Raw genomic sequence first — 72089 nt, 5'->3', positions numbered from 1 at the left:
CACCCTCCACCATAAGTGGTATTTAAGTATAATGGAACAATTAGTTTCTTAAGAAGTCTTAATACCAAATTTCAGCAATTTCGATAAAACAATGCCGCTAACCTTCAAAATACCGAAATTCGGGAGGTACCGTTATATGTGGGCTCTATCACCACGTCGATCTATACCGACAAATTTCCGGCGTAAAGTTTTTAGACTAAACGAAGAGTAAATACCAAATTTTCGATAATTCAGTAAAATAACATGATTAAAACCTAAACAATACCGTAAATCAACAGATACGCTTCTATGGGGGACATATGAAGACGTGGATCTATACTGATAATTCTTTTCTGAAACATTTTATAACCCCATGAAGGACTTAATAACAAATTTTAGTCATTTCGGTGGGATATAGACGTCACATCTTTCACAATTACGAAAATCGTGAGGTACTATGAGGACATATACCGACGAAATTCATTCGGATAGGGTTTTACTTCTAACGTAGAATAAATACCAAATCTCAGCCATTTTGGTGGAATGTTGCGGCCACAACCTTCAAAATGCCAGAAATATGGAGGCAACGTTCTTTGGGGGCTATATAAAGGCGTGGAACTGTACCGACAAATTTCTGGGGGGAAGTTTTGTACCCCCAAGGAAGACTAAAACAAAATTTCAGCCATTTCGAAGGAATATTGAGGCCACAAACTTCAAGATACCGAACATCGGGACGAAACGTTCTTTGGGGTCTACATGAAGGCGTGGACCCATACCAACAAAATTCTCGGAGGAAATTTTATACCCCAAACGAAAACTATGTACCAAATTTCAGCCATTTCGGTGTGATAATGAAGCTAAAACCTTCAAAATACTAAAAATCGTTTGCTACCGTTCTATGGGGGCAATATCAAAAAGTGGACCGATATAGCCCATTTGCAATACCAAATATCCTAGGAGTAATAGAAATTTCTATACCAAATTATAAAGCTCTATCTCAAAAATTGCGAGCTGTATCTTGATTTCAACAGACGGACGGATGGACGGACAGGCGGACATGGTTATACATATCGACTTAGAATTTTGCCCTGATCAAGAATATATGTATATACTTTATAGGATTTCCGATCAACATTTCGATGTGTTACAAACGGAATGACACATTTAATTATCCCCTTCATATTATTCTGCTCAACTCCAACGAGAAAATTAATAAAAATTAACATTAAATGATCTTCGTCCTAACAAGCAAAATTGCAAAATAAAACTTGTGAATGGAGTATGCGGGTATAAGCAAATTCAGCACACTTTTTCTACTTCATCCGATTCCTCACCCAACATAAGCTTAATCATTAGTTTTCGTTGTTGTCCTTATTTTTTCATGTGGAAGTCCATACATTCTAAGTGTTTAGGTGATAGCTCAGAGAGGCCGCAGGGAATAGTTGTTGTTTGTGGAGATGAGAATGGTGATACAAACCCGAGTGTTACCGATAAATAAAAGAGGAGAAAATATAACACAAATGTTTTTAGTTTGTATAAATAATAATATTGGTATGGGTGATTTATTAAGGCGGAAAGTACTGATGATTTTAACTTGAGTGTGGTGAAACGCGTTACAATTCGCGAGTAAACCGAAAAGTACTTCCGTATTGGTGAAGAGATGACTAATAAGTGTTTTGTGTATAAAAACCGAAATTGAATCAAGGCTGAGGCAATCACTGCTTATTAGAAAGTTCTCACTACATCCGAACTGAGCGAATACAGTTCAAGGGAGAAATTGCATAGAAATTCCACTACCAAGAGAGTACTCTCTACGATCCGCGCTGAGCGAACATAGTCTCTGAAAAGATTTGTAGGGCAATGATTGGAAATATCACACTACGGTCCGCCGTAAGCGAACATAGTTTCTCAGAGGGTTTGTAGAGAGCACTTAAGGAAGGGAGACCTCTCTGCGATCCGAACTAGGCGAACAAAGGCTCCCTGGAGATTTGTAGTGAAAATACCAACAGAGCGTTTCTAACTTAAACACTAAGAATATAGCACAAAAGCTCTTAGAACCCCTACAAACTTTGCCCATTAAAATACTTATTGGTCTAAGTCAGAAATATGATACAGAAGGCTGGACACTTAAGAAATTTATGATTTCATAAAGCTGCGGGATCAGGTCGTAATCTCGGAGTTGAGAAATCGACTGACACTTATTTAGTTGTTATTTGTTGTCTCAAAAATACCATTCTTGATTCATTCATTCATTGCTAACTATTCACTATTCAAATTATGATGCTTATTTTCTTCCGTTAGAATTTTACCATTTAACAGAAGTGCAACTTCACGCTTTCGCACGAAGTGAAAGATGTTAAATTCTAATGAGAATGTACTAAAATTGGAGCCTCTTTGCTGTGTCCATCGTTATTTATCTCCGAAATCCGAAATCGAGTGGATTTCAACTATCAATTCCTTTGCGTATACGTCAAATGAAATCTCATCTGAAATCCTTACTTACTTACATAGCTGGCCCATTACGGAACATTTGTTCCATAGGCCGAACTAAGAAAAGATCTCCATTTCTCTCTATTTGTTGCTTCGCACTCTGGAATACCGCGCGGTTTCATCTCATCATCCACTTGTTTGCGACATCTATTCCTTGGCCTGCCAATTCTGCGTGTACCGCCAAGCGGTCCGTATTTATACGCCTTTTTAGCGGGTTCATCATCGCTCATTCTTATGATATGGCCTAGCCAACGCAATCGCTGCATCTCGATACGTTTAACAATATTGATGTCGTTCTATGGCAGATACAGCTCGTGGTTCATGCGACGTCGATATTCACCGTCAACGCAAATTGGCCCGTAGATCTTTCGAAGAATTTTTCTCTCAAACACACCAAGCACTGCCATGTCTGCTTGCGCAAGTACCCAGGCTTCGGAGCCATACACCAGCACGGGTAGTATAAGTGTTTTGTACAGCGTTATTTTTGTTTGACTTTGATGTGGCTTTGTTTTTAAACTGCTTAGTTAAACCAAAATAGCATCTGTTGGCCAATACAATTCTTCTTTTTATTTCACAACTGATGTCGTTTGTTGTGTTTACGGAGGTGCTGAGGTAGACGAAGTCTTTTACTACCTCAATATTATAGGAACCAACTTCCACAGTCGGTCCGAGCTCAATGGACGCATTGCGCGTCGACACCATCAACTTGGTCTTCTCACCGTTTACCGCCAGGCCCACTTTAGCAGATTCTCCTTCGACCTTCATAAAGGTATCAGTTACTTCTTTTACTGATCGGCCCATGATGTCTATATCATCAGCATAAGCAAGTAACATGTGACTATTGGTGTAGATTGTGCCACTTCTTTTGACGTTTGCCTCTCGTATAACCTTTTCCAGCAGGATGTTGAAGAGATCACACGAAAGGCTGTCTAATTGTCTGAAACCTCTTTTGGTACCCAAACTCTGCTGCCTTATTATTCTTCAGCCGATTTATTGCTGTCTTTACCTCATCTTGGCTGGGCAGTATACATTCAATACCATCTACTGGGATTGGAATTGTGGTATCTTCGTCGTCTTCGCTGCTATTTGATACCAACAGATTTGAAAAATGTTCTTTCCATATTCTGAGTACACTATCTGTATCAGTTACCAACTTACCTTGCTGGTCTCTACAGGAGGATGTGCCTGTACCAAAGCCATCAGTTTATTGCTTGACTCTTTAGTAGAATTTTCAGACTTCATTCTGGCTCCTGTACATCTCGATTTTTTCACACTCCCGTTTTTCCATCTCTCTCTTTTTCCTGCGGAAAAGACGTTTCTCCTCTCTCCTTTTCTCCCTGTATCTCTCTCGTGCAATACGCGTTGCTACGAATTGTAAAGTAGCCTTATATGCCGCATTTTTCTCTTCGGTGGCAGCACGACACTCCTCATCATACCATGGATTCCTTGGTGGAGGTCTCTGGTATCCAAGTATGGATTTTGCGGCTGTTTGCATGGAGTGGCAATGCTTTGCCATTGCGCTGATATGTTATCGGGATGAGGAGTGCTTTGATTAAGCAATTGGGCTAGTTGAGTGGAATATGCTGTGCTATCTGTTGTGATTGCAGCTTACCGATGTCTAACTTTCGTGTTGTGTCTGTTCGTACTTTGTTTGCTACGTTTAAGCGGGTGCGTACCTTTGCTGCAACAAGGTAGTGGTCCGAATCAATGTTTGCGCCTCGGAACGATCGTACATCCAACACGCTCGATGAATGTCTTCCATCTATCACAACATGATCAATTTGGTTTTCTGATCTGGAGACAGCCAGGTGCCCTTATGAATATCGACATGATTTAATCTGGTACTGCTAACTACCATGTTTTTTGCAGCTGCAAAGTCTATCAGCCTCATACCATTGTCAGATGTTTCACTGTGGAGACTGAATTTCCCGACTCTTGGGCCAAAGATATTCTCCTTTCCAATTTTGGCATTAAAATCGCCTAGAATGATTTTAATGTCATGGGCAGGGCAACGGTCATGTGTTTCTTCTAAGCGCTCGTAAAATATATCTTTGGTCTGTTCGTCCTTTTCTTCAGTGGGAGCATGAGCGCAAATAAAGCTGATGTTGAAGAATTTAGCTTTTATTCGAATTGCAGCAAGTCTTTCATTCACTGGGGTGAAGCTGGATACCAGATGTTTTAGTCTCCGACTAACTACGAATCCACAACCAAACTCATGCTTTACGTCATGGCAGCTATAATACAGTGCGTCACCTTTAGGTGTTGTTGTGACGCCTTTCCCAATCCATCGTATTTCCTGTATGGCAGTAATATCGGCCTTGTACTTTTCAAGTACGTCTGCCAATGCGAAGACTGCACCTTCTCTATAAAGAGTACGAACATTCCAGGTGCAGATTCGCAGATCATGGTCCTTAAAACGTTTGCGGGGTTCGTCAACTTTAGAGGGGTTTGTTTTTCTTTTCTTTCGTTTTTTCATAGTAGGCTGTTTTTTCTAGGGGAGGGTTACTAACCCGACGCCCAAACCCAAGTTTTTAACGTTCTTATGGGCGAACGCGCGGCACATGTTAGCTCACTACCTTTAAAGGTTTAAAGGCAGTTCCCCAGGTGACACCACGGGGAGGTCAGTGTCCACTTGAGATGAAAGAGGGACCGAGATAAATCCTGGGCTTTGCCATGTTAAAACCGGTCAGGACCGTTGCTTGGTATCTTCCATCCCCTACGTCACCCTGTGAGTAAAAATATTAAGACAAATTCTTTGGAAACACAAAACTTTGTTCGCTATAAACGTAGTTTCTTATAACCGATGTTCGCTATATCCGAATTTTACTGTGTAATTCTTTGTTTTATCTTGTTTTTGCATATAAAGCATTAAAAATGTATAAAAAGCCCATAAGTCCACCGCTATTAATTTGTGCATCAAAAACAGGCCAAATTACCTATAGTGCAGTGGAGCTGAACATCATTGTGTAACAACAAATAATTATAAATATATACTTAATATCATATATGTATCATTGAAATATTATTGTACGATCACCAATATCCGAATAACGGATGAGTAAATAAAGAAGAAGAAGTGGTATAAAACCCGAAAGTGAATCAAGGCTGAGGCAATCACTGCTTATTGGAAAGTTCTCACTACATCCGAACTGAGCGAATACAGTTCAAGGGAGAAATTGCATAGAAATTCCACTACCAAGAGATACTCTCTACGATCCGCGCTGAGCGAACATAGTCTCTGAGAAGATTTGTAGGGCAATGATTGGAAATATCACCCTACGGTCCGCCGTAAGCGAACATAGTTTCTCAGAGGGTTTGTAGAGAGCACTTAAGGAAGGGAGACCCCTCTGCGATCCGAACTAGGCGAACAAAAGCTCCCTGGAGATTTGTAGTGAAAATACCAACAGAGCGTTTCTAACTTAAACACTAAGAATATAGCACAAAAGCTCTTAGAATCCCTACAAACTTTGCCCATTAAAATATTTATTGGTCTAAGTCAGAAATATGATACAGAAGGCTGGACACTTAAGAAATTTATGATTTCATAAAGCTGCGGGATCAGGTCGTAATCTCGGAGTTGAGAAATCGACTGACACTTATTTAGTTGTTATTTGTTGTCTCAAAAATTCCATTCTTGATTCACTCATTCATTGCTAACTATTCACTATTCAAATTATGATGCTTATTTTCTTCCGTTAGAATTTTACCATTTAGCAGAAGTGCAACTTCGCGCTTTCGCAAGAAGTGAAAGATGTCAATTTCGAATGAGAATGTACTAAAAATTGGAGCCTCTTTGCTGTGCCCATCGTTGTTTATCTCCGAAATCGAGTGGATTTTAACTATCAATTCCTTTGCGTATACGTCAAATGAAATCTCATCTGAAATCCATTGGATTTTATTTGACGTTTAAGTAATGGAATTAACAGTAGAAATCGAGTGGATTTCGTAAATGTAAAGCTAGCATTCATCGACTGAAGTTATAACTTGGATTTTCGTCCACAACAACATTGTAAATAGATAGGTATTGTTTATTCGAACAATATTTCTTCAATAAAGGACCACAATATTTCTCTTATGATCTTCCATGCATGCATTCGCAAACTCACACACATGTAAGCTTTTCACTTTTCTATAACACCTAATCGTATAATCTGATAAATGGCATTTCGCATAAAACATTTGTATGTACAAATATTGGCACCATGTTTATTTCTACATAGAGATGTACTTGAGAATCTTAATAAAAGATTTCAAAAACACTTCGTACCTACAATGTACTGAAATGTTTGTTGTTCGAAACAATGATGCTTGTAAGGAACGTAAAAAAATCAATGTTCCTGTCACAATACTACTTCTGTTGTTATCCAAGTGTTTAGGATTGATATTGACAAAAATTTCAAATGCCAAACTAAAGAAATGCTTTTGACATTTTAATGAATGACTGAAATGTCAAATGCGTACATGTTAACTACATATTTACATATGGGGATTTCTGAGTGAAATCGGATACTTTTTCAAAACGAGGTTTTTGATTTCCTTTATTTTTTTGCTGAGGTGATGATGCTCATAAGCAAAACATTTCAGTATATTTTCAGATTTTTTCCCGTATCATTTATCATTTTAGGGATAAATATCACTATGTGTAATTCCCGAGCTGTATTTATTTGATCATCAATTTAGTTAGTTTAATAAGAAATAATAGTAATCATACGAATACCACTACCAAATAGGACTTACATTTTTTTAATCAATAGTAGTTTAATACAAAAAATTCAAGAAAATCGAAAAAAGATATTTTATATATTATATCGCGAAATCTAAGCCAGCTGAGCAAATTGTTTTTCAATTTTTTTTATTGAATAGCTGATAAAACAGCAAAACATACAAAAAAAGATTTTGTCAAATTGAACCAATATTAAAGAAGTTATGAATGAGTATTTCTTTGCATATAGTTTTTAGAGAATTCGACTTTTTCAAGGTACCTCTGGAACACTTAGTGAAAAAAAAATCGTCTGAAAATATAACGAAATGTTTTGCTTATTAGCAGCATCACCACAGCAAAAAATAAAGGAAATTAAAAACCTCATTTTGAAAAAGTGTCCGATTTCACTCAGAAATCCCAATATACATATGTACCCAGCAAAATGTTTGCCTCCAAAGATGCAGTTAAATTATATGTACAAGTAATCTGGAAGTGCATCCAATTATGCATTTTCACTCATGATTTTTACAAGAGCGTGACTACTGAAAGATGCACTCCATAGCACTGCATTTTAACTAACCCTTTGGCACTGCATTTTAACTGACCCTTGGCACTGCATTTTAACTGCAAATGGATGTGATTCTTTGGATTGCATCCAAAAGCGGTTTAAATGTGAGGAATGGAGTGCCTTTTTCATGACTCCGTTTGAACTGCATCAAAACATGCCGTGATAGAAGCAGTCTATATTGCACTGCTTCCAATTAATTTTGCTGGGTATGTATTACATTCTTTGTATAGATTTTGTCAAATTGAACCAATATTAAAGAAGTTATGAATGAGTATTTCTTTGCATATAGTTTTTAGAGAATTCGACTTTTTCAAGGTACCTCTGGAACACTTAGTGAAAAAAAAATCGTCTGAAAATATAACGAAATGTTTTGCTTATTAGCAGCATCACCACAGCAAAAAATAAAGGAAATTAAAAACCTCATTTTGAAAAAGTGTCCGATTTCACTCAGAAATCCCCATATACATATGTATGTATTACATTCTTTGTATAATAGATATGCGTGTATGTTTATTAGAGTGATTCATCGGTAAAGCGAAATAGGCTGTCATTCTGTTTGGGAAAGGTGTATGTAGCCCAAATATGACCCAGTTTGGGTGTTCGTATTTGCCTTGTATGTAATCTTCATGCGTTTGTCACGAAAAAACTTCCTTGTTGTCTTAAGGCAGACCATTTGGTTTCGGCGGAAGAAGGTCCCGTATCATTCAACTAAAGTGAATCAGTGTGCGAGAAGTTTCTTCTGGCCCATCTGCGAACATATTTATCATTTACATACTAAAGACAATTGTAGTACTACCCAAACATAAAAAAACTTCCATTCTTCTCTTTAATTTCCCAACTTAGAATATCGTGATCTATGTGGAAGACGAGCATTTACAGAAAAGCGGTCCGTATTTCTTGTATAGCCGATACAGCTCGTAGTTCAAACGACGCATCTCAAACACATCAAGTACTGCCTTATCGGTTTGCGCAAGTACCCAGGCTTTGGAACCATGTAGTAGCACGGTAATTATAAATGTTTTGTAAAGTGTTATTTCCGTTTGACTGAACCAAGGCCATCATGTTCTGTACCTAACAAACTGCGAGACGAAGTTCGCCGGTCCCCCTAGTAATAAATAAAAGTTTGTTATCCCGGTTTTCGATACGTCAAAAATATTTAGCTTTTTAACCTTTTTGAAATATTTTGTTAAACATCAGGTTATTATCGATCTTTTTCCGCAATATTAGTATACGGTTAAATACAGTTAATTCGAATAGAACTTTTGTTCCTGTGTGCAAAAAATTACGTTTTTACCAATTATTATAATTAGACGCCAAGGAAAAACAGTATCCTAGAAAAGGGAAAATCTGTTATATTTTATTATAAAAATGGCAGAAATAAACAAAAACAAAAATGATGAGGAAGCTATTGTAACGAATCTATTGTCGCACGGAGAATCTTCCAAGGGACAAAGTGACCAAATGAATTTCATTCTTTTACCACAAAAATATATAATAATGGAGCCATTTACCGAAGACGACGATGAGTTTTAAGACGTTAAAACGGCAGAGTTTAGAAAACCCACACCTGACTTAGGCTGAGAAGCGCAAGGAGAGCGGCTTTCTCTATTCAGAGAGAGTTACCGTTTCACAGAGAGGAAGTACACTCATTAAAGACAAAACACTGAAACCCATCCCACAGAAGACGCCGCCAAAGTAAGATTTTGACGAAGAAAATTTGAATAAAGAAGTCCGAAAGATAAGATGAGGAATATGTTTGCCGCAGTATCACCATTTACATTTTTATATATACTCTTTATAAGTTATAGAGAAATTATTAGTGATGAACAATTACAATCCACTACACAATACTTTATTAAGGCGCCCGGAGAATGTACAAACAATGTTGTAAAGCTATCATCGGCGTAGAAGCTATGGGCCCCCTAGATCCTTCAAAAATTTTGAAAAATTATACTGTTATACAAAAGTTGAACAAAAATTGCAGATGTTCTGATGTACTATTTTTTATTTTATAACGGCAAATGCGTAACTAATATCTTTCGATTAAGCTTTATAAATTTCGTCGGTGTCATGCTTAAGTGTTCCATACGCCATTTGCCTGATTCGAGAAAAACTCAAGTTAATGTTTTAGGCCATACGGGATAAAAATGGTGCAATAATCCAATACTTTAAGAGCTCAGTTCTACTTAACTAAACTCATAGAATATATCAGTAGTTTATTTTAGTCAAATATCTGTGATAGTCTAGGCCAATTTTTGTAATTGCAAAAAGTTGTTGAATTGTTTCATGGAATCTCCTTTCACGTTTTTGACAGTTTGTGTCACATGGAACACGTTTTGTCACATTTTAACCAAAACACTTTTTATCAATCGGGTTCCACCTCCCTTATATGAAGTGCTACTGTGGAGTTTAAAAATCAGGACGTTAAATGAAACATTGATTTTTCTCCTATAAATACAATAAGGACCATAATTTTAGGTTTCCTTAACATTTATTTAAGGGATTGCCTCCACTTATCACTACTTTTTTGAGGTAAAAATTTCGATCGGACAAAACGGTTTGATATTTTGCATTTCTAAGGTAACATAAAACATTCAAACGCGTTTTTCTTATAATACCATTTTTGTAGTCGGTGTCCACACTAGCTTCAAGTCGAATGGACGTATATTTTTGTGGACTTACATCAAAATTTTGTCTTTAAACTAGAAATTTTTTGTTTAAACAATTGATAAATTTTCTTTTTCATATAACAATAAAATATTCAAAAATATTTGGATTTAAAAACTATTATTCTTCAGTTTTTAAACCAAGTCTTTTAAAACAATTTGTTCCATACGCCACATTATTCGTAACTTGACAAAAATGTACACTTTTATTGTTCAAAACGCCATCATTTTTGGTGCGGAACAATTCGTTTTTGTCACTTTTTGTTCCATACGCCAAACGACATGGATATGGAACTAAAAAGTTCAAAGTTGTTTTGTTCCATACGCCAGGCTTTATGGATATGGAACAAAATGACAAGATTTCTTGGGTCACAAAACGGATATGGAACATATTAGCATCTGAATATCTCAGAAACTATAAGAGATAGAGAAAAACCGGTTCAAAACCTTGTACGGTACCTTTATCTCAAAATGTCAAAAATGGCGTATATAGTTATGGCGATTGAAGTGTAAAAAACGCGTAAAAACAGGAAAATGCTTTTCCTCGAGCTCTAGGCTACTTAGAAGATACCAAACAGTATAATTTATTTCTTATTTTATAATACTAAATTTATTATTTGCAAGTAGGCTTTCGAAAATTGGAAAAACCAATTAATTCGTTTGAAAAATAGATGAGATATGTAATTTTTATACACACCACCATAGTATGGAGGGTATATAAAGTTGGTTTTTCCGTTTGTGACGCATTGAAATACTTATTTGCAACCCTATAAAGTATTCATATTTTTGTAGGGAGTTTTTACAGCAACAACATATTCTTTAGTCACATTTCGAAAGGATTTGCAGTTTTCAAGCTAAATCCTGAAGACATACGAAAAAATTTGAAAGTTTTATCTGAACCTTTATACCTCAAAAATGGTAAAACCTAGGAAAATATCAATCAGCCAATATCGTACAGAATTTTCACTGCTACAACATTTTCTTTAGTCCCATTTCGATAGGACTTGCAGTTTCCAAGTAAAGTCGTGAAAACCTAAAAACCCTTAAAAATGTCAACTTGAATCGCGATTAATTTAAAAAGCGCTCCGGCGATTTCTTTAGTTTTTTTTTTTCTCACCTACGAACATTGTAGTTTCAGAATCCGCAAAAACTTCCATTTAAATTTGATTCAAGAGCACCGTGATTTTTGAACGAAAAAATGATTAAAGAGTGGTATTGAGTCTTCTTTGGGCCTACAAAACTTTTCCCCGGAAATATGTCAGCACTGGTCCACGTTTTTTATTACCCACCATAGAACGGTACGGCCCGATTTTCGGGGGTTTTCAGGGATTTAGCTGCATTATCCTATAGAACTGGTTGTAATTTAATACATATTTAGTCTTCCATGTTTTTTTTTATATAGCATATAGCGATAGGGTGGGGCGATTTGAACACCACCACGGGCGCCTGGATTTTCTGATTATTGGGATTGTACTGAGCAGAAAAGTCCACTAGACCATATGTCTACGGTGAAAATCGAGCCCCCGGATTTTGACTTGAAGTTTCTTTTCAAGGGTTTTTGGATATTTTGGCATGTATGTAACAGCCAAACCACTGAGATTTTCGATCCAACACAAAGACAAAAATTGTAGTCAAGACAATAATTAAGAACTCTCTAGTACATCGCAAAAGCATTGGAACGCTCCTCCAGGCAGTTATGGCCCCGAGAAAGTGCACATTTTTCGAAAAATATCGATAAATTACACTGTGCTACAAAATTTGACTCAAAGTTAGTGGGTGGAAATTTCCTTTTGGAGATGAAAGCCCTTGGTGAGTGTACTAAGAACGCAAAAGGAAATTTTCAGGATAGTTCAAGTTTCTGAGATATGGTTTGGCCAAAATATCCCTGAAAAAAATTTCAAGTCAAAATCCGGGGGCTCGATTTTCACCGTAGACATATGGTCTAGTGGACTTTTTTGCTCAGTACAATCCCAAGAATCAGAAACTCCAGGCGCCCACTATCACTTTTTTCCTTCCATACAAATCGCCCCGGCCTAATATAGCGATTTTAGGAGTTTTCTGGATTTTAGCCGTACTCTCCTACAGAAATGGCTGATATTTAGTATTTAGTCTTCTCTGGGGCTATAATAACTTTTCCCCCTTATTTGTCAGTACATTTCCACGTTGTGATATAGCCGCTGACATTTATGATAAGTACCATTGTTCGAAATTTCGATCAGTCAACTTTGCACAATGTAAAGTCGTGCTTGAGCATCTAAATCATTTTCTTTATATTTTGTGAAACGGTTCCATATATTGGCAATAATTCACCATGATTACTTTTTAAATTTCATTTTTTTAATTTTTGTATACCCTCCACCATAGGATGGGGGTATATTAAGTTTGTCATTCCGTTTGTAACTACTCGAAATAATCATTGTAGACCCCACAAACTATATATATTCTTGATCAGCGTGCAATTCTGCATAGATATAGCCATGTCCGTCCGTCCGTTGGTATTGAAAGCGGGCTATGTAGGTCCACGCTTTCGTATAGCCCCCATACAAAAAGACGCGCGACGCGTCGTCGTTTTAAGGAATTTTTAAGATATTTGTCCCATTCTACCACCGAATTGGTTGTAATTTGGTATTTTGTGTCTCCAGTGGCCAAAAAACGTTTCTACCAAAGTTGGTTTGTATAGGTCCACGATTTGGTATAGCCCCCATATAACGCCCCATATAAAGTACTCGCCATTTTAATATATTTTGAATGTATTAGTCCCACTTGACAACAGAGCTACATTAATCCACCGAAATGGCTGAAATTTGTGGTTGAGGGTATAAAAAGTTCGGCCCGACCGAACTTAACGCTTTTCCTACTTGTTTAAATTAATTTAAAAAGTATCCAAAAATATAGGTTTCATAAATGTACCCCTACCATCTAGGAGGAGGAGCTGACAGATGAATACATACTAAAACTTGTTTAAAATTTGTTTACTGTTAAATAGGTTAAATAGGTAAACAGAGACATACATATATTAACATTATCTAGGTATGCTCTATGTATGTGTTAAGAAATTACTAGGCTCTACCCAGTTGTTCAATAAATAGCAATTGTCTACTTTGGCATAGTTATGTAACTAGTTACTCATTAATCCTGGTTACTTTACACCCAAAAATGGCATACAAAATAGCCTATAGCCCCCTTTTGTCACTGGAAATGGGCTTTCATACCTATCATGTCAATTCACTAGTTACAGGTAATGCGGCGTGTAATATATTGACTATTTTATAGATTACCGATGGATAGTGTAATAGGCAATGTTTCTCTCTTGAAATCTCTTTTCAACACAATTTCTCTTTTTGAAAACAAAATAGAATAAATGTTTTGTCATTTTATATAAAATTTATTTTTTATTCTGAATTTAAAAAATCTTTTTTGGTGCGTTTGATGTGCAAAAACTTATTGTTAAATAAAGATGCAACAAACGTGTTATTGGGCTAAATTAAAGAAGGGAGAATATTTTTAGAAGAATATTTGGTAAGTATAGATACTTTTTTGGGACAATACATTTTTTAATTATCTCATTAAACTTTTATGCATTTTATTTCAGGTACATCTGAATTATCTGAAGCACACTTGAGATGCACATTCCCAGGACCAAATAAACAAAAACAATATAAGTCCCAGTATTAAGGATTCACGCACAAGTTTCAATATCAAGGAATTTAAAGATTAACATTACAGTGTCCTTTATAATATATGTATGTATATCCACGTCATGTAATTAAATAAAGCGTGGTTAGCGCATATTCGAAATATAAAGATTAACTTTTATAATTGTATTGTTTAAACTGGTATTCTGATTATAACTTACTAGTGATTTTGGCTATCATTTCTGACCACCGAATTGACTGGTTACTAGTAATGCACTGAGGAGACGATTGCCTTTCACATGACTATCGAATTGGTTGGTTACTGGTAATGCAGTGAGGGGACAATTGCCTTTCAAATGACTATCGAATTGGGTGGTTACTGGTAATGCAGTGAGGGGACAATAGACCCCTTCCTATGACATCCCCATGTTAAATTCACCAGTCTATAGCATTGCGAGTAGATTGGGTGGTAACTAGGGGTGTTTACCAGTAACCAGCAAAATTGGTAGTTATTCCCTAGTTACCCGAACAACTGGGTAACCACAAGTGAATGTGGATCCAATGTAATTAGGTGCATATTTCGCTTGTTTCGGAATATATTCTGTAAAATGGTGTGAACGATAACTGTAGATGACAGCAATCGATTTGGTCCAAAATTTGCACATCGTATTATTTCATCCAGTCACCCAGTAAAATAAATTGGAAGTAGTGCAATGTGGACTAGTTCTTTCACGGCATGTTTTGATGCAGTTCAAACGGAGTCGTGAAAAAGGCACTCCATTACTCACATTTTAACTGCATTTGGATGCAATCTAAAGAATCACATCCACTTGTCACATTTTAACAACATCCGGATGCAGTTCAACGGAGTCGTGAAAAAGGCACTCCAATTCCTCACAATTTAACAGCATCCGGATACAGTCCAAACAGAGTCGTGAAAAAGGCACTCCGTTCGCTACATTTTATTAGCAGTTGTTAGAGATCCCTACAAGAACATAAATCAGTTTGTACATCTCTACAGGCAGCGGCATACATTTTCCAAAAAGAGATAAGCGTGTTAACATTTCCAAAAAATTTTTAATATAAAATTAAAAAATATTCGAACATTTTTTCGGTAAGAAAATTTCCCAATGGATTGCTGTTTGAGTACATGTCAAAATCTTAACTGGCGATGGGAAGACAATATCAAACCCATTTAGCAGATGAAGCAAGAACATTTCAGCTTGGCTTAGATGGAGAGCGGAGGAAACACGCATGGTTGCGATTGAATTCAATGGAGAATTTTCATAATTTGTGTTAATGTAATAAAGTTCTTAATATTTTTGTTATACACAAATAATAAATGTATTTTATTTGTTCTGGGATATTTTGTAATGGCTTTCACATATTCCGCAGAATATATCAAAACACGTGCTTTGGACTGCATCCCATTCTACCCCCAAAGGGTTAGTTAAAATGCAATGCCAAAGGGTCAGTTAAAATGCAGTGCCAAAGGATCAGTTAAAATGTAGTGCAATGAAGTGAATCTTTCAGTAGTCACGCTCTTTTGAAAATGCATAATTTGATGCACTTCCAAATCACTTGTACATATGATTTAACTGCCTCTTTGGAGGCAAACTTTTTGTTGGGAATGTATCAAGTCGGATATAGTCCATATCAATCCCGTTCTTCGGGTACCTCCCATTCAAAATTTTTGTTTTTATTTGGGTCCAATTGGGTCCAATTTAAGGGTGCATAGTGATCAAAATACTTCTCCGCCAATAGTTGTGGACATATGTAGCTCCACGTTTTGGTATAGCCCCTAACCAACAATACCGCCCAATTTCAAGTATTGAACAAAATTTTAGCTAACCAGATAAGGTTAGGTAGTAGGTAATTGGTTTACGAAGTGGTTAAACAAATTCGCCTAAAATTGTGGGCAATGGTACTTTCGGAACGGAAAGAAAACTATCTATTCCATATTAGTTCAGAATACTTCATGGTGGACGTTTTTTACTTGTTTTTCATTAGGAAAGTACCTAAATAAAGGTTTTAAAATTTTGTATGTAAAAACTATACACATCACAAAAAATAAGTTGCCTACCACCACCCCCCCCCCCCCCCCTAGGATTTGATCCAGGCTACGCCCTTGGAAATCATACTGAAGGAATTAACGGCACGAAACAAAGAGCTAGAGGGCCGCCTTTAAGAATTTGTGAAGGCATTCCAGGCGCTATTGTCTGTACCGGAAGAAGGTGATGTCTACGAAGACGGAAACGAAGATGATGACGAGCTTGTGCATGGCAAGAATACATCAGAAGATGAGAATGAAGAAACTAATGCCGAGAAAGAAGAAAAAAAAATCTGATGATGACAATGAGGAGAACAGCAGGAAAAGTTATGTGGCTGAAATTGAGCATACTATAAGAAAACTCGAGGTAACTGCTGCAATGAATGTCCACCCTCCATGTGCACTGTTGAATTGAGTGCCTAAGATAAGGGTAAGTTAGATTCGTTTAAGTAGTTCAGAAGTAAAATATTTTCAATTAAAATCAGAATTGAATAATCACTCGAACCGTGCGGTTGGGTTTTATTCCTTCTCATTTCCAATACTAATATTGCGGAAAAAGATCGATAATAACCTGTTATTTAATCAAATATTAAAAGAAATAAAAACCGAATATTTTTGACGCATCGAAAACAGGGTTGACAAACTTTTATTTATTATTCTAGGTTATAGGTTTGCCGTGGACCCATGTTATACACATTTTTAATTACCACCAACCAACATATTTATCAGGATGTGATTTTTTGTTTATTGGGCAGGAGTTTCTAAAATAATGCGTTTTGCATGAATATCAAATTCCGACATGGCTTGGAATACTTTTGAACGTATAGAACTGCTGAAACATGATTTATAATAGAAAAATATAGCAAGTGTCAATCATCATCTCTTGGGTCTATTCCAGTATTTGCATTGTCTAGGGCCGCATTGGTATGTGCCAATAGTTTAACTTGCCATAGACTTTAGTCGTTCTCACAATATCCCAGAAACTACCTTATATGCACTGACTTATGCCTCTATAATTACAGTACACAGTCTTACCTTCTTTATTGTGGACGGGACATGGGATGCTTACGTTACAATCATCGGGTACGCGTTCTTCCTGTCAGATGGTGCTAACTAACTGATGCATACACTTGATCAGCATGCCGCCTTCGGTTTTGAACAGCTCAACTGGTAAGGCATCGACTCCTACTGCCTTAGTATCCTTCAGCCGGTTTATTGCTAATCTTGGCCGGGCGGTATACACTCAATTCCATTTTCTGTGATTGGATTTGTAGTATCTTGGTCGGCTTCACTAGTATTGAATACCAACAGTTTTGAGAAATGTTCTTTCCATATTCTGAGCGTTGTTGTCGACGTTGGACGTGTTTCTATAAGGCTCCAAAATAACAGACCGGCATTTGCTACCTACTGTGAGCAGAATTTTTATTTTCATTCATCTGTGTCATCTGAAAGAAAGGAATATCCCCTTCGAATAGTACTGGTAACTATGTATTTGTATTAAAAAAAAAGAAATATCATCAAAAAGCCATTGGAATACGAGTTTTATTCCAACGCCACGGAATTTTAAATGTAAACAATAGATGGTGCTTAATCCTTGTTCTATGAAAATTAGAAATGAAAACATTTATAAAGCAAATAAATGTCAAATGAAAAAAAATTATAAAGCACACATTTTTCAAAGACATAAAACTAGCTGTGTTCCTTTACTTACCTGAGGTTACCATTTTTACCATTTGTTACCATTTTTAACCTGCAAAGCGTTCCTTAACCCCAAAAAGTGGCAAAACTGGCAGCAATTTTTAAGAGAGTGAGAGAGGAGAGAGAGCACATATACCTTTCTCTTCTACCACAGGCTACCAGCAAAATTTCTGCAGGTAAAAATGGTAGAACTGATTTTTTGACTTTTGTTTGACGATTATTTCACAATGAAGAAAAAATGGACGAAAAACAGAAGAACAAGTCGAACGCTGACAAAACTAAATTAAAAACTGTGAAATAAAAGACGAAAATTGATTTTTTATACCCTCCACCCCACAAACTATATATATTCTTGATCAGCGTGCAATTCTACATCGATATAGCCATGTCCGTCCGTCTGTCCGTCTGTGGAAATCACTCTAGCTTCCGAGCGGATTGAAGTAGGTGGATGAAATTTTGGTAAAATCTATTATATGTATCTAGGACTTTTGGTATTGAAAGCGGGCTATGTAGGTCCATTTTTGGTATAGCCCCCATAAGTAACGCGTGACGCGTCGTCGTTTTAAGGAAATTTTAGGATATTTGTCCCATTTGACCACCAAATTGGTTGCAATTTGACATTTTGTGTCTCCAGAGGCTAAAAAATATTTCTACCAAATTTTGTTTATATAGGTCCACGTTTTGCTATAGCCCCCATATAAGGCCCCATATATAGTACGCGTCATTTTAAGATATTTTGAATGTATTAGTCCCATTTGAGCACCGAATTGGCTGTAATTTGGTATTTTGTGTCTCCAGTAGCTAAAAAACATTTCTACCAAAGTTTGTTTATATACATAGGTCCACGTTTTGGTAAAGCCCCCATATAACGCCCCATATATAGTACGCGTCACTTTAAGATATTTTGAATGTATTAGTCCCATTTGACCACAGAATCGGTTGTAAGTTTGTATTTTGTGTTTCCACAGGCTTAGAAATATTTCTACCATAAAATGTTTATATAGGTCCAAGTTTTGATATAGACCCCATAGAACGACATCTCCCAATTTTCGGTATTTTGAAGGTTTAGCCTCATTATCGCAGCAAAATGACTGAAATTTGGTATTTAGTCTTCGTTGGGTGTATAAAATTTTCCCCGGAAATTTGTAGGTGTAGGTCCACGCCTTCATATAGCCCCCATAGGACGGTACCTCCAGATTTTCGGTATTTTGAAGGTTGTGGCCTCAATATTCCACCGAGATGGCTGAAATTTGGTGGTTAGTCTTCATTTGGTGTATAAAATATTCAATATGAAATTTGTCGGTATAGGTCTACGCCTTCATATAACACCCGTAGAACGGTACCTCCCGATTTTCGGTATTTTGAAGGTTGTGGCCTTAATATTCCACTGAAATGGCTGATATTTGGTGGTTAGTCTTCACTTGGGGTATAAAACATTCCATATGAAATTTGTCGGTATAGGTCACACGCCCTCATATAGTCCCCATAGAACGGTATACCCCAATTTTCGGTATATTGAAGGTTTTGGCCTCATTATAACACGGAAATGGCTGCAAGATGGTACTTAGTCTTCATTGAGGGTATAAAACTTTTCACCAGAAATTTTTTGGTATAGGTCCATGTCTTCATATAGCCCCAATAGAACGGTACCTCCCGATTATCTACATATAGCTCGTTCTCCACCAAAATAGCTGATATTTGGTATTAAGTTTTTGATAGAGGTATGAAACATTCCAGCCGAAATGTGCCGGTATAGGTCGACATCCTCAAATACCCCCATAGTTGTGGCCTCAATATACCACCGATATGACTGAAATTTAGTATTTATATTGCCATGGGTGTATAAAATATTGCAGAAGAGAATTATCAGTATAAGCCCCTTTCTTCAAATAACCCCATAGAAGCGTACTTTCCGATTTTCGGTATTTTAAGGTTGCGTCATCAATATCCCATCGAAAAGGATGAAATATATTTAATCTCCGTTGGTAGTATAAAACTTCCCACCTGAAAATTTCCGGTATTGTTCCATGTTTTTATATAGCCCCCATAGAAAAATCCTTCCCAATTTTCGGTAGTTTGAAAGTTTTAGCCACAATATTTAATGGGAATAACTGAAATTTGGTATTTAGTCTTCGCTGGAGTTACGAAATTTTCCTCCAGAAATTTATCGGTACAGGTTAACTATTTTGTTTTTCACAGGTACAGGTTAACGTTTTATACAGCCTCCATAGAACGTCGCTCCCGATGTTGTTCACTATCCAAATCCAGAATATCCAGGTTTAGGTCTAGTCGGTTTTGCCCAATTTTATGTATTTCGCTCAATTCGGAAAAATTGTAAATATTGGCCCATGTTTTGGAAACAACAAAAATGTCGCCCCATATTAGCTGTTTTGAAGGGAGTATTATCAGTTCAGATATATGTACTGCTCCTGCAATAAAAGGAAGAGTTTAGTACTTTCATAAACTAAATAAAACTAATTGTTCCTATTCACTTCAATACAGTTCGTGGTGGAGGGTATAAAAAGTTCGGCCCGGCCGAACTTAACGCTTTTCTTACTTGTTTTGATATAGGCTAGCCAACGCAATCGTTGTATATCGATACGTTTATCTAGCATATACAACTCGTGGTTCATACGACGTCGTTATTCACCGTCAACGCAGATTGGTCCGTAGACTATTCTAAGAATTTTTCTCTCAAACACATCAAGCACTGCCTTGTCTGCTTGCGCAAGTACCCAGGCTTCGGAACCATAAATCAGCACGGGTAGTATCAGTGTTTTATTTGACGAGATGTGGCTTTGTTTACTTTTGTGTTTACGGCGGTGCCTAGTTAGACGAAATCTTTTACTATCTCAAAATTATAGGAACCAACGCATTGCTCGTCGACACCATCAACTTGGTCTTGTCGCCGTTTACCGCCAGACCCACTTTTGCAGATTCTATAACGAGTGGATTTATCGAAGGCTGAGGTTAGCGCAGCCGTTGCCAGGGTCAAATTAAGGACCCACGAACCTTAAGTAATAACAACAGTTAATTGTGCTTCAATGCTTTATTGATACAATTACGTAAATATGTATGAGTATTCAATGGTTTTCAGATTAGTTGGAGACATAGTGCATGTTGATTGGCTGATGTTACGGACAACTTCGGGTGGATGCTGTCGGCTCGATGGTGATCGGGTTGATAAGATCGTTCGATGACAATCGTATTGTTACTGTCGGCTCGGTGGTAATCGGTTGTGGGGCTTGGATTGGTGCTATTCGGGTGGCTGTTGACTCGGAAGTCGTCGGATGTGGGCCTCGATTCGGTAGTATTCGACTATAATTTGGTGTTTAAAGTTCGAAGTGGCCAAGAAACTTATTCACCAAAAATTATGTATGTTCATATAGCCCCCACATACTGATATTTTGACGTTTTTAGCTACGTTTTCGGACCAAATTACCAAATATTTGGCATTTAATGTTCGATTTGGCCATGAAACTTCTCCACCAAAAATTATGTTTTGTTATAGCCCCCATATAACGATGCCTTCCGATTTCAGGTATTTTTACGTTTTTACCTACGTTTTCCGGCCGAATAATCTATAATTTGGCACTTAGGGTTCTCCACGATCAAGAAACGTCTCCACCAAAAATTATGGAAATAAGTCTATGTTTTGTTATAGTTCCAACATAACGGTGCATTCCAATTTCAAGTATTTTAAGGTTTTTACCTACGTTTTTTGCCGAATTATTTATAATTTGGCACTTAGAGTTCTCCACAATCAAGAAACGTCTTCACAAAAAAATTGTGGATATGGGTCCACGTTTTGTTCAAAAAACGTCGAAACACCTGAAATGGGGAGGAGATGTGCTTGCAAACAAAATACCCATCTTTCCAAAATTTCAGCCGCCTATCTCAATTTATGTGGATGCTAGAGCGATTATCAGAGGCGGACGGAGGGACGGACTTGCATAAAAACCCCAAAAGTAAAAACACAAAAAATTGTATATCTTATCTATTTTTCAGTTTTGTAAAACTTGTCTATAAAGTGGCGTTAAACAGTAGGTTCCATATCATCGGGGTGCACTCATTGATATGAGAGAAGTCTCCCTTGTCCCGTCTGGGATGTTTTTGGAACAATTATTATATCTATTTTCAACCGATTTCATTAGTTTTTCCGGTTTTCGAAAGCTAACTTAATTCCCTTTTTGATAAATATAAATAATTATACTGTTTGGTATCTTCTAAGCAGCCCGGAGCACAAAGAAAAGCATTTTCCCGTTTTTTGATGCGATTTTTTTGCCCTTCAACTTAGCCATTTGTTAACCGATTTAACTTACTTAATGGCTTGTTCAAAATATATTATTTGCCCCTTTAAAAGAAAACCAATCGAAATTCGCTGAGAAAATATAGAAGTTATGTCCGTTTAAGGTTAAAAATCATAGAAACACTGTTTTTCACTACATTTACCGTTATAAAGGAAAAAGCGAAGTGACCCAAAGGAACCAAATGTATTTTCGTTCTCCATGGAACCCAACACGATAGAATTTTTGCATCACAATGCTTGAATATTTGTTAGGCAACTTTTGTGGCACAGTGTAATCGACAAAAAGGTGGTAGATGTCGATCTGCATCTCTTGGGACTTCCCAGGATTTGCTGCAGGGTAAATATCAGGTCAATGGTGGATGTGCCAGGTTTAAATCCGCATTGCTATGAACCAATTATTTCGTTGACCATAGGCTTTAGTGGTTCGCATAATATATCTTGTAGGCAATAGAGAAGAGACTTATGCGCCTATAGTTAGAGCATACAGTCTTATCTCCTTTCTTGTGGACGTGACACAGGATGCTCAGGTTGCAATCGTCGGGTACGGGCTCTTCCTGTCAGATGTTGATAACTAGCAGAAGCATTCAACTTATCAACGTGTCGCCTCCGGTTTTAAACAGCTTGGTTGGTGGGCCATCGGCTCCTGCTACCTTATTATTCTTCAGCCGCTTTGTTGCTGTCTTTACCTCATCTTGGCTGGGCGGTATACATTCAATACCATCTTCTTGGATTGGATCTGTGGTATCTTCGTCGACTTCGCTACTATTGAATACCAACAGTTTTGAAAAATGCTCTTTCCATATTCTGAACACACTATCTGTATAAGTTACCAAATTACTTCGTTGGTTTCTACAAGAGGATGTGTCAGTACCAAAGCCATCAGCTGGATGTTTGGTAGAACGTTCGGACTGTATTCTGGCTCCTGTACATCTCGATTTTTTCAAACTCCCGCTTTTCCATTTTTCCTGCGGAAAAGACGTTTCTTCTCTCCTTTTCTCCCGATACCTCACTTCTGCGCTACGCGTTGCTACTGATTGCAGAGTAGCCCTATAAACTCGGTAATATATTTCTTCTAAGCGCTCGTAGAATATATCTTTGGTATGTTCCTCCTTGTCTTCGGTTGGAGCATGACCGCAAATAAAGCTGATGTTGAAGAATTTTCCTTTCAATCGAATTGTAGAAAGTCTTTCATTCACTGGAGTGAAACTGGAAATTAGATGTTTTAACTTCCGACCAACTACAAATCCTCAACCCAACTCATGCTTTGTGTCATGGCAGCTATACTACAGTGCGTCACACAATGGTGCTTACACACAGAAAAACCAGTAAGGAAAGGATCAAAGTCGGGCGGGGCCGACTATATGATACCCTACACCACTGTGAATATGTAAAATATAAATCGGAGCTATATCCAGATCTTAACCGATTTTGATATAATTTGACACATTTATTTCCAGACCGAATTCAGTCACACATTCCAAATATCATTAAAATCGGACTTATATAGCGTGTTTGGAGCAGCAAATACGCGAAATCGGCCGAAAATACATATGGGTGCTATATCCAAATCTGAACCAATTTCGATATAATTTGGCACATTTATTTCTAGACCGAATTCAGTCACACATTCCAAATATCATTAAAATCGGACTTATATAGCGTGTTTGGAGCAGCAAATACGTGAAATCGGCCGAAAATATATATGGGAGCTATATCCAAATCTAAACCGATTTCTATATACTTTGACACACTTATTTCTAGACCGAATTCAGTCAAACATTCCAAATTTCATCAAAATCGGACGTATACAGCGTGTGTGGTACACAAAATACGTGAAATCGGCCGAAAATATATATGGGAGCTATATCCAAATCCGAACTGATTTCGATATAATTTGGCACACTTATTTGTAGACCGAATTCAGTCACACATTCAAAATATCATTAAAATTGGACGTATATAGAGTGTTTGGTGCAGCAAGTACGTGAAATCGGGCGAAAATATATATGGGAGCTATATCCAAATCTGAACCGATTTTCACCAAAAGTAATAGCGTTCTTCATATGGCTAAAAAAGTTGTAGTCCCCAATTTTCAGCTGAATCGGACAATAAATGCGACCTGTACGTTGCGAACAAAAATACATGGACAGACGGACGGACATGCATAATTCGACTCAGTAAGTGATTATATGTATATCCCCAAAAGGAACTATGGGTCTATGCTAGCACACAGGTAAATTGTGAAAACGTACTCTTAGTTTTTTGTGAACCATAAACAATTAAAAGTTTATGAAATTTTTTATTTGTATTTTTTAATAATTTGCATTGTGGACGATTTTAGACAACATTAATGTTTAAAAAAGTTGAAATAAGTAATGAAACATCAAAATTTAATATTATTAATTCTCCCTTAAATTTGCCTCTCTCTCGATTTTGCTCAGCCTTGCATTGAAATGTATGCTCACTTGCTCTCAATAAGCGCTCACTGGATATCTGTAACATATACACCGATTTATAAATAATTGTGGTTGTTTTTGAAACACATGGAAATAAGCAGCAACAGACACATAGGTACATAAAAATTCCAAAGAAATACATAACAGACTTTAATGAAAGAAAAACGGAATGAAATAATTTATAAAAAGTTACACTTTTAAAAAGAAATAAATATGGTAATATTCAAAAATGTTTTACAATCGTTGAAGTTGAGGTTCACCATGTAATAAGTTGCGAACTGTCAATATATTTTATACAATATGAATATATTTATATTAATTGAAGTGTTTTAGCCGGGGTCGCATAAAATGAACCATAACAAATAATTTATGTCGAAGCTGTGTTGGTGGTAATATTAAAAAATGTGTAAAAATGTGTTGAAGTTTACATGTTTTTTTGTGTTCTTTCTTGATTTCTGGTTAAACCACGGAAAATTCAGACCTGAGCTGAAAGAAAGAATTGAAAAATACTCCTTGGGCAATATGGTTCTAATGTATGACTTTTCGATATATACACTGCATCCCCCTAAAATCGATGCTGACATTTTGAAGTTTTGAAATCTGGGTTTTTTGATTTTTTTTATATTTGGAGGACGCAACCAGATAATTACCCAAACTATTTATTGGATTGTAGAACTCGTGATTCCACGTCGTTTGATGTATATCTCATGAGTGTGCTTCATACAGCTCCCTAGTAATAGGAGTCCAAAGTCGAAATTTTGGTGCGTAAATTTTCTTTAAAAACCTATTTTTTGGCTTCAAAAGTTACAACTGTGACTCAGGTACCCTTGAACCCCGCGTGATTTTAGTTTTTTTACGCGCCGGATCTAATGAACCCTTCCGCGTTCAAATCCATCCACTAAAACGGCGGTTATAGATACCTTGAAAGTAGAAAATTCTGCAAAATTATATTTTGATGATTCCGCGCATTGAACCGCGATTTTCTTTGGTTATTTTTACATAAATGGAATCCTTTATACGCGATTATATTATTTTCCAAAACCGTGTGGCATAAATTACAGAGATTCTGGAGTAATATTCGTATTTCGTATAAAATAGAATTTGGTAGCACATCCGCGGTTCTTGAAGAATTTGTTTAAAATTTGTTATGATGACGTATTTTTTGTAAGCGGTCACTGAAATCGGATGCGCCTTATAATCTTATGTACATCGCGCAATTTTTACCCACATAAAGGTTTTTTGAACAGTAAGATGCAGCTGACAGCACACTTTGGCCGCTGAATGAAAAGTGGAAAAATCGCTACATATTGATAGCAATGCACTCGCTGTATCTGAAAAGCGCATGCGCCTTAACTGATTTTAACGAATTCGCGAATTATACGTTTTTTAACTTTTATGTTTTTTCTTTGGTTATAATTTCAATATTACTTTCTATTTTATAATCTTATTGTTTATCAAAGTAAGCAAATACACTTTCGGGTTTGTCCTCGCATTTTCCCTGAAGAAGTTTCAGCGAAGTCCGTCAGTCCTTGCATCGAAATTTAGCGAAATAATAGAATAACTCCCAAAAATGTTTTTTCTATTTTTCGTATTAAACAAAAAATATATTTTTGAAATAATATTCCAACAATAAGTTTTCGTCTTTTGTTGTTGCTGTAATATGGCAGTTATAAATCCTATCGTTAAAATTTTAGTCTCATATTTTTCTACGCGTTGTCTAGAATCTGTACGTATTTTTAATTTATTTTTTCGAGTTTTATTTGGACTCTAAATTAGAATAAATTAAATTTACTCCAAGATTTTTTCAGTATTTCTTGATTTTCCGCGAAAATAGAAATACATTTAGTAAATATTTAGGCATCTATAGATAGATATTAAATGCTGTTAACGCTTTATATATACATTTTCTTATTACAGCAAAAATTGAATTTTTAAATATTTGTTCTTTATAGGGGAATAAAACCCCCCATAACTTTGGAGCGCAGCATCCAATTTTGTGAACGCGAACAGATTTGAAACCACGACTTTTTTCTTAATCTATGTTCCAAAAATTGTGGATGTGCTCGCAAAAATTTTTTTAACATTTCTTCCAATGGAATTGGAAAAGAAATTTGAAATTTACCATATGTATATAGAAACATAGAACTTAGTTGTGAAATAAAACACATTTTTCTCAAAGTTGAAATCATCAGTGGGAAATCGGGAAAGCTTCTTGCTCTCCTATTACACCATACACAGCTCTTTGTTATAAAACAGCACTCCGCATCCGCGAGAGCCCTGTTGTTAACTCTTTGACAAAAACCTCTCTCCATCCATAAAAAGTATGTTGGTAGCCAAACAAATAAAATTTAGATATGTTACAAAACGTTGCAAACATATATTTGTTTGGACACAAACAAATTATGTTTTGATCCAAACATATATTTGTTTGCAACCGGTCCCAAACAAATATTTGTTGGGACCCAAACATATTTCTAACATATATTTTTCTGCGTGTATTTTTCATACATATTCCCTCATAAGTACTTGTTTAAAAAATCATCATCCTAGGCCAACTGCTTCTATTTTTTTCCACGTTTACAAGGAAGCGGCACCACTGTGCGTCGCCTTTAGGTGTAATGTATGGCAGTAATGTCGGTCTTGTACTTTTCAAGTACATCTGCTAATGAGTAAACTGCACCTTCTCTGTAAAGAGAGCGCACTTTCCAGGTTCAAATTCGCAGATCATGGTCCTTAAAACGTTTGCTTGGGTCGTCAACTTTAGAGCAGATTTTTTTCTTTTTTTCGTTTTTCATAGTAGTAGGTTACTAACCCGAAGCCCAAACCCAAGTTTTTAACGTTTTTATGGATGAATGCGCGGCACTTGTTAGCTCACTACCTTTAACTGGTGTTAAAGGCAGCTCCCCAGGTGACACCACGGGAAGGTCAGTGTCCACTTGAGATAAAAGAGGGACCAACATAAATCCTCGGCTTTGTCATGTTAAAGTCGGTCAGGACCGTTCCTTAATATCTTTCATCCCCTACGTCAGTCGCAGCACTCTTATAAAGAACGAAAAAGAAATTTTGTCGTGTGACAACCATTGTCATCTACATATCGTCGGTGTCATGCTTAAGTGTTCCATACGCCATTTTTGACATTTTGAGATAAAGGTACCGTACAAGGTTTTGAACCATGCTCTTTCAGATTTTTGGTCGGTTTTTCTCTATCTCTTGTAGTTTCTGAGATATTCAGATGCCATTTTGTTCCATATCCGCTTTGTGACCCAAAAAATCTTGTCGTTTTGTTCCATATCCATAAAGCCTGGCGTATGGAACAAAACAACTTTGAACTTTTTAGTTCCATATCCATGTCGATTGGCGTATGGAACAAAAAGGGACAAAAACGAATTGTTCCGCACAAAAAATGATGGCGTTTGGAACAAAAAATTGCCCAATTTTTCCAAGTTACGAATAATGTGGCGTATGGAACAAATTGTTTTAAAGGACTTAGTTTAAAAACTGAAGAATAATAGTTTCCAAATCCAAATATTTTTGAATATTGTATTGTTATATGAAAACGAAAATTTATAAATCGTTTAAACAAAAAATCCCTAGTTTAAAGACAAACTTTTGATGCAAGTCCACAAAAATATACGCAAAAATTTCCATTTGACTTGAAGCTACTGTGGACACCGACTACAAAAATGGTATTATAAGAAAAACATGTTTAAATGTTTTATGTTACCTTAGAAATGCAAAATATCAATCCGTTTTGTCCGATCGAAATTTTTACCACAAAAAATTAGTGATAAGCGGAGGCAATCTCTTAAATAAGTGTAAAGGAAACCTAAAATTATGGTCCTTATTGTATTTATATGAGAAAAATAAATGTTTCATTTAAAGTCCTGATTTTAAAAATCCATAGTAGCACTTCATACAAGGGAGGTGGAACACGATTAATAAAAAGTGTTTTGGTTGAAACGTGACAAAACGTGTTCCATGTCACACAAACTGCCAAAAACATGAAAAAAAGATTCCATGGAACAATTCAGCAACTTTTTGCAATTATAAAAATTGACCATAACTTCTAGGCTATCACAGATATCTGACTAAAATAAACTACTGATATATTCTATGAGTTTAGTTAAGTAGAACTGAGTTCTTACAGTATTGGATTATTGCACCATTTTTATCCTGTATGGCCTTAAACATTAACTTGAGTTTTTCTCGAATCAGGCAAATGGCGTATGGAACACTTAAGCATGACACCGACGATATGGTAAATTTCAAATTTCCTTTACAATTACATAGAAAAAAAATTAAAAACTTTTTTGGCGAGCACATCCATTTTTGGTACATGGATTACGAAAAAATCGTGGTTTCAAATCTGTACGCGTTCACAAAATTGGATGCTGCACTCAAAAGTTATACATGCGGTTTTACTCTCTTGTAAAGAAAAAATATTTAAAAATTCCTATTGTGTTGTAATAAGAACATGTATGGTAACATGGGGCGCCTTCGCCACGTTTTTGTTCAAAATGTTCTCATATCGACACCGTTAAAGTTTTTTCAAATATTATTTTTGGTAAAAATATTAGCATATCTTGACTATATGTTCTGATATATAAATTTTTATTATTTTGTTTTTAAAATATTATTTTTGAGAATTTACAAAATGTCTAAAAAGTGGCGAAGCCTCCCAACCATGGGGCAGCTTCACATTCACCAACGGGCTCTAAAACTGCAAATACCATACTTCTTCCTTAAATATCTACATTATGCGAAAAAGGAACATGTTTTTTTGGTGTGTGCATTCGTCAAAATTCGACGACACATACAAGTGGAAGAGGTTTGAATTGTTTCGCAGACACTTTCGTCGGAGTTGTATGAGGTTGCCAAGGAAAAACTTCTCATTGAACTTTTTTCTTTGCTTACCTTTATACTTCGAGCTGACGATTGATGTTTGGGTATAAAAAGTTTCTTGTTGAAGAAGTTATTGAAAAATAACTTCGGTGGAGAATATCCACAAACAAGAAACAAGGGAACTGATGAGATCCAGTGGCGTGGATCGAAACTATAGTATTCCCTGCCTTACCCCTTGGCGAACAATGCCAAATCTTTTCCACTAATAAAATAGTTGTTTTAAAATATTAAAACAACAACAATGGGATTAAGCCAGACTATTTTGAAAAAACGAAATTGCAAACGCTATCCCAATAAAAAAACGCCACAATGCTTCAAATTGAAGACACTGGCACGACGTGTGTTGTTTTTGCTGTAAAGCAGACCAACCAAATTTTGGTGTGTGCATTCGTCAAAATTCGACGACACATACAAGTGGAAGAGGTTTGAATTGTTTCGCAGACACTTTCGTCGGAGTTGTATGAGGTTGCCAAGGAAAAACTTCTCATTGAACTTTTTTCTTTGCTTACCTTTATACTTCGAGCTGACGATTGATGTTTGGGTATAAAAAGTTTCTTGTTGAAGAAGTTATTGAAAAATAACTTCGGTGGAGAATATCCACAAACAAGAAACAAGGGAACTGATGAGATCCAGTGGCGTGGATCGAAACTATAGTATTCCCTGCCTTACCCCTTGGCGAACAATGCCAAATCTTTTCCACTAATAAAATAGTTGTTTTAAAATATTAAAACAACAACAATGGGATTAAGCCAGACTATTTTGAAAAAACGAACATGTTTTCTATTGAATAATCAAAAATAGTTTTAAAATTCACAAAAAGAACCAGAGTCAGTACTTAATTGAAGTAGGTACCTTGAATTTAGGTACAAAAATCATAATATTACTACAACAAGATACGTTTATGATAATAATTGATTTTAACTTCACATTATATGTGGTATACTATGGCATAAAGAATTTAAGTTAAACATTACAAATTTCTAACATTAATCCACCACACCACTATCATGGCGTAGGCGCCCCACCCCTTACATATTTCATAATATTACTATATTGACATTTGTAATTGAATTATTTGGATTTATAATCTTCAGTAGTTGTCTTTTAACGGCATAAACTATGTTTTTGATATCACAAAAGGTAAAGAAGATATCACATAACATACCTAACATAATTATTTTTCCCAATACCCTGAAAACACAAAACCGCGAGCGTCCGCTATCATACCTATGACACAACTGCCAACTTTTGGGAGATGGTAGACCTACATTAAACTCACAATTTTTCCTTTAACGGATTTTTTCTATCATTTGTAGTTTGCGAGAAAATCGGCGATGGCGTAGCCGCCCCAGTGGCGAAGGCGCCCCATGTTACTACCCAGCAAACCAAATGTCGGATGTCCGACACGTCTGAACAATTTCGGAAGCAACGTCGTTCAGATTTCGTTACGATTTCTAAACGATTTTTCGGAGCGGAAATAGTTCAGATTTTTTACCGATTTCGTTCCGATTTCGGAACGAATGTCGGAAAGAAATTTCATTTCCGAATTTCCCAAGGATTTTCTTCAGATTTCGTTACGAAATCGGATCGAGATCGATACGATGTCGTTCCGACATTTCGTTCCGAAATTATGTCAACCACTTCATACAACTTTCGTTAAGATATCGTTACGATTTCGGATCAGACATCGGACGTATCGTCCGAATTTTGTTCCGATTTCGTTAAGATGTCGGTACGATTGGTTTGCTGGGTATATATATGAATCGTTAGCAGCATTTGATATCTATCCGTAGATGCTAAAATAGTTGCTAAATTTATTTATATTTTCGCGGAAAATCAAAAAATATTGAAGAAATCTTGGAATAAATTTTATTTATTCTAAATCAGAGTCCAAAAAATCTCTAAAAAAATAATTTAAAAATACGTACAGAATCTAGACAACACGTAGAAAAATGTGAGACCAAAATTATAAAGATCGCGTTTATAACTTGCATATTACAGCAACAACAAAGAACGGAAACTTATTGTTGGAAATTATTTCAAAAATATATTTTTGGTTAAATACGAAAAATTTGAAAAATAAATGTTGGGACTTATTCTATTACTTCGCTAAATTTTGATCCAAATCCTGAAGTATTTTGCTTAAACTTCTACGAGAAAAGTAATTAGTCATCGTGAAGGTATATTTGCTTTCTGTGATAAAAAATATATGTAAATAAGAAGTAGAGAGTAATATTGAAATTACAATCAAAGAAAAAACATAGAAGTTAAAAACCGTATAATTCGCGAATTGGTTTAAATCGGTTGAGGTGCATGTGCTTTTCGGATACAGGGAGTCCATGTCTATCAATATGCATGGACTTTCCCATGTTTCGTTCAGCGGCCAAAGTGTGCCATCAGTTGCATCTTACTATTCAAAAAACCTTCAAGTGGGCAAAAATTACGCGATGTGCATATGATTATAAGGTGCATCCGATTTCAATGGCCGCCTATTAAAAATACGTCAATATAAATTATTTTAGACAGATTCGTCAACTGCGGATGAATAGGGATAAATAGGGATATTACTCCTGAATATTTGTAATTTGTGACACACCTTTTTGGCAAATATTATAATCGCGTATAAAGGATTACATTTATGCAAAAATAATCAAAGAAAATCGCGGTTCAATTCGCGGAATTGTCCAAATATATTTTTGCAGATTTTCCTACTTCCAAGATATCTATATCCGGCGTTTTAGTGGATGGATTCGACCGCGGAAGAGCTCATTAGATCCGGCACGTAAAAAAACTAAAATCACGCGGGGTTCAGGGGTACCTGTACGACAGTTGTAAATTTTAAAGCCAAAAAATAGTTTTTTTCAGAAAATTTACGCACCAAATTTTCGCCTTTGGACTCCTATTACTAGGAAGCTGTACGGAGCACACTCATGAGATATACATCGAACGACGTGGAATCGCGAGTTCTACAATCCTATAAACTAGTTTGGATTATTATCTAGTTGCACCCTCTAATTATAAGAAAAATTCGAAAAACACTGAAATCAAAACTTCAAAATGCCAGCATCGATTTTAGGGGGATGCAGTGTATATAACCAAAAGTAATATACTAGAACCATATTGCCCAATGGGTATTGTTTAGTTCTTTCTTTGAGCACAGGTTCGAATTTTGCGTGGTTTGGCCAGAAATCAAAAAAGAACACAAAAAACATGTTTACTTCAACACATTTTTCTCATTTTTTTATATTACCACCAACGCCTCAACTTCAACGATTGAAAAACTTTTTTGAATATTACCATATGTATGTATGTATGTGTGAAAAAAACATTTGTTTCAAACTATTTGTTAACGTCTTTACATGGTTTTCATTATAGACAACTTAAGCAAATTATTTGTCATTTACATGTGCCAGAAGTGTTCGTGTACATAAGAATTTGGAAGCGGGTTTCCCACACCATCTATGTACTAAGAAATCACAATAGATTAATTTTCCTCCATTGGAAATGTGACAGTTGTTCGATATATAACAACAGTTGCGGTATGTACAAAACAAAGTTAAATTGTAGAAATTATTATACCCTACACCACTATGTGGAAAGAGTATTATAAGTTTGTTTTGGTAAAAATTCATGTAACACAGCGAAATATTCCTCGAAGACCCCCAATCTTCATATGTCGACGAGATAAAGCGATTTTGAGATGTGTGTCCGTCCGTCCCTTCGTCTGTCCATTATAAATTGTTATCAAAGTCCAGGCCGCAATTATGGACCGAACGTCACGAAATTTTGTATGGAGGTCGGGTTCAGACCAGAAGAGATCCCAATTTGTATGGGTGATGATCGTGAAATATTTTAGGATGTGATACGGTGCTTTTGGTGAAAATGGGTTCAGATTTGGATATAGCTCTCATATATATTTTTCGGTCAATTTGACGTATTTGCTGCACCAAACACGCTATATACGTCCGATTCTGATGAAGTTTGGAATGTGTGACTGAAATCGGTCTAGAAATAAGTGTGCCAAATTATATCAAAATCGGTTCAGATTTAGATATAGCTCCCATATATATTTTCGTCGATTTTTTTTGCTGCACCAAACGCCCTATATATATGTTTGATTTATATATATATATATATATATATATATATATATATAGCTCCCATATATATTTTCGGCCGATTTGATGTAATTGCTGCACGAAACACGCTATATACGTCCGATTTTGATGAAATTTGGATTGTGTGACTGAACACGGTCCAGAAATAAGTGTACCAAATTATATCGAAATCGGTTCAGATTTAGATAGAGCTCCCATATATATTTTCGCCCGAATTCACGTTTTGTTGCACCAAACACCCTATATCTGTCCAATATTGATGAAATTTGGAATGTGTGACGGAAATTCATCAGGTTACATTGACATATATCTCCAATATATATTTTATATATTCACAGTGGTGTAGGGTATCGTATAGTCGGCCCCGCCCGACTATGATCCTTTCCTTACTGGTTTTTAATTGTATTTTAAATGTAATATACATGGATTTTCTTTTAATTTGAAAAAATATTTGAGAGAAGACACATTTGGTTATTTGTAAAGGAAGACCGAAAATGCTGTTGATTAAAAAGTTTTTTTTTTTTTTGTGGCAGAGTGTCAACATCGAGTTTTTAGGAAAGTTTATTTAAAGAAAAAACATTTTGGCAGATACAGTGTCGACTATAAAGGTGTGTTTGACAACTCTAGTTGTTCAAAGGTATAGTATGTTATACATGAATTCAGAGTCTCCAAAAGCTCACAGGTCTTTATAAGGCGATTTTAACTGATAAGAGATTAATTTCTACATTACCTATCCACACAATTGGGTAGCGCAGAAGTAGTAAGTTTTTATGTGATACTTTATTTAAAAGATTTGAACATAGAAGAGAGCTTTGGGAAATGAAATGTTGCAATACTAATGCTAAATAACAACACATAATGAACCATAAATGCAAAGAGTTTCATTCCGAACATACATGGAGGTCTACAACAAGATTTAAGTTCTCGAAACTACTTGTTTCTTGGTGTCGATTCCAATATTTTTTAGTGTTTCCAACGTTTTTTGTGTGTGTGTTTTTTTTCAACTTATCCCAAACAATGAATTAAAGCATTGCAGCACTCTTATAAACAACAGAGAAATTGTTTCGTCTAACAACCATTGTCATCTATGTATGTATGTATGAAAAAAACATCATTTGTTTTCATCAAACTATTTGTTAACGTCATTATAGGGCTTTCATTATAGACAACGCAAGCAATTAAGTTGTCATTTACATATTCCAGAAGTGTTCGTGTACATAAGAATTTGGAAATTGGTTTCTCACTCCATCAACAAAGAAATCACTATATATATAATTCCCTCCATTGGAAATGCGACTGTTGTTCAATATAAAATAATGGTAAGTAAAAAACAAAGTAAAACCAGTAAGGAAAGGATCAAAGTCGAGCGGGGCCGACTATATGATACCCTACACCACTGTGAATATATAAAATACTAGCAAAGTACCCGCTACTTCGTATGCGGAAAGGATATAACAACAAATAAACAATATATAATATGAAAATGGCGAATTTTGATCAATTTTTATTTTAGTACTGTTCGTCTCTTCTTAATTCGATTTTCAAAAAGATCAGCCGTATCTCACCCTTACACATTAACAGCGAGACAAACGTTGAATAGCAATACTCACCCTAACTCCAAAACATACAGATTCCAGCACAGTCCCTACACCCAACAAATTGAGTACCATTAAGTACTTTTCGTATACTCATGGCACGTTTTTCGACAACATATATCAATCCTACACTGACTTGAATACAAAATAAAACAGTGATCGAAATTCCAAATCTCAAGATTCCAGGTGTATCCGTTCATCCAATTCCAAATTGTACCATTTCGTACTCTTCGTACCCATAAGTAAGGTTTTCGAAAACTACCTCAATCCTTCACTTTAACAGTAACCTTAATTCCCCATTTCAGGATTCCAGCTCTATCCGTTCATACAAATCCAAATTGTACCAAATTTAGTACCATTCAGAATTTTTCGTACCCATAAGTGCAAATTTTCAAAACTACCTCAGTACTATGTTCAAACAATAAGCTTAATTCCGAATTTCAGGATTCCAGATATATCCGATCACTCAAATCCAAATTTGGTACCATTTAGTACTATTCGTATCCAAAGTACGAATTTCTAAACCTACATCTATCAACACTCCAATATCAATTTTAATTCCGAATTTCACGATTCCAAATGTATACTATCACTGAAATCCAAATTGTACCAAATTTAGTACTTTTCCTACCCATAACAAAAAATTTCCAAAACTTTATCAATCCTACACTCCAACTCCAGTACTCCTTATTCCAAATCTCGGGATTCCAGCTATATCCGTTCACCCAAATCCAAACTGTACCAAATTTGGTACCATTTAGTACTATTCGTACCCATGAGTACGAATTTCCACAACTACCTCAATCCTACACGCCAACAGTAATCTTAATTCCAAATTTCAGGATTACAGCTGCATTCGATCACCGTAATCCAAGCTGTACCAAATTTGGTACCATTTAGTACTTTTCGTATCCAAAGTACGAATTTCTAAACCTACCTCTATCAACACTCCAACAGTAATCGTAATTCCGAATTTCAGGATTCCAAATGTATCCGATCACACAAATTAAAATTGTACCAAATTTGGTACCATTTAGTACTTTCGTACCCATAACTAAAATTTCAAAAACTTTATCAATCCTACAATCCAAATCTCGGGGTTCCAGCTTTATCCGTTCACCCAAATCCAAATTGTACCAGATTTGGTACCATTTAGTACTTTTCGTATCCATAAGTACAAATTGTCTAAACTACCTCAGTGCTATGTTCAAACACTAAGCTTAATTCCGAATTTCAGGATTCCAGATACATCCGATAACTCAAATCCAAATTTGGTACCATTTAGTACTATTCGTATTCTGGGAATTTCCAACCCTACCTCTATCAACACTCCAACAGTAATCGTAATTCCTAATCTCACGATTCCAAATGTATCCCATCACTGAAATAAAAATTGTACCAAATTTAGTACCATTTAGTACTTTTCCTACCCATAACTAAAAATTTCCTAAACTTTATCAATCCTACACTCCAACAGTACTCCTTATTCCAAATATCGGGGTTCCAGCTATATCTGTCCACCCAAATCCTATTTGTACCAAATTTGGTACTATTTAGTACTATTCGTAGCCTTGAGTACGAATTTCCACAACTATCTCAATCCTACACGCTAACAGTAATCTTAATTCCAAATTTCAGGATTACAGCTGCATCCGATCACCGTAATCCAAATTGTACCAAATTTAGTACCATTTAGTACTTTTTGTTCCATAGACCCTAAGTTCCAAACCTACATCTATCCAACACTCCAACAGTAATCTTAATTTCGAATTTCAGGATTCCAAATGTATCCGATCACCCAAATCCAAATTGTACCAAATTTGGTACCATTTAGTACTTTTCGTAGCCATAAGTACGAATTTTCAAAACTATCCCAATTCCACACTCCAATAGTAATTTTAATTCCAAATTTCACTATTCCAGCTCTATTCGATCACTTAAATTCATATTGTACCAAATTTGGTACCATTTAGTACTTTTCGTACCCAAAAGTACGAATTTCCAAAATACCTCTATCCTACATTCCGACAGCAATCCTAATTCTAAATTCAGAATTCCAGCTCCATCCGTTCCCCCAAAACCAAATTGTACCTTATTTGGTACTAATTAGTACCTTTCTTACCCATATATACGAATTTCGAAAACTACCTCCATATCTCAAACCTACACTCCAACAGTAATAGTAATTCCAAATTTCAGAATTCCAACTTTGTCGGTTCGCCTAAATTCAAATTGTACCAAATTTAGTACCATTTAGTACTATTCGTACACATGAGTACACATTTTCAAAACCACCTCCTTATATCAACTCATCTTCTAAACCTTGATTTTCATTCCAAATTTCAAGATTTTAGCTCTATCCGTTCACGTAATACCAAATAGTACTAAATTTAGTAACTTTTAGTACTTTTCGAACACTTATAGTTCGAATTTCCAAAAACCCTTTGGTACACCTTTCTAACTCTCCATCAGTGAACCTCCAAATTTCAGGTACCATATTTAGTACCTTTTAGTACTTTTAGTACAGTTCTAGTTCGAATTTCCAAAAATCCAGCCTTATCTGACACCTTTGGACCAAGAGTGACCCTCACCCAAAATTTCAAGATTCTAGCTTTAGCCGTTTAGTCTGGGCGTTGATTATCAGTCAGTCAGTCAGTGAGTCAGTGAGTCATCATTACTGAACTCTTTTATAAGTATAGACTAGCTGAACCCAGTGCGCTTCGCTAACCCGACTAAGGTATAATATAGTTTGACACATTTGTTTGTAGGCCAATTTTCTTCCAAATTTCATTAAAATCGGTAATACATAACGTGTTTGGTGCATCAAATACATGAAATCGGACGAAAATATATATGGGAACTGATTTGGATATAATTTGGCACACTAATTTCTATACCGAATTCCGTCACACATTCCAAATTTCATCGAAATCGGAGATATATAGCGTGTTTCGTGCACCAAATACCTAAAATCGGCCTAAAATATATATGGAAGCTATATCCAAATCTGAGCCGATTTCAATATAACTTGGCAAATGTATTTCTAGACCAAATTCATTCACACATCTAAAATTTGGAGATGGTAAAAGACACCTTTCTATAGATATTTGCATACAACATCTACATTTTTTGAGGTACCTCCGATTCTGATGCTATATCTCCGGATCAACGCGGAATTTCAAAACATTTTATAGCCTATGTTACTTTCAGGCCATGTAGTGATATACTCTGAAAATTTGAGGAAGATCGGTTTAGCGGTTTTAGAATCCATAAACTTCAAACAAACAAACAAACGTACAAACATTTTTCTACTTTATATATATAGATATATGGGAGCTAAACCTAAATCTGAACCGTTTTCAATATAATATGGCACACACCAAATTTCGTCACACAATCCAAATTTCATTAAAATTGGATGGATATAGGGTGTTTGGTGCATCAAATACCTGAAATCGCCCGAAAATATATGGGATATATCCAAATATAAACTGATTTCGATATAATTTGCCATATTTATTTCCAAGGGCGCAGCCAGGATCCAATGTAAAGGAGGGTGGGAGGATAAATAATTTTTTTCGTAATATGCATAATTTTTACATGCATCATTTTTAATGCTTTACGAGGGTTACACGAAAACTATATGGTCTAGGCAACACCGCGTGTTGTCAGGCGCCATTTGATTTTTTTTTTTTTTTGGAAAGTTTGATAGTTTTGTGGCCTACACCTACTCAGGACAGTTTGTCATACGACCATGTGTTTTGTTGTTTACAGTGACTTAACAAATCACTTTGCTAAAAAATGGAATTTACTTGTGAACATTTTCATACGATAATTTTTCACAACTTTCGACGTGGATAATTACGGCAAGAGTGCATCGATCAAATTAAATCTTTGTATGTCGATAAATGGCCATGTTATAGCGCTATAAAAAACTGGTTTAATGAATTCAATCGTGACCGACATTGGTCAAAAAACGAAGGTCGTGAGGGTTATCCAAAAACGGCCGTTGTGGCAAAAAAAAAATATAAGTCATGTATGAACGGATACCGTGCGATAGAGACATCCTTGGGCATTTCTTTCACCAATTACATTTGTAATTGATTTTTCTCGTTGGATCCGGCAAAATTGGTCAATTGCTAAAAAAAACTCTCGTTAAGTGTTGCAAAGAAATTGTGAATAAATACGATCGCGGTGCTTCAAACGACGTTTATAAGATCGTCACAGACGACGAATCTTGGATATATGCTTAGTAGCCTGAAACAAAGCAGGAATCGATCGTTTAGGTCTTCTTGTTCACGTAAGAAGTTCATAGAAGCAAATGGTCGCCTGTTTCTTCGGCAAAGCTGACTGTGTAGCGACTGTACGTCTTGAGAAATGTAGGATACGGTTAATTCTGAGTGGTACACTACAATTTATTTGCCTAAAGTTTGACTGAGAAATACGAAAAACGAACAAGAGAAGACGAATCGTTCTGCATCATGAAATGCAACTCTCACACAACGATTCAATCCAGCTTCAGTTTGACCGGACAAAACGTAAAAATTGATGGGTCATCCGCCATACACCCCTGACTGGGGATCCAATGACTTCATTTGATTCCAGCATATCAGAAAATGCTGTGAAGCGGTCAAAAACCATGTTTTAGGCGAGTCTCATTCGGAGTGGATAAAGTGCTTCAACAACAGGTTTGAGCACATGAAAAAGTGTATAAATCATGCTGGAGACTACTTAAGAAGACAATGAAACTATTTTTGATGCTAAATATTTGCGTTTCCATTGTTAGACCAAATATTTGTCGTGCAGCCCTCGTATGTAGGTGAAATAGCACATCGGAGGCTATATCAAAACTTGGACTTACAGCAATAAATTTCTAGGTGAAAAGTTCAGCGTTCCCAACGAAGACTGAAATTTCAAACATTTCAGTATGATAATGAGACTAATACCTTGATAATACGGAAAATCGGGTGGTACCATTACATATGTCCATAACTTTCGTAGGTACAATTTTTGACCATTAGGAACCCTAAATTCCAAATTCTTCCTAATTCAGTGTAAAAATATTGCTAAAATTCTTAAAATACCTCAAATCGGACGGTACCGCTATATAGGTACTATACCAAAACGTGGACCGATATAAACGCATCGTTAGCGTCCTATCTCAATTTTTGTGAATGCTAGAGTGATTACTACAGACGGACGGACATCGATTAAGAATTTTTACCCTGATCAAGAATATACAAAGATGTTTAATTTTACCACCATTTATAATTTCAATGCAAACGTTTTATTTGTGAGATTCTATCATCAGAAAGAATATATTTGTTGAGACTAAGCGACAAATTATTTTCTAGTTTTAAGTGCATTTCTAAATAAAACTATGAAACTTATGACCTGTTTCACTAAAACGATTCGAATACAAATTCGTTTGAACTACTACTAAACGTCTGTTTTTTTTAATATTTGTATTGTTTTTATTTTCAACCAAACAAATATTTCCTTCAACAACAGGAGTTTGGTAGTAATTCGAACGAATTTGAATTCGGATCGTCTTTTTTTAATTATTTTTTATTTTTAACTTTTTAGTAAATACATTTTTTGACCACTGAGAACAAAATTATAGTCAATTTAGGCCGAAAATTTAGATAAACACTTTAAAATACCTGAAATCGTGTAGTACCGTTATATAAAAGCTATACCAAAACCTGGACTTATGTCCGTAATATTTGGTGGGAAGTTTCTGTACCATTGGGAACTCCAAATGCCAAGTGTCATCCAGTTCTGGCTAAAAATGAAGATAAAATCCTTAAAACACTTCAAATCGGGCCATACCGCTATATGGGCCATACCAAAACCTAGACCTATGTTTACAATTTTCGGTGGGGAAGTTTCGATACCATTGGGAACCCCAAATGCCAAAGTCCTTAAATCACTTGAAATCGGGTGGTACCGCTATAAGGGGGCTATACCAAAACCTGGATCTATGTTCACAATTGTTGGTGGGTAAATGTCTGTATCATTGGAAATCCCATATGTCAAATGACCGCTAATACGGGCAAAAATGAAGATAAAATTCTCAAAATACCTGAAATCGGGTGGTACCGTTATATGGCGCTGTAGGAAAAAAAAATGGGCCCATATTCATGTATTGTCATCCAAATCTGAAAAGTGTACAAAGTTTCAGTTCGATTGGCCAACTGCAACGGCGTTAAGTATGAGTTATTAGACTTGAACTGAGTCGGGTGGTACCGCTATATGGGGCCTATAGGAAAAAATGGACCCATATTCGATTTGGTTTCATATTCATGTATTGTCATTCAAATCTGAAAAGTGTGCAAAGTTTTAGTTTGATTGGTCAACTGCAACTGTGTCAAAAATGAGTTACCAGATTTGAAATGCATGTTAAATAAACCACCGTTAAAACACTGTAAAATTTACCAATCTTTGTTTTAATTTGTTTTAATTTTGGGTGCCACCGTGGTGCAATGGTATGCACGCCCGCCTTGCACGCAGAAGGTCGGGGGTTCGATTGCCCGGCCAGGCAACATCAAACATTTTTTCAACGGTGGCAAAATACCCCTCAGTAATGTGGGCGACATTTCCTGAGTATTTCAGCCTTGAAAAACTTCTCCATAAGTGGAGTCTTAAGACACGCCGTTCAGACTCAGCGATAAACAGTAGGTCCCATATCATTGATTAAATATGAATCGGGGTGCACTCATTGATATGAGAGAAGTCTCCCTTGTCCCGTATGGGATGTTGTGGAACAATGTTTTTTGTTTTTGTTTTAATTTCATATTCATGTATTTGGTCTGTTCCTTTACTTTTGAAAATAGTAAAACCGGCAAAAGAAGTTAAAGTTGTAAACTGCTCCCATATGAATTGTACGGTGTCTAAAGTAAAGCAACGCTTTTCGAGTAAAAAGTGGTAAAAACACATCTGGCAACTCTGATCGTTTAGAAGTGTTTGTATTTTATGTTCTAACCCGGCGTTTACAAATGCCAGTCTTGGCAAGACAATAGCAAAAATACAAACCTTTTTCACAAATTCATTTGTAAATTGTTAAATATGTATACCCAGCAAACCAAAATCGGAAGAAACATCAGAGTTCGGACCGAATTCGGTCCGAAAGTCGGATGAAACATCCGAGTTCGGATCTGAATTCGGTCCGAACTCTGACCGAAAGTCATATAGCGTGGTTGACGTGTTCTCTGACCGAAATTCGGATGAAAATCGGATGTTTTAGGCGACTTTCGGACCGACTTTCGCACAGATATCGGTCCGAATTCGGAAGTAAAATCTTATGAAATTCGAAAGTGTTTGCCGACTTTCGGACCTAATTTGGTCCGAAGTCAGATTAACTATCGTATGAATTTCTGATTTATTTACCAGCATTTGACCAGAATTTGTATTTGGTCTGTTCCAGAACTGAAAAGAATTTACTAATTTTTACTGTTTCTTCCGATAACATAAAGGAAAAAATGTTATCGTAGTAAAAAATAGTAGCCTCTTGCAGGTTTTTGAACAGAGCATTTATTATTAAAAGATGTTGAAAATACACAGTTAATTCATGAAATATACAAATCCTTTAAAAGTTTATCTACTATAAACATATTAAAGGTTTTAATATCATCTTATGCTGTGTTAAATGCGCGATTTGGTGGAAAAACAAACTGTATGCAACCGATCACTATGAATAACATTTAAACACTACCATACATCAACACGCATAACAAAAATAAACCAAATTTGTTGTTTGAAATTAAAACCCGAGCACTCAAGAGAGAGGGATAAAGTTCGTCAGACTAGTCGGACAGAGTTCGGAACGAATTCGGTAAGACGTGTCGGAAAAAACTTCCGACTTTGAGCAGACGCGTCGGACGTCCGACATTGTGTTTGCTGGGTAGAGAAATTTATGAATGTATTGGTGAAAAGGGTTTGTAACTTTGCTACCCAGTAGAAAGTGTCTTTAAGACAACATTGATGAATCGTGCACGACATTTCCAATTCGTTCACGACTCTTTGCAGACAGCCCTTTGGGATCGTTAACGACATTTTCACACAAGTGTCCCAGTATTCATGCACGACAACTTGGGCGACAGGGTAAGCGAAGTTGTCGTCGACGACGATCTAGATGACTAAAATCCCCATATTTCGTCGACGACTGTTTCGCAGACCCTGTCTTGCTATTAGTCATCGATGACACAATTAAAGACAATTTCGTTTATATTGTCGTGTGTCAAATTTTTATTTAATTATAAAATATATAATTTTTACAAAATAAATTAGTTAAACAATTAATAATACTTAGCTCCCGTATGTTCTGCAATCCACCATTTTCTTCCAGCTTTACCACACCTTACACTTCTTAGCCCAGCCGACCGAAAGGCGACCTACTTTTATTTTTGGATTCTGCAAAAAGAAATGATTTTAAATGAATATCGTGAATATCCCCCAAATATTCTAAAATCTTACCATAAACCAAAGGCGTTTTATTTTACAGTCGCTGGAATTTTCAATGTCCTTCAACCTAAATGCACCTATTCAAAAATAACTACAATTAATTTTAAAGTATTTAATTCTATTTATTCCAACTTACCGTTTTCTACATAGTTCAGGTTGTATAAATAAAAATTTTTTAATCGGTAAGGCGGTTTCTGAATTTTGTGACTTTAGAATTTTATATTTATTACAAATCAAAAATTGTATATCTGAATAAATATGTATACAATTGTTTCAAAGCACACTTTGAGCATTTTTCGGTTTGTTGCCAAGACACAATGCAAGACATGGTCATGCAAGTTGTCGTACATGACAATTTCGGAACATTCGTCAACGAATCGTCGACGAAAATGTCATCGAAGACACGATTTTCTATTGGGTATTGTCTTGCCAATACTGTCAGTGTGTAAACGCCTAGTTATGAACAAAATTATTTTTTTAATTTTCACGTGATTTAGTGAATAAATTGGTGTGAACTTGAAAAAAAAATAATTCTTTAAAAATTGCATTTGAATTGTGTGAAGTTTGTAAATTTTAATAATAATTAAGTGATTTTGTGATAATTGTAAGTTTGCAAAATTTTCCCACCTCCAAAGTGTTTATATTTTTTTTGCTTCTTTTGGTTTTGACGTTTGTGTTCTTTTCTTTATTTTCTTCTTGTTGTATAAAAAATTATTTCTCTATATAATAATTAAAGCATACTTTTAGGCATTAATTATAAAGTTGTCACTTTCTTTTATAAATAATTCTGTAGTATTCAAACATTTCTATACTTTAGCATACTTTCAGGCTATTTTAATCTATATAGTTCTGTTAAAATGGCATGCTTGTATAATGATTGCAATGTTAGAAACATTAACGAACGTCTAATTCCATGCTGGCTATGTGATAACCATGCACACTTTAAATGCACTGGTTTTAATGGCAAGTTGTATGACTACATTACGGATAAAACCAAAGGCCTTCGTTGGTCTTGTCCGGAATGTAGAGACCACGAAATAAATTTCCATCGTCTATTTAAAGATACTAAATCTGAGTTATTGAATTTAAAAAAAAGAATTTAATGTAGTGCTAAAAAAATTTGATAGAATTGAAAAATTGGTCAATAAATTTGAATTTTCCGATGGTTCTCCGAAGAGGAAGAAATTGGCAGCCATTGCTGCAGATAATTCTGGGGTAAGTTCGGAAAATTTAATTAGTTTATATTCTCCGACTCCCATAACTGCTCCGGCTATGGCTCACAAAGCTAACCCTTCGAATAATCTAAGTCTGTTTCTGCAGATACTAACAATTCTCCTGATGTCGTGAATAAACCTCCTCCGGCTATTAATATACCATCTGTTACTGCAGATAGTAATAAACCATCTGTCACTGCAGATACTAATGATCATCCAAAATCTGTTGTTGAATCTTCATCCGTTAGTAATGGAAATTCTGTAAAAATGGACCAATATTAGCTTTGATTTCATATTCATGCTATATTCAATATAATTATTTTAATGTTATGTCACAATTGGAATTCCTTGTGATTTAATATAATTCTCTAAAAATATTCGCTAATAGGAAAACTATAGGCGAAAAATTTGTTGCAATGGAATATCTTCATTATTGCGTGAAATTTTGACGAAAATAGCGAAGAACTCAAGCATTTTTGCTTCAACTTTTCCCATAAAACCATAAAAAATAAAATTAGAATAATATGATTTTTATTTTTTTCCTCATATTTTCTTCGTATTTTTGCAAATAACGTGAATACTATGGCTACAACCTTCATGACTTAGGCTATTGTTTCAAAAATATGTTTGTAAATACGAGAAATTCTTTAACAAATTTGATTTTTCGCGAATCCATTGAGACTTTTCGAATTATTTTTTGCATTATCGCAAAGGGTACGAATTCAGTTAGTCCCGGTCCACATTAGAGTGATTTCACTGAAAAAATTGCATGAAATTATGCGTCTCTAGATCGACCTCCATAGTAGAGTAAAATCATAAAATTGCCGTAGTGGGGAATTCGATTTAGGAACACCTAATTTCATGAAATTTTTTAATGAAATTCACGCTAGTGTGGACCGGGACTTAACGATAATAGGATATAACCGCTTACTATATTAAGCCGCGATTTTTAGAATTTTTTCTAATTATTATAATTAAAACGGTTATATCTTTTGCGCGCAACGATCAAATTTGGTTACGAAAACAGAATATATGACAAAGAAGAGAAGAATTTGAGATGCCGATCGGATAATATTTAGAGGGTTAAATGGACCAGAACTTTTGTGTGAAAATTGTGAAAAATTTTAATATACAGTTTATATCTTTGTTCTTGAAAGACACATTCTTCCCTTCTGAGTTATATTTGGAAAACGATCTCTTGAACTTTGCACTGATGTCGATTACGTTGATGATCGTGATCAGAGAACAGAGCTACAGCCTAATATATCCAGCTTTTGTTTGTAGTGTAGTAATTTACACTCTAGAGGTCGCAATTATAGCTCAATAGTCACTAAATTTTGCACGAGGTACGAGTTTAGGTAGAAGAAAATGCCTATAATTTTGCATGATGATCTGATATTATTTAGCGAGTGACATAGACCATTACTTTTGTATGAAAAATATAAAAATTTTATTTTTGGTCCATATTTTAATTCCTGGAGGGCATATACCGGCAAAGTAGCCTGCATATGGAATAATAACTATTGACCTTTCCCCTGATGCAAATTGCAATAATGTGTCTGCTATATAACGGGCCTATTGCCTAATATATAATGGGTTTTGTGTAGAGAACCACAATTTCCTCCCATGCTACAAATTGTCTCTATCATGACAGAGAAATTTTCAGTTCAGTTGTCAAATTGGATTTTTTATACAAATATTACAATGATCCCACCTATTTTATACCTTAGGATTTAGGGTAAAGGGGATACAAACAAAATACAACCAATGATGTGTCTCATCGAAATATTGGTTTTAGATCCCAATTATGTTTGGACGAAATTCGTTTCAGACAATTTGGAATCTATTTAGCCCTGTCCGTTCATCTGTCTCTCTTAATGTCTAGCTGGCTGGTGCGCACGATAACTCTCGAACGGATCTACCGACTAGAACCAAATTTTTACATCGTAATATTTTGCCCAAACTTTGTTAAAGTTGGAATGTAGGCTATGTCGGTCCACATATCCCCCAAAAAAGTTCAAAATTGTTTTCGAAAAATTGTGTGAACGATTACTAGCGAAGTAAACAATCGATTTGCTTCAAACTTTCCATATATTTCTTCCAGATATAGATCGGATAAGACTATATCACACACAAATTTCGGAAAAGGAGAAATTTGAGAGTCCTCTCGAATCGTTTTGAATTTTTTTCAGCAGATTGTACTTGCGCCGCAATCCGCCAGATAACTGCCAAGGGGATTTGATTAGTCGAAACTTTACACATCGTATTATTTCATCCAGTCCTGTGTCAGGTTGGAATGTGGACTATATCGGTCCGTCCTTCGAGTACCTCCCCCACAAAATTTGGAAAAAGTGCTGTTTGAGGACCCGTATTGGATCTATTTGATTATGTTTTTTTGAAGAAGGTTCTTTTCACGGTCCGCTATTCTGGTCTCTTTTCAGGGGTAAGTCATACTTCCTGAGATAATAAGTCCAGAAGTTCCAAAACCCCTGCAGACTTCAACTAAATTTACAAATCTGAAAAAATATTTCTCAAACTTTTACCAAACTCAAAAGTTAGCTTACTAAAATTGATTTGGTACAGCCCTATATTACGATACCTACAGATTCCACGTATTTTGAAGCAAACGCGTGTTACCGTTAGCGCAGCTGAATTATCCTATCTTCTTTGCTTTGTAATTGAATATGAATAATTTTGGGATTTATAAATTTGTTTTCATGAATTTCTATTCATTGTTAGTTATTTCTACCGACATAAAATTACCTTTATACTTCGAGCTGACGATTGATGTTTGGGTACAACAAGTTTTTTGTTGAAAAAGTTATTGAAAAATAACTTCGGTGGAGAATATCCACAAACTAAAAACAAGGGAACTGATGAGATTCTGTGGCGAGAATTGAAACTATAGTATTCCCTGCCTTACCCCTTGGTGAACAATGCTAAATCTTTTCCTCTAATAAACTAGTTGTTTTTAAAATATTAAAACAACAACAATGGGATTAAGCCAGACTATTTTGAAAAACTAAATTGCAAACGCTATACCAAAAAAAAAAAAAAAAACTCCACAATTTTTCTGATATAAAATATATTTTAGATATCACAGTATGTGAACAATTTGCTATGAGGTTTTATTAAACCCATTTTAATTCTTAAATTTGTTCCAAGGATGATTTTTCTCCTCATTAGAGTCTGTCCACTACCTTAAAATACGACTATGTACTTCGTACATAAAAGGAAAGGTAATGACATATTCTAATGAGTGACGTTTCTATATAGCCCGCCTTTCAGTATCTACGCTAGAGTTATTAAAACTAACACCAACGATAGGATCACGTCCTACTCGTCAAACCCTTTGTACAAAGGTAATACCGTTCCACGAACGTTAAATCAATAAAAATACAGTCCACTGCGATTAGAAAAAATACTTTCACATCGTGTTTTATTTTTCTCTAATTTTCTTTCCATATTGCTACGCAAACATTGGTCCTTCGAGCCGGATTTTACGATCGGTCTCTTTGCCTTTACAAGGAAAACCCAAAAAACCAACAAAAAGCAACGACTACGTCGCAGCAACAACAACAAAGGATCTACGATCAACCACATCAATTTATTTTCCAATAAATTGCGATTTTTACCATCACAACAAAGGTATGTACACATTTCATTACGTGAAAAAGTGACATACCAAAATTTACAAGTGTTGTGCATAATTAAAAGTAAAAAAACAAAACCGTTTGTCGTTTTACAATAAATATTTAATGTCCGTCCGCCACCTACGATATTGCCGTCGGTAAAATTCATTAAAAAATACCAACAAAACTAAGTGTCAAATCGCCCACTATTTTCTCACATAATAGCAACAACAATCACAGTGATTTTTTATGTTTATTAATTTCCACATTTATTGGTGTTTTCGCACATTTCTTTTATATTTAATATAAATACATATTGTTATTGTGGTGTTTTCCTTTTATTCTCTTCTTCATGTTCCCCAAAAACACAAAAATCATCACAACAATAACAATTCCAATATAAAAGAATAAATGTCATTCACTTGTCATTACTGCTGATTGTTTCCACCTTTAATTAATACGGGTGGCAGATTTGGCACTTATATACCATTTACACTACGATCGATTGTATTAGGGGTATTCCCGTGTACTAAAAATTAAAATTATTTTCGTAAAGATATTTTAGTGCTGTTTTCTCGTATTTTTTGAGTTGAATCCTTCGGATATTAACTAAAAATAAATTTTATTCGTGTTTTTGACACCGTGCCCCCTACCGTCGGTATTAGTGAAGTGGTTTTGCGAATTTTCAATTTTTTTAATATTTTTGGAAATTTGTTTTCGGCAAGTGCTATCTTCGATACGTTGCCATAGTTTACGTGTATTATACGATACACTCTAAATATTTTACAAAATTTGGAATACACTGAGAGAAAATTGGATTTAGTTTTACATTTTTCTTAAAATTTAAAGAATTTTTTGTGGTTTAATCACGTTAAACCTCAAATATATTGCCGTATCCACGATACATTATTGAAATAGTCTACGACTATTAATAAACTCAGTGTATTTTACCAATAAAATAATTTTATTTTGAAGCATCACGTGTTCTAAAATTATTTTTTCTAATACTTTAGTGAAAATTTACCTTTATTGGATTTTCGCATACAATTTTTGACATCACGTGTCATTTCCAAAGTAATAAAATAATTTTTGTGCAATTTTATTGAATTTGTACAACTACGTGCATTATTTAGGAAATTTATTTAGTCTTCGACTACATTTAATTTCTCAATACGACATTTCGTGTCACAAATTGTCTTTGTTTTTGACTTTAATCCTGAATTTTATTCAAAATGCCCCTCACTCCTTTAGATTTATTCAACAGAGCTGCTGATGCTTTAGTCAAATTTGATGCATACTTCAGTTCCCAACGGGACGATGAGCTCGATGTTTATATCTTAGAATTGCTAGGAGCTGAGGCGAGAACATTATGGGAAAAAGTTAAACTACAATCTGATATATGCCTCAATTATCTATATGAAGATAAAAATTCCAATAAGGACAACCTTGTAGCTGCCGACATCAAATTCGATGTCGCATACAAGTGTTTTATGAATGTTTTATCGTCCATTAATAGAAAGTTAGGTGTACTCCGGACCTCGTCTCAGTCGCCTACTTTCACTTCTCCAAAATCTCATATAGATAAACCTACAGTACCACGTACTGAAGATACAGCGACCATTTCTGATGTTTCACATCGATTGACACCGTCAAATAACTCATCCCTCACATCCTGTGGAGATGTTAATGCTGGTCACAGACTTTATTTACCCCCCTGTGACATCGAAGTGTTTAATGGCGATTTTCTCTCCTGGCCTACGTTCAGGGATTTATTTTCTGCCCTCTATATTAACAACAGCGGCATAAGTGATATAGAACGCTTATGTCATTTAAAGAAAAAGACCAGTGGTGATGCCCATGAAATAGTGGCTAAGTTTTCGCTTACCCACACAAATTTTAGTCTGGCGTGGAATGCTTTGCAACAAACTTACGACAATCCACGTATTTTGGTGAACCACCAACTAAAACGCCTCTTTGACCTACCAGTTTTAGAAGAGGAAACTTGTTTAGGGTTGAAGTCTTTGCAAAGAGGCATAAACGGGTGTATTTCGTCCATGTCTAATTATGACGTGCCGACAGAAGACTGGGATCCAATTCTAGTTTTCCTTTGTCTTCAGAGATTACCTAAACACTGCGTTGTGCTATGGGAACAATGCATTAAAAACAAATCTGCATTGTCCTCGTGGGCAGATTTGGATCAATTTCTCACGGAAAGAATCCAAACTCTTACCTGCTTACGTGATATTAGGGGCATAGACTACGTCGAACCTCTAAATCACAACAGACTTTCCCATTCCACGAATGGTGAAAGCACTAAAACATCTGTGGCCTCGCCACAAAGCACACCTCGTTCTTCACGGTATTCTCGTGCACCCTCGCCTAAATCGTGTGCTCTTTGTTCACGACAAAGGCACCATCTTAGGGTTTGCCAAAAATTCCTTCGACTTTCAGTTCCTGAAAGGATAAGTGCAGTTAAGAAACATTACTGTTGTCTTAACTGTTTGTCTCACGGACACAAGGCTTCACACTGTAATAGTGTACATAATTGTACTATATGCAACAAAAGGCATCACACCCTGTTACATAGGGAGGTCTCACCGCATCGTACGTTTCCGACGTCGCCTGATTCCAGGAGTTTAGTTGCTTTAAATTCCCCTTCTACCTCTACAGGTCATCCATCTGGGTCTAATTCTAGACAAGTATTCCATACCACTCAGAATAGGGAAATATTGTTAGGCACGGCTATGGTCCATATTGTGCACCAAGGTACTACGTACCCAGCCAGAGCTTTAATTGATCCTGCTTCTGAATCATCTTTCATTTCTGAAAATATGCAGAGTAGAATAGGTATTGCCACAAATGCAGTTAAAGCCTCTATTTTGGGTGTGAGTAGGTCAGTTTCTGTCATTTCTGACAAAGAATGTTCCATTCACATTGTGTCTCCTTTGGACGCTACGCATTCAATGGACACAACTGCTCTTGTCGTCCCGACCGTTGCAGATAATCTGCCCTCCTGTGCCATCCCAACTGACACTCTACCACAATTGCCAAATCTACGTTTGGCGGACCCCGATCCATTCTTTTCCCATTCTGTTGACTTTCTTCTTGGTGCAGATCTTTATCCGAAGATTCTGGCACAGGGTTCTCATACTAAGATATTAGGTTCGTTGATAGCGCAAAGTACAGTCTTCGGCTGGATCCTTACAGGTCCAATGCCATCCACCCATACTGGGCCTTCTATTTAGGGATTCTCCTTGAAATAGTTAGGATAGAAGACTGGGGACATTGAGTCTTTGGGCTCCAATTTATCCATACGGACGCTATTGACAGTCATGCACTTAACCTTCGGTGGTGTATGTGTTGACGGGTTAGTAAGCCATGCAGGGTTAGTTTTCCCACGGAAAACAGAGATTACATCGCCTACACTTCTCCACCACTTGCTACGCAAGTATTGGTTCTACGACCATCTACTTAAACTTTGGCCCTACGGCCGTCTATCTTATTGGTTTTAATGGGCACATCCCAAAATGTTAATTAGGCATTTGATTCAAATTTTAATTAATAAAAAGTCCTAAAATATTCCGTCACTGGATATTGCATTCAAGCTCCTCCGGGGCAAAAATATTTATCTACGTTCGAAAGAGGGTATCAATGCTGATACTGAAAACGAAATTTAATCCCGACGGCACTCAAACATCCATATTCCCACTCCCACGGAGTTAATAAATAATAGACCATGTTTCGTGGCGTCTACGCGACCTCACTACTTTTTCGTGTTATTGAAAAAATATAGCTTTGATGGCCGTGTTAGAGCCGCGAAGCATCGGGCTATATATATGTAAAACGACCAACGGTTAAGAGGTCCTTCTGACCTAAAAGTTTGTTCTTTGTTTAATTCTCGCTTCCTCTCCATTTTTCTTATGACTTGGAAAATTTCGAATGATGGTTGCGACGATGGTGTGAGGATGACGTCCCCATGCACGACAAGGAACAACAAGCTGACTGCAAAGCCGCCAACCAATGAAGCCTACGGCAAACATGGCAGACGATGCGGCCCTCCTTCGGAAAAAAAAATTATACTAACCAATTTCGCCCTCGGCGACTCCTCGGAGTTCCTCCAGGAGAAACTTGTGGTCTCGCCACGTATATCTGTAAAAGGTGGTCTTCAATCACCTTTTGCAATCTTTACAAGATGATCAAGTCCTTCACGAGGCATTGCACGATCGTGCCCCACGGGCACACGAATGTAAAGTACTTTTTTAAATAAATAACATTTAATTTTGCAACATAGCTGGATATTGCAAGGCCGGCGGAATGAACAATTTGCTATGAGGTTTTATTAAACCCATTTTAATTCTTAAATTTGTTCCAAGGATGATTTTTCTCCTCATTAGAGTCTGTCCACTACCTTAAAATACGACTATGTACTTCGTACATAAAAGGAAAGGTAATGACATATTCTAATGAGTGACGTTTCTATATAGCCCGCCTTTCAGTATCTACGCTAGAGTTATTAAAACTAACACCAACGATAGGATCACGTCCTACTCGTCAAACCCTTTGTACAAAGGTAATACCGTTCCACGAACGTTAAATCAATAAAAATACAGTCCACTGCGATTAGAAAAAATACTTTCACATCGTGTTTTATTTTTCTCTAATTTTCTTTCCATATTGCTACGCAAACAGTATGTATATGCCCACAATGAACTATGTTCGAAGCATATGTGAGGTACAAGTGCACAATTTTGGACGATAGGTCTTCAAAAAACTCGCAATTTTCCCAATTATCAAATACACCAAATTGCATGGTATATAAAAAGGAACCTGATATTCAAAGACAATTTGAAGATGCAGGAGGGGCTAATCAATGTGAATTTTCCAATGTTCGAATATTTTTTAGAAATGTATAATTTATATATTTTTCCACAAACATCCCAGTAAAGATACTGGAGGCTTCTCTTATATCAATGTATTAAGTTATTGATATGTGACCTGGTTTTTATCGCCGCGTCCTAAGCTGCCGCTTGTAGAGACGTTTCTCATGTCTGAAATACTCAGGAAATATCGCCAACAATACTAAGGGGTATTTTGCTACCGTTGACAATTTGATGGGAATCGAACCCGGACATTCAGCGTGCAAGGCGGTTTCACATAGCTAATTCCTACAGGTTGTGGTGTAGGGTATCACATGGTCGGCCCCGTCCGACTATAGCCTTCGCTTACTTGTTTGTTTATGGTTTTATGGAAAAGTTGAAGAAAAAAGGTTCTAGTTCTTCGTTATTTTCGTCAAAATTTAACGCAATAATGAAGATATTCTGTTGCAACAAATTCTTCGCCTATAATTTTCCTATTGGCGAATATTTTTAGAGCATTATATTAAATCCCAAGGAATTCCAATTGTGACACATTAAAATAATGTTATATTGAATATTACAACATTTGAAACGCATATAAACCGCGTAATAGTGAAAATGACCTGATGCGCATCCCATTTTCCAACACAGCGAATCAATCCCTTTAATTTGATGTACAGTTTCTGAAATTCTATTTGGCGGCCATGATGTAGCAACTGTTGCATATTAGGGCGTAAAATACAGTAAAATGGTCATAATTTCCACGAAGTTCATTTACATTTTATGCGCATCCGATTTCGATTACAACATTTAAAAAATATATCATTTGATGTCGATCCATCAAGAACCGTGGATGTAGCATCGCACTTAAGTTTTAGAAAAAATCAATTGTAGCTCCGGATTCGCTATAGTCTTTAAATATCTGTTTTCGCACATTTTAAGCAGGCGTAATGCTTCCTTTGGTTGAGTAGACATGACACATCCAAAAACAAGTAAGAGAGGGCTATAGTCGGATGGGCCGACCATGTGGTACCCTACACCACTGCATATTTGTATTAACTCATCGCGTATTAAAACCGTTTTAAAATTTTATTTTGCCTGGCTGGAGAATCGTTCTGAAAGAAGGTGGCAAAGCGAATTATGCTGCAATGTATGTATAAAAATCCAATTGGACAATTAAAACGTTAGGCCACCATGTAATATGCAACAATGTAACAACTGGGAATGGGAAAATGCAGTAGGCCCGTTATAGGCCATTTAGATATGACATCATTAGCCGGATTTAGCGCATTATCAGGTTTTATTTGCTAAATCCAGCCAAAATCTACCAGATTTCCCATACAAAAATAAATCCTCGTATTGAGTGAATTTGTTTTAAATCCGGCATAAATCCTCGTATACAACTCTGTTTTTTGCAACATGTTGCTAGAAAATACAAAAAGTTTCAAGCTGGCACAAGAAACAAGGTAGATGCATCGGTGAATTGCTACAATAAAAATAATTTAAAATGTCAAAATTTGTAAACAAGGCAGAAAAATTAAATTTGTTTTGATGTACAAAGTTGAGTTTAATCAAACAAGACTAATATTTACGATGTCTAAGCAATAAAATAATTCTTTGATCTTTAGTTAGCATTAGTAGCATAATGTGCTAAGATTTTCAATATTAAACAACAAATTTGTAATTTGGCGTATGTTTTTTGAGACGAATTCAATTTACAACAACTTCTTTTAACGTTTCAAATTCGATCAGATGGGCTGATGCATCTACCTTGTTAATTGTGCTATGAACAAAAATCAGCTGACTGCCATTTAAATCCTCCAAAATGTATATCTAAATGCAATGAGATGTGTACTGGATTTATTAAATCCAAGCGAGGATTTATGGCTAGTCTAAATGAGCTATTATCTAGCAGGCACTTTATTGCAATTTTCATCGGGGGGAAGATCAGTAGTTCTATTTTCATATGTAGTCTACTTTTCCGGTATATGCGCTCCAGGAAAAAATATAGACCAAAAATATTTTTTTGTATTTTTCATACAAATGTAATGGTTCATTTCACCCTAAATAATATCAGATAATCATCCAAAATTGTAGGGCTCTTCTTCGACCTAAACTCTCACCTCATGCAAAATTTCACTACAAACAAATAACAGGGTATATTAGGCTGTAACTCTGTTATTTTATCATGTACACAAACTCAATTGACATCAATAGAAAGGTCAAGCGTTCCTCTTCCATGTATAGCTTACTAGCCCGGAATGTCTCTTTCAGGAATAAAGATATAAGATGTATACTACAATTTTTCACAATTTTGACACAAAAGTTTTGGATCATTTAACCCTCTAAATATTATCTGATCGCCATCTCAAATTGCAAGCTACTTCTTTGTCGTATACTCTTACCTTATTTAAAATTTCGAGGGGATCTGACTATTATTGCGACCTACAGAGCATATACAACATCGGATAAAAATTATGTTTTTGGTCCATTTCACCCGCTAAATATTTCACGATTATCATCAATTAAAATAGCGATCTATTCTGATGTAAAACTGACCTCCATACCAAATTTCGTGACGATCGGTCCAAAATTGCGGCTTGGAGTTTGATTACAATTTATAATGGACAGACGGACACACGGACGGACACAGATCTCAAAATCGCTTTATCTCGCCGAGATATGAAGATTGGTTGGAGACCCCCAACTCCGACGAATATTTCGCGGTGTTACATGAATTTTTACCAAAACAAACTTATAATACCCTTTCCACATAATGGTGTAGGGTATAACAATATTTTCAAAAACATTTGTTGCAAATTTTCGAAATTTGAGGAATATCATATCCGCCGATATAGTGGATGGATTTTGACGCGCCGTGGCTTATTAGATTCAGAACGTAAAAAACTAAATTTACGCGGGTTTTCACTGAAATCGAATGACGTTTGTAAATTTTAAGCCAAAAAAACAAGTTTTTTAGGAAAATTTACGCACAAAAATTTGGGCTACACGCTCATGTTATACATTAAAAACGCGAAATCGCGAGTACTACAATCAAATAATAAACGTTTACATAAATTCAGCTGCGCGTCCCAATTAGAGCAAAAATTCAAAAAACCCAGCATCGGTTTGAAGTAGATATATTGGATATATTAAAAAATCATAGAAAATTCAACTCTGAAGTGTATTCTTTAACTTCTCCTTTGAGCATTAAGCTCTACATTGTGTTGTAAAACCATACATACATACATATGTTCCCACAACATCCCTGAAGGGACAAGGGAGACTTCTCTCATATCAATGAGTGCACGCCGATTCATATTGGCTCAATGATATGGGACCTACTTTTTATCGCCGAGTCCGAACGGCGTGTCTTACGACACCACTTGTAGAGAAGTTTTTCAAGGCTGAAATACTCAGGAAATGTCGCCAGCATTACTGAGGGGGAATTTTGCCACCGTTGTAAATTTGATGTTGCTTGGCCTGGGATTCGAACCGCAGACCTTCTGAGTGCAAGGCGGACGTGCTAACCATTGCACCACTGTGTTGTAAAACCGCTAATTGAAAATTAACATAAAAAACTCGTTTCCTTCCTTTTTCCCATTTTTTACGGTAAAACGGCCACAGCTTCCGCTTGAATTGTTATTATACCCTCCACCATAGTATGGAGGGTATATTAAGTTTGTCATTCCGTTTGTAACACATCGAACTAATCATTTGCGACCCTATAAAGTATATATATTCTTGATCAGGATAAAATTCTAAGACGATCTAGCCATGTCCGTCTGTCCGTCCGTCTGTCCGTCTGTTGTAATCACTCTAGCGTCCGCAATAATTGAGATAGAGTGCTGAAATTTTGCACCCGAGGGTCTTTTTTCCATAGGCAGGCCAAGTTCGAAGATGGGCTATATCGGTCCACTCTTTGGTAACGGTACCTCCGGATTTGAGGTATTTTGACGTTCTTCGCCACATTTGCAGACCGAATTAGGTATAATTTGGCACTTAGGGTTCCTAGTGATCAACAAACTTATATCCCAAAGGATATGTGCATAGGTCCATGTTTTGGTATAGTCCCCATATAACGGTACCTCCCGATTTTCGGTATTTTGAGAATTTTAGCCACAATTTTTACCTGCAATTTGACATTTGAGGTTCTCAGTGGTCATGAAACATCTCCACAAAACATTGTCAACATAGGTCCATGTTTTGGTATTGCCCCCTTATAACCGTACCTCCCGATTTTCGGTATTTTGAGCATTTTAGTTACAATTTTTAACCGAACAAGCTGTAATTTGACATTTGAGGTTCCTAGTGGTCATGAAACATCTCCACGAAACATCGTCAATATAGGTCCATGTTTTGGTATAGCTCCATATATCGGTACCTCCCGATTTTCGGTATTTTGAGAATTTTAGCTACAATATTTAACCGAACTAGCTGTAATTTGCCATTTGAGGTTCTCAGTGGTCATGAAACATCTCCACCTAACATCGTCAACATAGGTTCATGTTTTGGTATAGCCCCCATGTAACGGTATTTTGAGAAATTTAGCTACAGTTTAAATCGTCAATATAGGTCCATGTTTTGGTATATCCCCCCATATAACTGTACCTCCCGATATTCGGGAATTTTCAGTGGTCACGAAATTTCGTCACTAAAATTCGTCAACATGGGTCCATTTTTGAGGGTCTACATTGTTTTGATGAAACTTCCCTCAATTTGACTCTTGAAGTTCCCTGCAGCTGTAAAACTTTTCCGCCAAAAATTTAAAGATAAGTTGACTCTTTGATATAGCCCCGTAGGTGGTACCTTTCACCTAGCTGAACACATTTTTTAGATTAGATAACACTGTGCAACAAAATGGAGGTGAAAGTCTGGGGCACGAAAAATTCCTCTTGGGGAAGAAAGGCCTTGGTGAGTATATTATGAACCCCGAAGGACAGATCCGCCGTGAGTCGAACTTCCGCGTTATGGCGTGATGAGATAACATGCAAAGGGAATCAAACAGAAGAATGTGGAATGGTTTACGTAGGCACAACAAAGAGAATGTTAAGTGTGAGAGTAGGAGAACATCAAGCAGACATAAAAAAGGGATCAGAAAAAACTGCTCTGGCACAACACATTAAAGAAAGTGGCCACACAGCGGACTTCAAAAATGTCAAAATATTAGACAAAGAGAAGAAAGAAAATAAAAGGTTTACACTTGAAAGCTTACGCATACAACAAAGGATTGTCAAAAGTATCAAAACGAAGGAAGACAAAGACAACACCAAGCTTCAGTATTCCATTGCAATAGCAAAATGCCAGTTCTGTGATAGCTTTATTTTAACTGTGATTTTATTTATTTATACAATTATTTATTTATTTATTAATTATGTGTCGTGTGGAGTCCAGTTTTTTTAATAATAAGTAAATAATTACTATAATGATATTTAAATAATGTGAGTTAAAATTGTGCAATATTCAGAACCAATAATACAATGTAGTTTCTATCTTTTTTATTACCAGATATCCAAAATAAACATAAGCTCTTGATAAAGTTGGAAAAAAGCCAACGAAACGTTGAGCACAATATGAAATAAAATTCGTTTTATTGTCATAAAAAAACACTGACCAAAAAAGCCCGTCAAAAAATCTACACTCAAAGTGATGAAATTTTTGTTAGAGACCCTGTGGGCCATCAGGAATCAGTGTTATATATTTGTTCACTGTTGCTTAAGTGCCCTACAAAAACAACAAACAAAGATATAATGCTAATTAATGATGGCTTACAGGGTCTCTTGCAAAAACTTCATCACGCCATAACGCGGAAGTTCGACTCACGGCGCATCTGTCCTTCGGGCTTTTTAATATACTCACCATTGTCGAAAAGTTGTTACACCTAAAATTGTGAAGGGACCCTAATTATTCCATTTTAATTAAGACTTTTTTTATGGTGGAGGGTATAAAAAGTTCGGCCCGGCCGAACTTAACGACTTTTTACTTGTTTTCAGTTTACCTATGTACGTTCAAAGGTCATAGTATATTACAACTGTTCGCGAGTTACAATACCCCATAACTCAGTTTCAACATAAGTTAATTTTCTACAAAAAGCTTGATATATATGAGTGAAAATAAAAAAATATATAATGATTATGGCGAAGCAAAGGTTTGCACTATTATAATACTTTTCTTTTATCTGGATAATATGACTATAGTTGGACCAAATGAAGTATTTCTTAACAAAACTTAAGAATGTGGCTAAAAAAACTTAATTAGCCTGGAAGCTATGACCACGTAAATGAATAAAAATAGGTAAACACGCGTTGATGCCAACTAGTTTTTTTACGTTGTAATTCGATTGCCGGTCAAACCGTTTAAATTACGGATATCGGCCCAAAGTAGAAGTAGAAGAATACACAATTTACATTACACTACTAATGTATAATTTTTTAAAATCTCCACTACATCCATCTTTTATGGATGGTGCCATTTTGAAGCCGAATATTATGTATTTGTTGTATTTTTTATCAAACTGCGACAGTATTAAAAACAAAACAAAAAAATACTAAAAGGATTAAAGTACTCGTGATCACGTATAATTTAATGTGCATGTAGCCCACACCGAGTCACTGTAATCTATGCAGTATTTAAAACATTCTTTGAATGTGCTGTGGTCCCAGTGGTTTTTGACAGTCCGGACCATATTAATCATAGATCGTGAAAATTCATCCAAATTCATTCATTCATCCAAATCTCAAAAATAGATTGCGAATGTACATCATCGGTTCTTGATGGATTTTACTGAAATATGTAGGTTTAGATCGATGTATTTTTTCATGGTATATACTGAAATCGGATGCACATAAAAAGTGTATACATTTTGTGCAAATTATAAGCGTTATACAGTTGTTTGCACACTAAACTGCAGGCGATAGTACATCTTAGCCGCCAAAGTAAATTTTTTTAATTCTTTCTTAATTTTCGCGAAATCTTACAAATTTTTCACTAAAGTTATGGGACCTCAGTACTCATATAGCATGTAGTATAAGTACCCCTAGAATCTCCTTAATATCGACGAGTTGTAATGGTGTTCCTTCATACTTCAAATCAAACAAAGTAATACGGCTTTAGTTCATCTGCTCACTAATGTCAAGTTGTAATTAATTTTAGATTGTAGTACATTAATATTGGAAGTTTGCTCTGTAAATGGATATCATTAATAAATAGCAAAAATAGTATTCGTTCAAGTACAGACCCTTGCACAGTGGTCCCACTTGTATGGAAAGGAGTGCCAAAAATAGTTCTAATCGAGTTAACGCCTCGAAATTTTAAACATAGTTTTATAACGAGCCCAAAAGGGAGAAAAACAAATTTAATTGATGTAGGTCCACATTTGGGTGTAGCCCCCATATAATGGTACCCTTAATTTTTAATATTTTGACGATTTTAGCCAAATTTTCCAGTCGATTAAGTTGTAATGTTGCATTTTGTGTTCTGAGGGAACAACATACCACCTCGCATGAAATGTTCAATATAAGTCCACGTAAACGTACCTCCCGATTTTCGAGATTTTGGCGATTTTATAGGCGTGGTATAAGGGGAATAACTTACAGGATGGCAGATGGTGGCAGCTGGATTTCATTTTATCGTAAACTAGAGACTTTCCCCTGTGTTTGAATAAAATATGGACTAGCCCTTACGGGGCCAACATTAATAAAACTCAACATAAATTTATAGCAATGATATTAAAAATAGCACAAAAAGTCATTTACAAAGAATTTATTTTCAAGAAATTTAGAAAACGAATTTTGAATTGTTTTTCATAAGAATATTGTCAATGCCATCAACTATAAGTTTCATTTTGCAAATTGTACATTTACCTCTTCACCACCACCACTATGTGGAAAGGGTATTATAAGTTTGTTTTGGGAATAATTCATGTATCACCGCGAAATATTGGTCGGAGACCCCCAATGTGGTATACCAATCTTCATATCTCGACGATATAAATCGGTTTTGAGATGTGTGTCCGTCCGTGTGTCCGTCTGTCCATTATAAATTGTAATCAAACTCCAGGCCGCAAATATGGACCGATCGTCACGAAATTTGGTGTGGAGGTCGGTTTCACATCAGAATAGATCGCTATTTTAATTGGTAATGATCGTGAAATATTTAGCGGGTGAAATGGACCAAAAACATATTTTTTCCAATTTTGTAGCGGCTCTGTAGGTCGCAATAATAGTCCGATCAACGCTACCATTATATATGGTAAGAGTATATGACAAAGAAGATGCCTGCAATTTGAGATGGCGATCAAATAATATTTAGAGGGGTAAATGGCTTTACAGCTTATATCTTTGTTCCTGAAAGGCACAATCCTCCCTTGTGAATTATATTTGGAAGCCGATCTCTTGACCTTTTCATTGATGTCAATTATGTTCACGTACGTGATCAGATAACAGAGTTACAGCCTAATATATCCAGTTTTTATACCCTACACCACTATGTGGAAAGGGTATTATAAGTTTGTTTGGGGAAAAATTCATGTAACACCGCGAAATATTCTTCGGAGACCCCCAATGTGGTATACCAATCTTCATATCTCGGCGAGATAAGGCGATTTTGAGATGTGTGTCCGTCCGTCCGTCCGTCCGTGTGTCCGTCTGTCCATTATAATTTGTAATCAAACTCCAGGCCGCAATTATGGACCGATCGTCACGAAATTTGGTATGGAGGTCGGTTTCACATCAGAATAGATCGCTATTTTAATTCGTAATGATCGTGAAATATTTAGCGGGTGAAATGGACCAAAAACATAATTTTTATCCGATTTTGTAGCTGTTCTATAGGTCGCAATAATAGTCCGATCGCCTCGAAATTTTAAATAAGGTAAGAGTATATGACAAAGAAGAAGTTTGCAATTTGAGATGGCGATCAGATAATATTTAGAGGGTTAAATAGACCACAACTTTCGTGTGAAAATTGTGAAAATTTTTAATAAACAGCTTATATCTTTGTTCCTGAAGGACACATTCCCCACTCGTGAGTTATATTTGGAAGACGATCTCTTGACCTTTCAATTGATGTCAATTATGTTGATGTACGTGATCAGATAACAGAGTTACAGCCTAATATATCCAGTTTTTTGTTTGTAGCGTAATCATAAACCCGCTAGAGGTCGCAGTTATAGGTCAATAGTCACGAAATTTTGCACGAGGTAAGGGTTTAGGTTGAAGAAAATGCCTATAATTTTGCATGATGATCTGATATTATTTAGCGGTTGACATACACCATTACTTTTGTATGAAAAATATACAAATTTTATTTTTGGTCCATATTTTCATTCCTGGATGGCATATACCGGCAAATTGCCTACATATGGAATAATAACTACTAACCTAACCAATAATGTGTCTGCTAGATAACGCACCTACTGCCTGATATATAATGTGTTTTGTGTAGAGAACCACAATTTCCTCCCATGCTACAAATTGTCTTTATCATGACAGAGACATTTTTAGTTCAGTTGTCAAATTGGATTTTTATCCAAATATTGCAACATGGGGTCGCCTCGCCACCTATTTTATATCTCAGGATTTAGGGTAAAGGGAATACAAACAAAATACGACCAATGATGTGTCTCATCGAAATATTGCTTTTAGACCGCAAGTATATTTTTACGAAATTCGTTTCAGACAATTTGGAGTCTATTTAGCGCTGTCCGTTCATCTGTCTTTGTTTAAGTTCGAATATAGGCTATATATGTAGTTCCACACCTCCCCCACAAAAGTTCAATATTTTTTGAAAAATTGTGTGAACAATAACTGGCGAATTGAGCAATCGATTTGGTCCACCCACACTTTCCATATATTATTTTTATTATTCCTTCCAGATATAAATCGGGTAAGACTATATCTGTCCACACATTCGGGTACTTCCCACACAGAATTCAGAAAAGTGAAATTTAAGAGTCCTCTCGAACAGTTTTGAATTTCTTTTCAGCAAATTGTCCTTGCGGCCATCTCTACGATGGTACAATTGCAATGGCAAGTCCATACTTCCTGAGATTATGGCCGAAAATGGCAAATCCGCAAGATAGCTCTCAAGGGGATTTTCTGATTGGTCCAAACTTTGCACATCGTATTATTTCATCCAGTCATGTATCAGGTTGGAATATGGACTACATCGGTCCCCTACTTCGAGTATTCCCACACAAAATTTGGGAAAATGCAGTTTGAGGACTCATATCGGATCTATTTAAATTTTTTGAAGAAGGTTATTTTCATGGTCCCTATTGCAATGGTAAAATTTTTCGGGGTAAGTCCATACTTCCTGAGATAATGGTCTAAAAGTTCCAAAAACCCCTGCAGGCTCCAACTAAGATTACAAATCCGAAAAATAATTCTCAATTTTTTTAAAAAATCAGAAGTTAGTTCAATAAAATTGGCTATACTAATAGCCCCACATTACGATACCTAAGGATTCCGCTTCTTTTTTTGGTCAGAGGTCACCGTTAGCACAGCTGATTTATACTATCTTCTTTAGTATGTAATTGAATATGAATATTTTTGGCATTTATACATTTGTTTGAATTATTTGAATTTCTATTTATTATTAGTTATTTCTACCGGTATAAAATATATTTTTGATATCTCAATATATACCCACAATGAACTGTTTTCGAAATACCCTCAAAAGAACAAAACTGCATTATCAAGCATATTTGAGGTAAACTCACAATTTTACCAAATATCAAATATCAGAGATATAGCGAATTGCATTGAATATATATATATTTTAGGTGTATTCCAAAAAGGAACCTCATATTCAAAGACAATTTGAAGATGTAGCAGGAGGGGCTAATTAATGTGAATTTTCCAATTTTCGAATATTTTGTAGAAATGTATAATTTATATAATTGTTCCACAAACATCCAAGCAGGGACAAGGGGACATTAAGCAATTGATATGTGACCTAGTTTTTATCGCCGAGTCCGAAAGGCGTGTCCTAATTTGCCACTTGTAGAGACGTTTTTCATGGCTGAAATACTCAGGAAATATCGCCAACATTACGAAGGGGTATTTTGCCACCGTTGACGTGGCCAGGCCTGGGAATCAAATTCGGACATTCAGCGTGCAAGGCGGTTGCACATTAAAAATTCCTAGAGGTTGTGGTGTAGGGTATCACATGGTCGGCCCGTCCGACTATAGCCTTTTCTTACTTGTTTGTTTGTAGAATCACGCTAGAGGTCAGAATCACGCTAGAGGTCGCAATTATAGGTCAATAGTCACAAAATTTTGCACCAGGTAAGAGTTTAGGTAAAAGAAAATGCCTATAATTTTGCATGATGATCTGATATTATTTAGCGGGTGACGTAGACCATTACTTTCGTATGAAAAATATACAAATTTTATTTTTGGTCCATATTTTAATTCCTGGAGGCCATATACCGGCAAAGTTGCCTACATATGGAAAAATAACTGCTGATGCAAATTGCAATAATGTGTCTGCTATGTAACGGGCCTACTGCCTAATATATAATGGGTTTGTGTAGAGAACCACAATTTCCTCCCATGCTACAAATTATCTCTATCATGACAGAGAAATTTTCAGTTCAGTTGTCCAACTGGATGTTTTACGACCAAAGAAATAATCGTTTTAGACCCTAAGTATGTTTGTACGAAATTAGTTTCATACAATTTGGAGTCAATTTAGCCCTGTCCGTTCATCTGCCACTGCTGTCTAGCTGGCTGGCGCGCTCGATAACTCTGGAACGGATCTACCGATTCTAACCAAATTTTATACTTCGTAATATTTTGCCCAAACTTAGTTTAAGTTCAAATATAGGCTATATAGGTCCACACCTCCCACACAAAAGTTCAAAATTTTTGCGAAAAATGGTGTGAACGATGACTGGCGAAGTGAGCAATCGATTGATCGATCGGGTAAGACTATATAGGAAAAGTGAAATTTAAGAGTCCTCTAGAATCGTTTTGAATTTTTTCAGCAGATTGTCCTTGCGGCCCCCCTGTACAATTGCAATAGCAAATCCATACTTCCTGAGAATATGGCCAAAAAGCTCCAAGAAACCCTGAAAAACAAACAAGAAACCTAAAAAAATGGCAAATCCGCAAGATAACTCTCAGGGGTATTTTCTGATTTTTCCAAACTTTGCGCACCGTATTATTTCATCCAGTCATGTATCAGGTTGGAATATGGACTATACCGGTCCCGTCCTTCGAGTACCTCCCACACAAAAATTGAGAAAAGTGCAGTTTGAGGACTCGTATCGAATCTATTGAATTTTTTGAAGGAGGTTGTTTTCCCTGCTTCCTGAGATATTGGTAAAAGGGAGGGACAAGGGAGGCTTCTCTTATATCAATCGATTCATATTAAGTTATTGATATGTGACGCCGATTCCGAACGGTGTGTCCTAAGTTGCCACTTGTAGAGACGTTGTTCATGGCTGAAAGTTTTATGTGGCCAGGTCTGGTAATTGAACCCGGACTTTCAGCGTCCAAGGCGGTTGCACATAACTAATTCCTACAGGTTGTGGTGTAGGGTATTACATGGTCGGCCCGTCCGACTATAGCCTTTGCTTACTTGGTTTGATATATGTATGATGTTACATAAAATATGAAAAACAAATAAAATGTAAAGTTCGGTCGCACAGAAATATTCTGACCTCAAATGGAATAATTTGTTTCCTTTTCTGTCCACGATACTATTTGGAGACGTTTTTTGGCCACTAAGAACTCCAAATAGCAAATTACAACAAATTCGAACCGAAAGTGTTGGTAAAATCGTCACAATACCTGAAATCGGGAGGTACCGTAATATGAGGGCTATACCGAAACCTAGACCTAAGAAGGGTTTTGATCATTGGTAACCCCAAATACCAAAGTACAGCCAATTGGGGCCAAAAATGTAGATAAAAGCTTAAAAATACCTGAAGTCGGGTGGTACCGCTACATGGGGGCTATAGAAAAAACTGGACCCATATTGATGATATTTTGGCTAAAGTATTTTTTACTTATTTTTAGCATATACTGAAAAAATCAGATTGATCCGACGATTATAAATATGTTTGCCGCACCCTTTATTATTATTCAGTAACACTTACTTACTTTGTTGTACTTTTATTACTTTAATTGAATGCATAATACGGGCAAATAGCTCTAACCGTTCCACATATGTACATATATGGGTCGTCGAAATCACCAAATAGCAAAAAATCGAGTTTTTCATAACTTTAAGGCCCCAGTAGCACGTGTTAACTCTGGCAATCTTAAAATCTGACAATACTAAAATGTTTAGGCGTCTCCCCGGCATCGATTTTTTCCCTTTGAACAAAAACCAGCCCACTGCAACAAACTCAAAAGTCGCGCAATGTGCATTCGGTTTCATTAGCGCCCATCAAAAATACTATTAAAGATAGATTCTTCAAGAACCGCGGACTTGCCTCCACATTCTATTTTGCGTAAAAGACCCATATTACTCGCGTATCTCTGTAATTTATGACACGCGTTTCACAAATATTATAATCGCGTATAAAGGATTCAACTTATGTAAAAATTTAAAAAAAAAATCGCGGTTGAGTATGCGGATTTTCAAAATATATCGCGGTTTGGTACGCGGATATGTCAAAATATATTTTTGCTGATTTTCTTATTTTCAAGGTACCTATATTTGCGGTTTTAGTAGTTGGATTCGACCGTGGAAGGGCTCATTAAATTCGTTGCGTAAAAAAACTAAATTCAAGAGGGGTTCAAAGGGTTTGAAAGACACTTATAAATATTACACGCAGCAAATATTTTTTCTAAGAAAATTCACGCATCATATTCTGTACCACTCATGACATATACATTAAACGACGTAAAATCACGAGTTCTATAAGCCTATTATGAGTTTGGAGTATTATCTTGTTGCGCGTCCGGATTATTAAAAAAAATCAAAAAGCCCCGAAATTAAGGCTTTTAAATGTCAGCATCAATTTTAGATGGATGCAGTGGGTATATCTAATAATCATTCACCAGTATCATTTTGCCCATGGAGTATTCTGTCATTCTATTTTTGGGCATAGGTCTATAAAATGCATGGTTAAGCCAGAAATCGGAAGGGAACATAAAAAACTTTTTGGCTTCAACCCATTTTTTACAGTGATGCCAACACAGCTTCCACGAAAATTAATTTTAATGGTCGACATTATGGGATCTCTCCTAAAACAATTAATTTTAAAGAAGCTTAGACATACTATATAGAATATGTAAACAGTTCGTGAATTCTGAATGGGTGAAAGTCGGATTCTTCGATTGTAAAGCATTTTTGGTTTTTACCATATACTCTTCATGGTGTCACAAATGATTATTCCACTAAGTTATAAGCGGAAAAAACTTAATACACCCTCCATAGTATGCCGGAAGTTATAAAAATTAGTTAAGGCACATTCACATGCATGGATTTTTTGCGCAAATCTATTACTAAATAAAAAACAAGTAAGAACGGCGTTAAGTTCGGCCGAGCCGAACTTGTTATACCCTCCACCACAAGTTGTATTGAAGTAAAATGAAATAATTAGTTTTCTTTCGTGTATGAAGAAGACTTAATACTAAATTTCAGCAATTTCGGTAAAACAATGTGAGGCACCATTCTATGGGGGCTATTTCAAAACGTCGATCTATACCGACAAATTTCTGACGGAAAGTTTTTAGGCTAAAGAAGACTAAATACCAAATTTCCTATATTTCGGTAAGAGAATGTGGCTAAAACTAAAAAAATACCGAAAATCGAGAAGTAAGCTTCTATGGGGATATAGGAAGACGTGGAACTATACTGATAATACTCTTCTGGAATATTTTATAACTCTTGGAAGACGAAATAACGAATTTCAGCCATTTCGTTTGGATATTGACGTCACAATCTTCAGTATTACGAAAATCCGGAGGTACCGTTCTGTGGGGGCTATATTGAACCGTGGACCTATACCGACGAATTTAAGTCAGAAATGGGGCAATATGAAAGCGTGGACCTGTACAGACATATTTCTGGCGAACAGTTTTATATCACATTGAAGACTAAATACCAAATTTCAGCCATTTTGGTGGAATATTGAAGACACAACCTTCAAAATACGAAAAATCGGGAGGTACTTTTCCATGGGGGCTATATGAAGGCGTGGACCTATACCGACAAATTTAAAGGGGAAGTTTGAGTACCCCCAACGAAGTCTAAATACCAAATTTCAGTCATTTCGGTGGAATATTGAGGTTGAGGCCGAAAATCGGGAGGTACCGTTCTGTGGGGGCTATATGAAGGCATGGACCGATACCGACAAAGTTCTGGGGAAAATTTTATACCACCAACGTAGACTAAGTACCAAATTTCAGCCATTTTGGTAGGATAAAAAAGCTAAAACCTTCAAAATACCGAAAATCGGGAGGTACCGTTATATGGGGGCTATATTAAGGCGTGGACCGATACCGACAAAATTCTGGGGGAAAGTTTTGTACCCCTAAAGAAGACTACGTACCAAATTTCAGCCATTTTGGTAGGATAATGAAGCTAAAACCTTCAAAATACCGAAAAACGGGAGGTACCGTTCTATGGGGGCTATATGAAGGTGTGGACCGATACCGACAAAATTCTGGGGGAAAGTTTTGTACCCCTAAAGAAGATCAGTAATACATATACTTTATAGGGTCTCCGACGAATATTTCGATGTGTTACAAACGGAATGACAAATTTAATTATACCCTCCATATGGTGGAGGGTATAAAAATGAATTAAGTATTTAGTGCTCTATAAAGCAACAAAATACAAAAAAATCCTTAATAAAAAAGAGGAAAATTCTTACAATTAGCCAAAAATTCTCTAAATTTTAGAGTCTAAACAGCGAAAAATTCGCCATGTCGCCAAGTCAAAAATAAAGTCGCCAAACGCATTACAAAATCGACATGTTTGGCGAGAAATCGCCATATCTGACAGCCGTTTTTCTCCTTCTTTTGTGCTTCATTCCAGGATAAATTCGTGCTGCAATAAATAGTGTGTGCTATTTACCAAATATAGATAAAATCACTCTTTGATAGAATTTAAGGGAAAATTAAAACAACGTTTTTGTTAGGATTTTTTTATTTTACAGTGTTTTATTTAACTTGCTTTAGTGTCTGCTTAGTTCAAATCTAGTAACTCATTTTAACACAGTTACAGTTGCCCAATCGGGCTAAAACTTTGCAAACTTTTCAGATTTGGATGACAATACATGAATATGAAACCAAAACCAATATGGATCCATTTGTTCCTATAGCATATCCCATTTTTGAAGTAAAACTACATTTGGACAAAATATTAGGAGATCCAAAGTTTGGAGGTTGCTCCGAACATTTTAGTGACATTTTCTTAACTTTTTGCTGAAAGTAGCGGATGGTGCCCACCGAACTTAAACCAAGTTTGGACAAAATATTACAAAGGCCAAATTTTGGACCAAATCCACAAGGATTTTTTACAGCTTTCTGCTTTTTTTAAGAAGTATGGACTTGCCCCTGAAAAAAACTGTTCCGTCGTAATGGGGGCAGCGAATCCAAGCTGTTACAACTAAAATCAAAGCAATTCAAGAGCAGGCCTTAAACTGCATTTTTCTGAAAATTTGGGTGGGATGTACCCGAAGGAGTTGATATATATAGTCCGTTCTAAAGTTATCGTGAGCTCCATCCACTATACATGGTGCCATAGGGGTTTTTTTACAACTTCGGGCTATTTTCTCAGGAAGTATGGACTTGCCCTGATCAAACTTGCACCGTCGCAATGGGGGCAGCGAATACAAACTGCAACATCAAAAGTCAATGCGATTCGAGAGCAGGTCCTAAACTCAACTTTTCCGAAATTTTGTTTGGGAGGTACCCGAAGAAGTGGATCGATAGGGTTCATATTGGAACTTCTTCTATGTCCAACAGAAATTTCACGGTGTGCAAAGTATGGACCAAATCAGCTACTCCCTTCGAGAGTAATCGGCGGTACAATTTTTCCGAACATTTTCGAACTTTTGTGGGGGAGGTACCTCAAGGAGTGGACAGATGTGGTCCATCTTCGATCTTAAATTAAGTTTGGACAAAATATTACGAATTTTGGAGTCGAACGGTTGCTTCGTTCGATAGTTATTGTGCGCACAAGCCAGAAACACATTTAGTCCAAACATGCTTGGGGTCTAAAAATATTATTTGGATGAGACACATTTTGCCCGTATGAAAGTGTTTATCGTCACCATAACTGCCCAAAGTCGTAACTAACAAAATAATAATTTTAGAGGAGAAGCAAAAAACGCTATCAAATGAAACAAGTAAAAGAAGGCTATAGTCGGACGGGGCCGACCATGTAATACCCTACACCACTTCCTCTGGGCACTATTTTTCCATGGAGTGAGACTAAAGAAGATATTGTACAAGAATGACGTTTATTATATGTTCGTAGGTTTTACCATTTTTAAGATATAGAAATTAAAATTGGGACATTCCACTGACTGTGTCGCCTCCATATAAACCAATGTCATGTACGGTGCGCCTTAACTAAATTTAAATGAAAACCAATTACACTTGGGAAATTTTTTGCGGATTCTGAAACGGCAATGTTCATAGATGAGAAAAATTCAAAAATAAGAAAACAAATTTAAAATAAATCGCGGCCAATGTTCCTGCTTCCAAGCAAAATCGTAAAAACGTAAAAAAAAACAAGTAAGAAAAGTCTATAGTCGGACGGAGCCGACCATATAGGGTATACCACTATCCCTGGACAATCGCTCTCCACGGAACTTCTTTTCAATGATTGTGAAAATGTAATTATCAAATATCAGAGATGTAATGTATAATACTTATGACCAAAACCAACAAGTTATCTAGCATGACAAAGACATTTTTGTAGCAGGAAAGGAAAATTTAGTTCACACAAACTAAAATGTAATGAAACCCACTTATGTAGTACTACTACTTCCGTTGTTTAACCGCTACGTTATTGAAATTTTTACTAATTTCACCCAAAAGTTTCAGTTCATTTACCCCGCTAAGTGTTATCTGAACTTCACGTTGGTTTGTACGCTTCTTCTTCATCATAAACTCAAACTTTGTTTAAAATTTTGCGGGTTATTATTTTGACCTACAGAGCCGCTACAAAATTGGTTAAAATTTTGTTTTTGGTCCAGTTCATTCCCTGAACATTTCACTATCATCAGCAAAAACTAATCATTTATATTCTGGCCCGAACTCAACCTCTTTAAAAAATTCGTTACAATCGGTCCATAATTGCGGGCTTAAGCTTGTTTACAATTTTTAATGGACGGACACACATCGCTAAATCGCTTTATCTCGTCGAGATATGAATGTTGGCATACCAAATAAGGGGTCTAGGACGAATATTTCGTGGTGTTATATAAACTTTTGGAGAGACAGTATGTAGCATGGTATAAAAATGTGGTTCTCTACACAGAATATTATCCCATCGCCATCTCAAATTGCAAGCTTCTCCTTTGTGATATACTCTTACCTTATTTGAAATTACGCTTTGATCGGACTATTATTGAGACCTACAGAGCCGCTAGAAAATTGGATAAATATAATGTTTTTGGTCCATTTCACCCGCTAAATATTTCACGATCATCACCAATAAGAATAGGGATCTATTCTGATCTGAACCCGACCTCCATACAAAATTTCGTGACGATCGGTCCATAATTGCGGTCTGGAGCGTGCTTACAATTTATAATGGACAGACGGACGGACGGACGGACAG

The 72089-nt window shown here is 36.0% G+C and overlaps 1 long non-coding RNA gene across 1 annotated transcript; it reads right to left on the bottom strand.

The window, feature by feature from the left end:
• Positions 1 to 43479: 43479 nt before the first annotated feature.
• LOC141401080 (uncharacterized) lies at positions 43480 to 43869 on the bottom strand. The gene is made up of 3 exons (XR_012412269.1): positions 43768 to 43869; positions 43644 to 43708; positions 43480 to 43580 (listed from the first exon to the last, which is right to left on the bottom strand). It is a non-coding gene; the product is annotated as an uncharacterized lncRNA (long non-coding RNA).
• Between the last annotated feature and the right edge of the window lie 28220 nt (positions 43870 to 72089).

Source organism: Musca autumnalis, unplaced genomic scaffold (genome assembly GCF_047663935.1).
Source record: "Musca autumnalis isolate F117 unplaced genomic scaffold, ASM4766393v1 scaffold_4, whole genome shotgun sequence".
In the NCBI taxonomy this organism is placed as follows: Eukaryota; Metazoa; Arthropoda; class Insecta; order Diptera; family Muscidae; genus Musca; species Musca autumnalis.
The sequence above is the reverse complement of the archived record's forward strand: the minus strand, read 5'-3'. Positions and strand labels throughout refer to the sequence as shown.